Source organism: Enhydra lutris, unplaced genomic scaffold (genome assembly GCF_002288905.1).
Source record: "Enhydra lutris kenyoni isolate GAN:26980312 unplaced genomic scaffold, ASM228890v2 scaffoldscaffold76, whole genome shotgun sequence".
Classification (NCBI taxonomy): domain Eukaryota; kingdom Metazoa; phylum Chordata; class Mammalia; order Carnivora; family Mustelidae; genus Enhydra; species Enhydra lutris.
The window spans coordinates 5,983,721-6,055,809 of NW_019154160.1; the positions used below are offsets into that span (position 1 = coordinate 5,983,721).

General features: G+C 43.5%; 1 protein-coding gene across 1 annotated transcript; it reads right to left on the reverse strand.

Moving 5' to 3' along the window:
• Window positions 1-3,223: 3,223 nt before the first annotated feature.
• Window positions 3,224-50,836, reverse strand: LOC111160515 (RAB4A, member RAS oncogene family). The gene is made up of 8 exons (XM_022523666.1): window positions 50,641-50,836; window positions 23,769-23,849; window positions 21,462-21,576; window positions 16,583-16,645; window positions 14,860-15,014; window positions 13,564-13,659; window positions 9,447-9,581; window positions 3,224-5,053 (listed from the first exon to the last, which is right to left on the reverse strand). The coding sequence occupies exons 1-7, from the start codon at window positions 50,669-50,671 to the stop codon at window positions 9,466-9,468; spliced, it is 657 nt and encodes a 218-aa protein (XP_022379374.1). The 5' UTR covers window positions 50,672-50,836; the 3' UTR covers window positions 3,224-5,053; window positions 9,447-9,465.
• Between the last annotated feature and the right edge of the window lie 21,253 nt (window positions 50,837-72,089).

Genomic DNA, 72,089 nt, shown 5'->3' on the forward strand with positions numbered 1-72,089 from the left:
AAAGACTCCACTCCAAAACTGCTAGAACTTGTACAGGAATTTAGTAAAGTGTCAGGATATAAAATCAATGCACAGAAATCAGTTGCATTTCTCTACACCAACAACAAGACAGAAGAAAGAGAAATTAAGGAGTCAATCCCATTTACAATTGCACCCAAAACTATAAGATACCTAGGAATAAACCTAACCAAAGAAGCTAAGAATCTATACTCAGAAAACTATAAAGTACTCATGAAAGAAATTGAGGAAGACACAAAGAAATGGAAAAATGTTCCATGCTCCTGGATTGGAAGAACAAATATTGTGAAAATGTCTATGCTACCTAAAGCAATCTACACATTTAATGTAATCCCTATCAAAATCCCACCCATTTTTTTTCAAAGAAATGGAACAAGTAATCTGAAAATTTATATGGAACCAGAAAAGAGCTCGAATAGCCAAAGGAATCTTGAAAAAGAAAGCCAAAGTTGGTGGCATCACAGTTCTGGACTTCAAGCTCTTTTACAAAGCTGTCATCATCAAGACAGCATGGTACTGGCACAAAAACAGTCACATAGATCAATGGAACAGAATAGAGAGCCCAGAAATAGACCCTCAACTCTATGGTCAACTAATCTTTGACAAAGCAGGAAAGAATGTCCAATGGAAAAAAGACAGCCTCTTCAATAAATGGTGTTGGGAAAATTGGACAGCCACATGCAGAAAAATGAAATTGGACTATTTCCTTACACCACACAGGATAATAGACTCAAAATGGATGAAGGACCTCAATGTGAGACAGGAATCCATCAAAATCCTTGAGGAGAACACAGGCAGCAACCTCTTCAACCTCAGCTGCAGCAACGTCTTCCTAGGAACATCGCCAAAGGCAAGGGAAGCAAGGGCAAAAATGAACTATTGGGATTTCATCAAGATCAAAAGCTTTTGCACAGCAAAGGAAACAGTTAACAAAACCAAAAGACAACTGACAGAATGGGAGAAAATATTTGCAAACGACATATCATATAAAAGGCTAGTGTCCAAAATCTATAAAGAACTTAGCAAACTCAACACCCAAACAAATAACCCAATCAAGAAATGGGCAGAAGACATGAACAGACATTTCTGCAAAGAAGACATGCAGATGGCCAACAGACACATGAAAAAGTGCTCCATATCACTCGGCATCAGGGAAATACAAATCAAAACCACAATGAGATATCACCTCACACCAGTCAGAATGGCTAAAATTAACAAGTCAGGAAATGACAGATGCTGGCGAGGATGCGGAGAAAGGGGAACCCTCCTACACTGTTGGTGGGAATGCAAGCTGGTGCAACCACTCCGGAAAACAGCATGGAGGTTCCTCAAAAAGTTGAAAATAAAGCTACCCTATGACCCAGCAATTGCACTACTGGGTATTTACCCTAAAGATACAAACGTAGTGATCCAAAGGGGCACGTGCACTCAAATGTTTATAGCAGCAATGTCTACAATAGCCAAACTATGGAAAGAACCTAGATGTCCATTAACAGATGAATGGACAAAGAAGAAGTGGTATATATACACAATGGAATACTATGCAGCCATCAAAAGAAATGAAATCTTGCCATTTGCGACGACGTGGATGGAACTAGAGGGTATCATGCTTAGCGAAATAAGTCAATCGGAGAAAGACAACTATCATATGATCTCCCTGATATGAGGAAGTGGAGATGCAACATGGGGGGTTGGGGGGTAGAAGAATAAATGAAACAAGATGGGATTGGGAGGGAGACAAACCATAAGTGACTCTTAATCTTACAAAATAAACTGAGGGTTGCTGGGGGGAAGGGGGTCGGGAAAGGGGGGTGGGATTATGGACATTGGGGAAGGTATGTGCTATGGTGAGTGCTGTGAAGTGCGTAAACCTGGCGATTCACAGACCTGTACCCCTGGGGATAAAAATACATTATACATTTATAAAAAAATAAAATAAATTAAAAAAAATAATAAAATCTTAAAAAAAATTCATAGGTGTTTTCAAGTCCCTCTAAATCTCCCCTCAAAAAAAAAAAAAAAAAAAAGGAAGGATAAACTTGACAGAAAATGAAGAACCACCAATGGTGTTATAGTATGATTTGCTAATGATTTAAATTTCTAATTTTTTTTCTTTAAAGATTTTATTTGACAGAGACAGAGAGAGAGAGCGCAAGCAGGGAGAGCAACAGGCAGAGGCAGAGGGAGAAGCAGACTTCCCGCTGAGCGGGGAGCCCGACGTGGGGCTCAATCCCAAGACCCTGGGATCAGGACCTGAGCCAAAGGCAGACACTTAACCGACTGAGCCACCCAGGTGCCCCAAATTTCTAATTTTAACATCAGATTCTTCATCACTCTGAATACTGATCTGCTATGAAATCCTTAAGATTTCATCAGTCACAATAAAACAAATTTTTAATAAACCATTAGATTTCCAAACTGCGACATTCTTATTTTCACTAAATGCTGGACTTGTAAAAGAACAAACAATTCCAAGTCTAAATGGAGTTTAGAATATTTTTCTATGAAGACTGAAAAAATACTTTTCTAGAAATGTGAATTAAGAGTATCCTGGAAAGCCGTAAGTTGTGGAAAATGTATACATAACATTTAGTAGACTATGATATAGTAACATATATTTGGTTTTTGTCCCTGATTACTGGCACTGCGCTCCTAAAACCCCTGACACTTCCTGTGACGGGGTGTGTTCTGTTAGTCACAAATTGTCCCCGCTGAGCCTGCTGGGGCTTATGCTAATGAGGCGACTGAGGATGGGGCCCCCTGAGCCTCAAGCAGAAACTGGTCACCAGAGAAAGACCAAATCATTGGAGGGGCTGGAACTTTCAGCTCCACGACCTCAACTTGGGAAGGATGGGGGTCAGGCTGGAACAGTGCTTGATGAGTTTCCAGGTTGGTGAAGAAGAACACATCCTTGACTAGGAGGCTGGTGCATCCCAAACTCCAGGGGCACAGGGGCTCCTGGGCTCGGGACCCTTCCAGCCCGGGCCCCATGTATCTTTCCATCTGGTGGTTCGCTGGTAGCCTTTGCAATGAATCAGCATTCTAGCAAGTAAATGGTTTTTCTCGGTTCTATGAGATATTCTAGCAGATGAATCAAACCCAAGCAAGGGGTTGTGGGCACCTCAGATTTCTAGATGGTCGGAAGCAGAGGTACCTGCTCACTCGCAGTGCCTGAAGTGTGCGTGTGGGCGGAGGGGCGGGGCAGGGCAGACCACGCCCAGAACCTGTGCGGGCTGCGTTATCTCCGGGTGGATAACATGGGACCCAGCGGGCTGGGATCTGTGCAGAATGGAGAACTGGCGGAGGACACTCCACCAACCAACACTCAGTTCTCCTCCTCCATTTCTCCCCAAGGCCTTTATTAAGAACCACCATGGTTTGGTTCTCCAGCAACTTTTATTGGTCAGAGGATGTGGAATTATATGCAGTACCTGTGGTTTCATGAATAGGCTCATTTATAAACCAACTTCACATTCATTTAAAAAATTCCTGCTTCTGAATAAACGATGTGCAGAACAGACATGCTCTTGTCCCAGGCAAAATGCTGCTCAGACGCCAGTGGCCCACGGAACTATCATAAATGCAACACTGGATCCAATGTTCTCCCAGCCCGGTCCATGGAGTAGCTCAGTCTCAGGGTCTGCGTCATATTCTGACTTTTCAAAAAAAAAATATCTATGGCATTGAAAAAAAAAAGCAAAATGGAAGTACCTAAAACAGATACATACTATTTTCCTCCAAATCACCTTCCAGAGTCTGTGGCGCCGCTGTGCTCTGTTGACTCTGTCAAACAACAAAAGCGGTGGGCAGCTTCTAACTGAAAGGCAATGAAATCTCCCAGTCTGCAGCTAAAAGTCACAGTGAAAGAACATACTGAAGGTGAAGAATGCTTTTTAACCTTTTAGCCTTAAATAACACTGTATTCCAACTTTAAAGAAAAGTTCTATTATATACTTTTTGCATTGACATTTTAAAATATCAGAACAAGTCTTTGTAATATAATATATATAATACTTCAGTACATCTTAGGTGAATTAAAAACATGTCAACTTGATAACTGTAGTAAGGCATTTAAGTATTCAGCAAAAGCTATACAGAAATTTCTTAATGAGTGGTATTCCTTTAATATTGACTTGATATAGTGGGTTTCCTTAAAACAAACATGAAACAATTAAAGACTTAAAAAAGAGGCAGTGACATCATACACTGAATCCCAGGAAAAGCACAGTTAACAAACAATGTCTTCCAGCGGGGGACCATCAAGAGCAGCAAACCGGAAACACGGGAGCAGCCCCGGATCACATCGTCCGTCACGCTTACGGACAGCCAAAAGCAGAACGGATCTCCCGGTCTAGCGCCTAAAACACAGCGGGTCCTCAGGCTATGCTTCCCGAACTGGTCTGGATGAAGATACTTTAAAGTTGGCAGAGTACTGGACAGTGTAAAGTTCATGGAAACACTCCATGTTTCATTTTATCTCCGTGTGGGGTAACTACTGGTCTAGCATTTCAAGGGCAGATGACGTAAACACTTGGTGGACGGTGGTAGGCGGAATGATGTCAGCGCTGCGCTGGCCACCGAGGCCAGAGTTTGTGAGTGTCAGGTCGTAAATGTAACCAGCTGTACGTGACACCCGACATGATGATCCAAGTACACCTCACCACTAACATATTAAGAACAACAACATCTTAGACTGCACTTAGGGCAACATTCTACCATGCCCTACGTCAGATACCATGCTGTGGAGACGTGATTCACTGGAGCATATATACGGCACACAGAATTGTAACCAAAAGTGAAAGGGAAATATGGAGCAGAAAATCTTTACATACATGTATACACCTCACGGGACCGTCCGTTTAATGAGATTTATTACTATCTGATTCGCTGTGCCACATCTATGAGCTTGCGTAACACCCCGGATCATTTTTCTTCGCACAAACATCTACTTCTGTATAAAGTAGAAAAAGATGGTGGTAAAAAACTTTTTCTTCAAGGTCCAACAATTGTGTCCCAAATACCACTGTATGAACACCTAAAAAATATTAAGAACAATTTAGAAATATGCATAACTATAAATGTACAGACAAACAAAGCTTGAAGTCCCATAGGGACTCAGTGAATGTATCTTCCAACTTCACTTAAACCTACCTAAACCTGTTAGATAATGTAGGTACGTTAAAAAAGTCCACTGCAGTAAATGGGAAAAAGAAAGCTTTAGAAAGGTAAAATCTCCACTTGCAAGTTTTATAAATAAGCCTTCTATTTTAGCAACAGACACATTTAGACTTCAACTTACCCAAAAGTCTCCTTATGGATACAAAGGCAGAAAAATCTCTATCCCAATTACTCCCTCCACCTACCATTCATCCTTTTGTTCTGACAAGAACCTAAAAATTTCCTATAAAGCTTAAATTCTTTCAAGCAGAACATCTTTTCTAATTGGTAGAGTTTAATCGACCATTTCCTGTTTCATCTGTTTACTCCTCATTTTCTTCTTCTGCCTTCTTTTTGATTAGTTAGCTTAATTATGTATTTACTCCATTTAAATTCCTATGTTCGCTCATTAGCCAAAACTTTTTTGTCATGTTATTTTATTGGTTGCTTTAGGACTTTTTTCTTATGAGGATTTTATATTTTTCCTATGAAGATTTTATATTTTTATATTTTCCCATATGCCCCTGCCCACACATGTGCAGAGCCCCCCCGTTATGGACATCCCAAACCAGGGAGGTCCGTCTGTTAGGACTGATGGAGCTCCACTAACACACAATCGTCATCGTCACCAGAAGTCCATTATTTACACCGTGGTTTCCTCCAGATGCTGGACAAATATACAATGACAAGTGTCTGTCATCGCGGTATTATACAGGGTATTTTCACTGCCCCAAATATCGTCCATGCTCTGCCTACTCACCCCTCCCATCCCCAACCTGACAACCACTGACCTATTTGTTACTGTTACAGTTTCGTCTTTTCCAGAATGTCAGTGTGGGGACCACGCAGTACGGAGCCTTTTCTCCAGATGGCGTCATTCACTTAGTAATGTGCACTCACAGTTCCTCCACTGTCTCATGGCTTGAGAGCTCATTTCTTCTCAGCACCAGGTAACAGTGCACTGCTTGGATGTACACAGGTTAGTCTATCCATTTGCTGAAGGCCATCTGAGATGTTTCTAAGTTTTGGTAATTACGAATAAAGATGCTATAAACATCCACATGCAGATTTTTGTGTTTTCTTTCCTTTTCTCTTTTTAAGCAGGCTCCATCCTCAACGTGGGGCTTGAACTCATGACCCTGAGAGTAAGAGTCACATGCTCTACCAGCTGAGCCAGCCAGGCACCCCAGATTTTGGTGTTTGCACCTCCTTTCAGTAAATACCGAGGCAGTGAACCCGCTGGATCATGTTTACAGAGTGTGTTTACTTTGTGAGAAGCTGACCCACGGTCTTCCAAGGTGGCCGCACCATTCTGCCCTCCTGCCAGCAACGAGTGACCGTTCCGACCACTCCACATGCTTGCCAGCATCCGGTGGTGTCCGTGTCTAGTATTTTGGCCATTCTAGTAAGTGTGTTATAGCGGTATCTCACTGCTGCTTTCATTTGCATGTCCCTGACGACGATGCCATGCAGTATCTTCATATACTTGCTGCCATCTACAGTGTATGCCTCCTTCAGTGAGGCGTCCACTATAGTATTTGGCCCATTTTTCTTATTAAGTTGGAAGGGTTCTTTGTCTATTTGGATAATAATCCTTTATTAGATGTCTCTTAGAAATATTTTCTCCCAGTCTGTGGCCTGTCTTCTCTCTCGTTGTCTTTCCTCGAGAAGTCTCGCATCAGCTTATCAATTATGTCTCCCATGGATCGTGCCTTTGGTGTTGGTTCGAAAAAGTCACTGTCATACTCAAGGTCCTCTAGGTTTTTTTCCTGTTATTTTATAGGAGTTGAAGAGTTTTATGTTTTACATTTGGGTCTATGATCCATGTTGAGTTAATTTGTGTGAAGGGTGTAAGGTAGGTGCCTAGATTTTTTTTTTTTTTTTAAATGCAGATGGCCAGTTGTTCCAGCTCCTTTTGTGGAAAAGACAATCTTCACTCCATTGCCTTATCTGTGTTCCTTCATCAAAGATCAATTGACTATACTTATGTGGATGTATTTCTGGGCTCTCTATTCTGTTCCACTGATCTGCTTGTTTTTTCTTTCATCGATACCAAACGGTCTTAAGGACCACAGCTGGACAGTGTCTTTAAGTCCAGTGGCCACAGTCCTCCAACTTTGTTCTTCCATCCTGTCTTGGCTCTTCTGGGTCTCTTGCCACTCCATAAACTGTGGAATCAGTTTGGTCTTCCTCATATAGATCTTGTACATATTTTGTAGGAATCATACCTAAGTATTCGCTTTTTTGAATGCTAATATAAACAGATTGATTTCAAACTGTACTTGTTTATCAGTGGTACACAGGAAAGTGACTGGCTTTTTACACTAACCTTGTATCCTGCTATCTGACCTTGCTGTGTAATTGCTTAGGCAGGAGTCTGTGGATTTTTTCAGATTTTCTATATTATAGATAACCATGTCACCTGTGAACAAAGACAGTTTCTTCCTTCCCTATCTGTATTCCTTCCATTTCCTTTTCTCATCTTATGTGTTAGCTAGAACTTCCAGTACGATGTTGAAAAGGACTGGTGAGAGGGGACATCCTTGCCTTGTTCCTTTCAATAATGGGAAAGCTTCAGGTTTAATGATGTTAGTGGTAGTTTTCTGTAGATATTCTTTACCAAGCTGAGGAAATTCCCCTCTATTTCTAGTTTACTGAGAATTTTCATCACGAATGTGTGTTGGATTTTGTCAAATGATTTTTCTCTTGACAGGATCATATGATTTTTCTTCTTTAGCCCATTCATGTGATGGATTTTGGAATGGTGAGCCAGCCTTGCATACTCAAATAAATCCCACTTGGAAGTGGTTTATAATTTCTTTTGTACATTGCTGGATTTAATTTATTAATATCTTTTTTTTTTTTTTTTCAAGATTTTATTTATTTATTTGACAGAGAGAAATCACAAGTAGGCAGAGAAGCAGGCAGAGAGAGAGGAGGAAGCAGGCCCCCTGCCGAGCAGAAAGCCCGATGTGGGGCTCGAACCCAGGACCTGGGATCATGACCTGAGCCGAAGGCAGCGGCTTAACCCACTGAGCCACCCAGGCGCCCCTAATTTATTAATATCTTATTGAGGATTTTTGCATTTATATTCATGAGAGATACTGGTCTGTAGTTTTCTTCTAATGTCTTTGGTTTCAAAATTAGGGTAATACTGGCTTCATAGAATGAGGTAGGCAGCTTTCCATCTGCTTCTCTCTTGTGAAAGAGACTGTAGAGAAATGGTATAATTTCTTCCTTAAATGTTTGGTAGGATTCACCAGTGAACCCATCTGGGTCCGGTACTTTCTGTTTTGGAAAATTGTTAATCACAGGTTCAACTTCTTTAATAGATGTAGACCTATTCAAGTGGTCTATTTTTTCTTGAATTTTGGCAAATCATGTCTTTTAATTAATTGGTCTGGTTCACCTCCGTTATCCAATTTGTGGGCACAGAATTATTCATAGTGTTCCTTTATTGTCCTTTTAATGTCCGTAGGACCTGCAGTGATGTCCCCTCTCCCATTTTTTATATTAGTAATTTATGCACCCCCTTTTCTTAATTAGTCTGGTTATAGGCTTATTGATTTTACTGATCTTTTCAAAGAATTAGCTTTGATTTTATTGATTTTTCTCTATTGACTTTCTGGTATTAATTTCATTAATTTTGGTTGTAATTCTTATTTCTTCTGCCTACTTTGGATTTAATTTGCTCTTCTTTTTCTAGTTTCCTATGGCAGACACTTAGATGACTGATTTTAGATCTTTCTTCTTTTCTAAGTATGCATTTAGTGCTTTATATTTCTCTCTAGGCACTGCTTACACAGCCTCCCCCCACATTTTCAGAAGTGGAATTTCATTTAGTTCAAAATGTTTTTAATTTCCTCTTGAGACTTCTCCTTCGACCCAAGAGTTACTTAAAAGTGTGTTGCTTAACCTCCACATATTTTGGGTTTTCCAGTTATCTTTCTGTTACTGATTTCCAGTTTCATGCCACTGTAGTCCAAGAGAAGACACTGTACAATTTCTGCTCTTTTAAATTTGTTAAACTGTGGTTTTATAGCTCAGAATGTGGTCTATCTTGCTGCACATTCCACATGAGCTTGAGAAGCATGTGTATTCCACTGTTGCTGAAATATCTAAATTTGAATTACCTACTCACCTCTCAGGTTCATAACATCGCTGCAAAGAGGAATGAGAAGCTTCACAGTTAAGCGTGTGCAGGACTCCGGAGCGGCGGACAGAGTCTACGGTAAGAGGGCCAGCAGAGGCGATGTGACAAGAGCACCTACCTGGATACTTTGTGCTGCTCTAACAACCACATTCCTGAGCGCTTGGGGCCTGTGCACGACGCGGTGACCGCAGCTGTCTCAAGGCGGCATCCCCGTACTGAATACCAGAGCCCATTCTTTCCGGGTCCAGCTCACCTGAGGACCAAGCAAGTCTTCTTTAAAAAAAGCTTTCATGTTTCCATGATCCCCAAGAATACATTAAGTGAAAAAAAAAAAAAAAACAAAAAACGAAGTGCAGAATGCTGTGTATAAACAGTTGTTTTGAATAATGAGGAAAAAATATACACATATGTTTTCTTTTATGGGCACAAAAATATCTTTGGAAGGAATGAGAATGGGGGGTGTCTGGGTGGTTCAATTGGTCAAACGTCAGCCTTTGGCTCATGTCATGATCCCAGCGGCCGGGGAATGGAGCCCTGTGTTAGGCTCCCTGCTCATCAGGGAGCCTGTGAGCAGGGAGCCTGCTTCCCTCTCTGCCTGCCCCCTTCCTGCTCTGCTCTCTCTTGCTATTTCTTCCAAATAAATAAATAAATACATAAAATCTTAAAAAAAAAAAAAAAAGAAGTGAGAATGACAGTTGACTTCAAGAAGGAGTTTTAGATAGCTCGGGGACAGGAGAGGGGTTGTAATGAAGGAAGACTTCCACTGTATCCATTTTTGTATTTTTTGAATTTGGAAATATATGAATATATTATGTATACAAAGATAAATTAATTAAAAATTAAACCACAAAGAGACCATTTCCTACTTATCAGACTGGTAAGAACCCAAGTATGATAATGCACCCACCCTGTGGGCATGGCTTCGGTGAAAGAAGCACTTTCATTCATTGTAGTGGGATCATAAATTGCTACAACCATGCTAGGAGGAATCTGACAGTCTCTACCCAAGTTCCAGATGCATGTTCTTTGACCTGGCAATTCCACTTCTGGGAACTCATCCTTTACATACCCTTCACACAGGGGAAATGATATATAAAAGATTATTTACTGCACTATTTGTGACAGCAAAATGTTGGCAATACTCCAACATCCAAAGTAAACTGGTTAAATGATGGCGATACAAACAACTGATATTACACACACTCGTGTGTATATGTGCGTTAGCATACGCATGTATATGTACGGAAGTCTCTATGTGTTCATTTGTAATGATACGTAGGTCCAGTAAGCAGAAGAAGCAAGGCATAGAATTTATAGCACACTAACTTTTGTGTTAAAAAAAAAAAAAAAAGGAGGAGGAGGAGGGGTGCCTGGGTAGCTCCTTTGGTTAAGTGATTTCGGCTCAGGTCCTAACTCCAGGGTGGCGAGACTGAGCCCCGCATCGGGCTCCACCCTCAGCAGGGCGCCCGCTTCTCTCCTCCCCCAGCCCCTCCTGCGGCTCCTGTGCGTGCGTGCTCTAACCAATAAATAAGTCTTGAAAAAAAAAAAGGAGGAAACAGTGGTTTTTGAATCATGTGAATGTACTGCCTATTCAGAAAATTTAAAGTACTGCTGAAAAATTTTAACTTACATCTGTATATTTTCTCACCTAGATGTAATTATGATTTTGATCTTTTTATCTTGAAGATTGTATTTGCAGTATTAAGGAAGCAAGGTAATTACATCAAACCTCGTGCTAAGCTTAATAATACTCAACGCCAAGCCAATTTTAATAACAATGTTACGGAGTCTTTAAAAGTAACAGCTTTTCTGCCAAATTTAGTAAAAAAAATCTTTTTTATTTTCAGATCAAGAAAATCCAGAAGGATGAAGGGTCCCTCTTTTCCATCTGGCCCCTTGACGCTCCCTCCCTGCAGCTCACCCCGCATCCTGCTGTCATCTCCTCTCCTTCCCTTCCACCCGTTTCTCTCTCTCAGCATCCACACAAACATTCTTCCATTACCAAAACCTCTTTAAGTTAACCCTTTGTACCCTACGCTACCATTACGTTCCTTCCAGAGAAGAGTCAACGTCCCCTCTGCCTTCTCACCTCCTCTTTGTTCAATTGCTGTCTTCTATTCTCTTAATTCTACAGAAGTTGATCTTGATAAAGAAGCCCAACGACTTCCTATTGCCCACCCCAGGGGTATTTTTCTAGCTTAGTTCGGCTTCGGAGACTGTTCTCTACAGCACTTGAGAGTGAGCAAGTCTCTGTCATTATTTTGGCTGAAATGACAGCCACTTTCCCCTGGTCCCTTCCACACATCTCTGACCCTTTCCTACTCCTCTTTTGTAGCTTCCTCCTCTTCTCCATCTCTCGGTCTCCAAGGTTCTGCTTTTGATCAGTGCTCTTCTCACTCTCAAGTGCTCTCAGATGATCCCGTTCCTTCCATAGTTTCAACTACTCTACGTACTGATGGTTGACAAATGCATACTGCCTGCCCAGACTTCTCCCCAGAGCTTATGAGATCATTCCATGGGCTTGTGCCAGTGGTACTGCAAAGGGAACACGTCCAGAACAGAATCATCTACATGCCCTTGACCCTGCTTATCCTCTGGTTTAATGACATCTCTTTACCGAGTCACCCACGTGTGACATCTAGTTACCCCTGGCTCCTCATGCCTTCCTAACCCACCTCCTCACCACTCCCCACCCCCAAATCGACCGCCCTGCCCTACTATTCAGCATGAGTCATATGATGCTACTACCAAAATAATTCTGATTCATCTATATCTCTTTGTCTCTACTTCCACATCCTCCTCAAAGCTTTTATCAGTCACCTTTTACTTGGATTACTCAAAAATGCCTTAATTGTGCTGTCCTTTCAATCCTTTCTCAACATGGCCACCCACATATGTGATTTACCTCAAAGTCCCAGCCTGACCACACTGCTCGCTGCTTAACATCCTTGAATAGCTTCCTGGCCTCTACAGCAGCGGTACTTAATCCTGGATGAGCATTAGAATCAATCACATAAGAGGGCTTTTAGAAATGCTGATGCCTAGACCATACTTCAGCCCAATTATTCAGGATCTTGAGAGATGGCGCCTGGGATCTGAATTTTCAAGCATCCCAGGAGACTCTAGTGTACAGCCAGGGTACAACTCAGTAACCCACAAGATGAAGTTCCAGATGCTTGATGAGAATCACTAGCCTGGATGTCACCTCTCTCCAACCTTCTCACCTGCCATCCCCACAGGAGTCTCTCTGGTCCAGTGACTTTTCTTTCCGGTTACTTTCAAATCATGCTGTCCCCTCGGCAGGACTACCCCACCCCCTTAGCCAGCTCAATCTTCTTCACATTGTGAAAGACTGAGCTCAGCTGTCCCTCCTCCTGGAACCCTCCCAGACACTACCTCCCTGACCTAGCTAGGCAGGTCCCCCTTCTCTGTGTGATCCCAGGATCCTACGCACCCCTCAGTTATTATATCCACCACACTGTATTGTAATTATTTTTTGATGTCTCCCATGAAAGACAGTTTCCTGAGGGCAAGGATAATGATTAAATCATTTTTGTATCCCAGCACCTGACAAAGAACAGACATTCAGATATTTGATGGAATCAATTAAAAAGTAAATGTCTACATATAATTTCAGTAATATTTAAATAAAACTCAACTTTAATAAATGAACATTACATAGTAATTATCTAAATTTGGGTTATTTTAAATTTATTTTTACCGAAGCAACAAATACAACAATAGTGAGACAGGTTATAACCGAGGCACACACTCAGTTAGCTTCAGAAATAAATTTACAATGCCCAAGCTGGAAGTATCCACATCATGCGTGTACCTGTAACTCCCTCAATCTCACCCAGGCGGTCCCCCATCACACCCTGGGACCACTGGCCCCAGCAGGGCCAGCAAGCTCTTGACAGAGAGTGGACAACAACCCCACCTTCCTCCTCTAAGTAACGGACCCACAAAAGGCCGTGGTTCTGAAAGCAAACACACGCGGAAACCCTGCCCATTCTCTTTCACCAATGGTGCAAGGAAGCCACTGGGAAAAAGGGGTGGGCCTTTGTCTCAGCCAAGCGGACGAGACCTTCAAGACCGTAAGTGGCAATTTTAGGTTGACAGGTGTAGAGAGGGTGCTCTTTGACCAAATCACTCCTGGAAAATTAAAAAGTGGTACTGTTGAGCTAGAGAGGAAAATATGCTGAAGAAAAGTTTATCAATGGAAAGCCTTTTACCTGATTCAATTTTGTTAAGTATTTTTCTCGCACATTGTACAAAGGCCTCTTCCACATTCTCCCCCGTTAGTGCACTAGTTTCCAAGAACATCAGCTCTAGAAGTGACAGCAAACAAAATGTGAAGCTACGTTTAGAAGGTGACCACAGCTCAAGTCCCGATGGCCTGCTGGGCGTTCTCTTCCCACAGCAGGCAAATGGACTCTATTACTTCAAAACCACATATTTCTGTAAATACAGCATCAGTAAATGTCAATATGTTTTTTTAAATGTTAGCAGAATTCTAAGCCCCTCTCAGCAGTGACAGGTGTCTCGCACTGGCACCCGTCGGTGAAGATGCCGGGTCGGCCCGGGCCCGCTAGGAAGCAGGCTGCCTGGAGACGCCCAGTTGTCGACAGGAGACCAGAGTCTCCAAAAACTCTTCACGTCACCACAGATACAACTGACACGGAGGGGTGGCTACGCTGCAGCTTGTCTTCCTGACGGTGAAGAGGTCCTCTCTGGATTCATACTTTTTTTACCCACCAGAGCGGTTACCAACCCAGTGGAAAGGCGGGCTCTCCTGGCTTCTGTACGTCTAAATGGCTTCTTCACAAACTCACGATAGCTTACATTCTTCTCACATGCTTATTTTCTTAGCGTAAAACTGGTCGGTTTGTAAGAATGGAATTTGGTAGTCCTAGAGGCCAACTGAAAATCAATACTAGGATATTTTAATTCTTGACTGGTTCTAAAAATTAAAGTTCTTTAAAATGTCTGAACTCTGATCATTCTGTTACCTATAAGCAACCATTAATTTTATGTGTCATTCTCTCGTTTTCTACATGGAAATTCAGAGAATTTTTGAAGGCATATAACCAAATGACTTAAATTTAATTGAAGTAAAATAAAACCCATAAGCCCAGTATTTCTGCCACTGCTTTCCCCTTCTATTTAGAGCTAATGTTCCACCAACTTAGCTGCAAATTACATTAGAAAACAGGACAGGACATCATGCGATTAGGGCCCCTTTAAAAATCATTACAAACTTCACTTCAGACCAAGGCCTGTGCTCAGACCAAAAAGTCATTATAGAGTATTAGTACACTGGTCTTTATCAACATCATGACTTCTGTAGGCAGAATGCGACACAGTGAAAACAGGCTCAAGACACCCAACTTCGCTAAAAACACCAGGAAATTTCACTCTTCTTGAGTACCATTTAATCTTAAAATTCTAATAATGTAAATTCAAAGCAATGTTATTACCCCCAAATCTGCCCATTTGAAACGCAGCTGTATAGGTAAAGGATCACTTGCCATTTTCTTGAGCGAATCTGGAAGCTTCTAAGAAAGTAACTTCGCGGTCGGCGTCCAGGTCCTTCTTGTTCCCGCAGAGGATGATCACGATGTTCGGGCTCGCCAGCATTCTGGCATCTGTTAACCAATTAGTAAGCGCATTGTAGGTTTCCCGGCTGCGTAATATAAGATTGTGAAAACGGTACATGTGTTTTATAAGACCAGCAACTCTTTCCAGTCATTCACACTACTCACACGCCACTTTTGCACACGTCAGGGTAATGCCGACAGGCTTAAATTCAATGCAGGAAGCCTGAAGGCCCAACCACACACCATACCTAGTGGGGCTGGACTGTTCTGTTTCCAGAAAAATGAAACCGTGAGCCAGAGGTTTTGCTGTTTGTTTTTGCCCAGTCAAGGTGCAAAAGGAAACAGACATTCATTTACTCATTGTACAAATATTTACTGAGCTCTTAACTCTAAGCGCTGCTGTGTGCAACATGGGTAAGCAAGACGTGAGAGCCAACCACTGCTGGTCACCAGCTGGTCACCAGTTCTGTGCAGTGCGGTGGTACTTTGTTTTGTAGGATTTATCACATTCTTTCTAAGGGCTCTGTGACATACACTGTAACTCGCTTTTCCATGAGAAACCTGAACCCAGAGAGTTAAGTTGCCCAAAGGCACAATGGCAGCCAGCGGCAGAGGCAGGACTTGCCCAGGTCTGTCGAACTCCAGGAGATCTGTTTTTAGCTCAGACACACCTGGGGATACGTCCGCCCTGCCGGCACCCCTTGACAGCCTCATGACCTCACTCATGAGCAGGCTGAGCCTTTCACCACCTGAGCAAGTGCAGGGGGACTGGGCCAGCAGCTGCCCATCTCCTGGCCAGCGTGCCTCATCGTGAACATGCAGACGGGGGGTGTGTCACAGCACAAGGGTGACCCTCTTAGCTGTGCAAGTTCCCGCCCAGACAGCCACCAGACGATAGGGCAGAGATTCTGTTTTTCAGGTGGTGTCAGCAAACACTGAGATTGGCGCTGTCTGCTGGGACTTCTGCAAGGACGAGAATGTTCTATGACCTGTACTGTCCAATACAGCAACCACCAGCCACATGTGGGCACTGAGCACCTGAGATGGGGAAGTGAGAAGGAACTGAATTTTTAATTTAATTCGTGATATGTGAGTGACAGCTACACACAGGACAGTGCACTCAGATTCTTAGCATGTGCCGAGAGCTTCACATTAACCAATTTAACAACCAGAAAATCTCGTGAGTGTAACACATCAGCATGACTGCATATAACAGGGAAATTGAAGTCCGGACAGCGAGAGCACCTTGCCCAAGGACATCACACAGCTACTGACCTGGAACTGAGACTTGAACCCAGGCAACCGCAGGGCAGAGCCTGTGCCCTCAACGCTCATCAGTGTCCATTACTTCTACTAAATGACCACGTGTAAGCTTCCCCCCTGTGAGCCTGGAGGAGTATGTCAAAGCACCGTGCTAAAAGACACACACCCCAGGAATGCTTTATGTATCTCGAACCTCACCCGCAGATTTCTTGACCGGGTAAGCAGGGGGAGGGCTTGCCTCCATCGCCTCTAAGACCCCAAACGAAAGGGCTGAGGGGATTCCAGATTCCCAGCCACACAGCACACACATGACACGCAGGTGCACCTCGGGAAGACGGGACTCGGGGAGCAGAGCCCCCAGCTGCATCTCCTGCGGGGGAGTGCACATTACCTGGTAATGTCATAGACGAGGAGAGCTCCTGCGGCGCCTCTGTAGTAACTTCTTGTCACAGACCTGAAAGAATCACACTGCTTTGACTTCCCGCCAATCGAGACCCTTCCTACTGAGCACCATCACCCATGTTTCTGGGTAAACCTCGACATAGGGATAGATGTTGCTTCAAACAGAAAGGGTTCAGACATCTGAGTGTAAGGGGGCTCTTCTGTCTGAAATTATGTCACAGAAACGCTGGGGAGGTGGGGACGTTAGACTGAGACAAATAGGACATTTTCGAACAGGGAGATGAAGTTCCCCCACAGAACTTGAGGTTATCTTTGAACTTAGCGGGACAGGAGAAGCACTCTGGAGAGCTAGGTGGCCACTAAGCGCTCAGCCATCCTACTCTGCTTCCTCTGGGGTTCCAGTCTCCCCCAGGCTCCTGCACAGCTGCCCCCTACTCTTTCCCAGGGGAAGTCCTCGGACGGGAATACACTCATCTTCCAACCAGGAACCCACAGCCACCCCCGCCCCCCAGTACTTCCCTCCAGCCCCTCCCAGCTTACTACCAAGGAAAAAGGGCTTTACCTAGCTTACCTATCCGCACCGAGCGCCTCCGAGCACCTTAGCTGTTCTCCAGTCCTGCGGGTTAGTTTCACTAACACTTTCTCCTCTGCATTATCAGTCTCTCCCTCTTCATTAGATATTTTCCCCATTAGCAACATAAAATGTGCTCTGGTACCTCCCATCTTAAAATACAAGAAGATATGCAGCCCTGTCCTTCCAGAGCTCTTCTCTGGATCCAAAGTCCTCTGAAGAGCCATCTTTGCCTGCTGTTTCCCTCTCTTCCCCTCCTCTCCGGTGCCTGCCTCCCTTACTCCACAGCTCTGAGCCCAGCAGCATTTCTTGGTCCTCACCCTACCCTGAACGCCTCCCTTGTTCCACCTCTGCAGCCACAACGGCCTCCTCTCTCACCGGCCAGCTCTCCTCCTCGAGCTCTGGGTCACTCTTCCAGGCCTGCCTTGTTTGTACCGGAGCTCCTCAGTGCTGGGGCTCAGTCCTACGTTCTCTTTCGTCCTCACACCTTGACTCCAATGTCCTCTTCAGCCCAGACTACTTCTGTAAGATCTGGCCATTGCCCCACTGTCTCCATATGACTGCCTCCTGAACATGCCCCATGTCACATTTGTAAGACAGAACACTTTGGTTCCCAGGCTGCAGGTCCATCCTGGTTTGGGGCGGAGGAGGGCACCACCAACCCTCTGTTTATACCACCAGAACGCTCCGCGTTTATCCTCGCCTCCTCTTTTTGCCCATCTCCATGCTGGACCCACGAGTCGGTTCTGTCTCACAAACAGAACACAGCCTATATTGCGCAGGCCCTGCCATCTTCACCGGTGCCCATCAAAATCCAAATCACCGAGTCTCCGGCTGGACTCCTGCAGTCCCCTGTGCCTGGTGGCTCCACTACCATGCATGTCCCCACTGCCACTTGTGTCCCTCGGTCCATTCTCCTGAGCAAGCCAATTCCTCATCAAGACCTATAATGCTCCCGGTGCTCAGGGGCTGGAGACTGAGTTCAGTCTCCAAGGGGCAACGATTTAATCAGTCCTGTTTACCTCCGGAAGCCTCCAAAAGAAACCCTAAATGATGGAGGTCAGAGAGCTTCTGATTCGTGAACCCTTGGAGAGAGGGGAGTGCGCCCACAGAGGGCCTGGGAGCTCAGCACTCAGCTCCCACAGCAGTGCCCAGTGCAGCTCTTCCATTTGGCTGCTCCTGGGTTCTGCCCTTTATGATGATCCGGCAGCAGTAAATACGGCGCTTTCCCAAGTTCTGTGAGTCATTCTAACAAACTGCTGGGCCTGGGAGCTGGGTCCTGGGGTCTGTGACTGGTGTATGAAGTGGGAGTGGGTCTGCGGGATGGCGCCCTTAGCCTCTGAGGCCTGCTGCTAACTCCAGAGAATCAGAACTAGTTGAATTGTTGGCCACAGACTTGATGCTGGAGAACTTAAGAACTGGTATGGGAAACCCCGCCCCCCTCATTTGGTGTCAGAAAATGGGCACCACAGAACATTGCTTTCCTTCAGGGTGAGAAGAGAACTGGGGACCTTATCAAAAATAAACAGAAGGACTCATTACGACTTCGACACTTTGAAAAGAGCAGCTATTTTTAAATGTATTTTTAGCTCCTAAACTCCAAAGGCAGATAGGGAGCCTGAAGCTTCCCCCTTCCACCTCTAGACCACTCTGCAGATGGGCACATGCTTTAAGAGATGGCAGACAGGCGCCGCGTGAGGAGGACCGGATTGCGAGTTCTTCCTGCGGTTCCCTCTTCAAGTTGGAGGGAGGCTTCTTTTCCACATATGTGAAGAGGCAACTTTTTTTCTATTTTAGTTTCTAGAAACTAGCAGGTTTCTAGAGAAAGAGGTATGTAAGAGTTCTCCTCAAGAGAAACTAAGTTACACCCATGCTGAGTCGTTGACTTCACCGTCATTTATCTCACCTTGACACATGCCATTTGACAAATTATTCAGGTATACAAGCTAAATGCTTAAGAAAAGTACTTTTCTGAGGTATTTAATTTTCTCAAAGTAGTTTAAACCAGAAGTAATACAGCCACCTAGTTTGAAAAGCAAAGACTGCTAACGGGCCCAACACTGCATCTGCAGTCTCCTGCCGCACTCTTCCTTGGAGCCCTGCTCCCCAAGGCCATCTTCAGATCTGATTTCCTAAATGCAGTCATTAATGGAATACATGGTGAACGTCCATGTGCTACATTCTACCCTGGGCTTTGGAGAAGCAACAACAACAAAATACGAATGTGCCTACTTTCATGGATCTTAGTTTTGTCTTCCTGGTATTTGCTTCCATCTTTCTATAAAACGCTTGCAAAACCATTTGACTTATGAGTTTCAGGGCTTACTGCCTTCCTGCTTTGACAAGAATCTAGCTCACTCGTATGCTCCCAGCCCCTTCCCTGCATCTCCTCCTCCTCCTGCCGGCAGCACCTTTGCCTGATGGCCGCGCTGCCCCGTCCCGGCTCGCCTCCCCAGCCGGGTCCCCGGTTGGCTGGACTTCGCCTTCCTCTTTCAGCGTTTACTTCCTTGTGTTGACGAAGTATCTCCTCCTGTAACTTCTAAGAATACGTGAAAAGATGGCCTTTGTTTCCCCTATTCTTGAGTATCTATAGCTCTTCTGCCTTAATTCTCACACTTGATGGACAGTTTGGCCAAGCTTGGTGTTTCAGCTGGAGAGGAGTTTTCCACGTGGAGTTAGGAGGGCAAGACTTCCATGCCTTCGAGCTTAGGCAAGTTGCTGCGGAACGGTGTAATGCCATTCCTCTTGCTAGTCCTTCGGTGGGACTGTTTCTTTTTTTCTTGGGATCTCTTTGCATCTTCAGTTCGTCCGAGTCCTCCACAATTTCACATGATACATACTAGCTGGGACTGTCCCCCACTCCACTCAGGTATTTAGTGTGAGGTGGGCCTGGTACATTGGGGATCTCATTTCTTTGGTGGAAAATTACAGTGAGTGGGCTGTTTTATTGGGGGGACCGAACACGTTCATATATTTGGCCTTTCCTCTGGAGCTATTCATTTTCTGGAGAGAAAAACCGTTTCCCTTGCCTGAGAACACATACACACCCAGATGCCGGCAACCGGGAAGAAGTGGGGAGAGGCTTGGGGTTGCAAACTTGCACAAATTTCCCTTTTCTAGACCTTCCCTCATCCCTGCCCTCTGCTGGCCTTAGAAATTCTGAGTCCTGACCCTATTTCAACTCACACTGAACTTCTCCTCCTGTGGGTGCGTACACAGGCAGATATAAACACTTTAACCCTCCCTCCTGCAGAACCTGAGGCTTCCACATCCTGACCTTTTCTGGGACTCAGCAGGAGGACGCGGCCCCCCGCTTGCCGCCCTTCCCCCAGGACAGGCCCTGAAGATGCAGCTCCCTCCGCTTTCAGGCACTCAGCATCCGTTCTGGATCACTGACATTTGTTTTTTTTGGGGGGAAATCACTTCATCATCATTATGTCCTCTCGCTTTCTAGGTCTTTGTGAGTAAATGCCATTTCAATTGTTTTATAGTCATTTTAGTAAGGGTTTGGGGGGAAAACACATTAAGTCTGGCTTGAATCCACAGTGTTTAATCAGTGGTTCCAGAAGAATAATTGTGATTAAAATTTTTTGAAGCAACTATTGACCATTTCAAATACAATATACCTGACTTTAATGCTACCAATGAGAATGATTTTTACCTAAGTTTTAAAACTGCATATCTGTTCTGTTTTGACTTTGAGTATCTGTTCAAAAACCACAACTAAAATACTAATCCACTTCCCTGCTTTTGTAGTTACAGAATATTAAACATGTAATTTCATCTGCAGTGATCTGGGGTTATCCTTCGAAACACCAGTTATGACTGTAGTGTAACAAAAATGTGCAGGACAGAATATTTGGTGGGATGTATATCAACCAACAGAACATGCTCTACTTAATATAAAACAAAACAAAAATGCCAAAAGAGGTTTTTAAAAATTATCCTGTAAAAGTGAAGAGAAAAACTGCTGTGCTATTACTTTGCCTTCATTTCAATCTAAAGTATACTGTAGAGTACACAATACCACACCCTCTGATGCACTCACTCGTCCCAAAGAATAAATCAGCCTCTACAGGAGAGTGCATTCACTCCAGAGACTCTAATGCATTCTTTAGTAAATCAATGCTGCATGGAGAAAACTTGACTTTTGGCTTGTCTTAAAGCTTCCGGAGGTGAAGTTCTGAAATCTGTGCTGGGAAGGAGGAGACTATATATATGTATACATGAAGAGACTATAATTGGTTATTTCAAATCCAATTTTCAAATATTTTTATTACATTAGAGAGAAAGCTACCTGAATCGTTCTTGGCCTGCAGTATCCCATATCTGTAACTTTACATATTTACCACCAACATTTATTATCTTTGAACCGAATTCCACTCCTATTGTATGATTTGAGTCATCTTTGACTGAAAAAGAAAAAGAACAAGATATTTAATTTGAGAACATTAAAGAAACAGACTTATAGATTTACACAAGCAAAATCAAGGGCTAAAGTCAATGGAAATGTAATTTACTGTAGCCTTTCATTTTTCCAGTGGTCAGCTGATGAGAAGCACACACTGTTTTAAACAGAATACACATACAGTTCCTACTCTGGAGGAGATAAGGCTCTTTCACAAAACCCCTAGAGCGAACCATCCATTGTAAAGCCTAGGCCTGGAGGTGGCCATGCCACAGACAGTCACAGCCACCTGTCCGCTGCGAGGGCTCTCACACGTGGAGACGGCATAAAGTACCTGGGGGCCAGTCTGAAGGGCCGACAGCCCAGTGACAGGTCTGTCACTGAGTTGTGACTCTGTCAGTACTGAGGTGGTGACTGTCTCCACTACCTGAATGGATAACTATTCCAAAGAAATAAAAGGGAAGGAAAAGGACTGTAGCCCCCAAAAGGAACTTGATGGACACCAAAGATTAAAGGAAAAGGAGGAAAAGATAGACAAAATAAAACAAAACTGAACAACAAAAATTCTGAACACATCATAGCTGTTGAGTTTCCATGAATTTGCAGGTTGTGTGACAGTAATTTGGAATGAATTTGTTGGAGAAGTCAATACTATCTCTACTGAGAGGCAGGTAAAAGGAACAGCTCACTAAACCCACCCGGAATGAACGGTCTGTGAAAAAAGCCCTTGTGGGGGATGAAGTGCCGAGTTATCACTAATAACATGGCTACACAGCCCATGACTGACCTACACTTCTTAACCGTAGGGCAGAATCTAAGTGTGCTAGAAATCACCAATGCCACTTGAGGTGTGCTGAGTGTTTCCTGGGGCCAGGGGTGGGGGACTGACCAGTTAATACTGACCACACCAGCCTGTCCCAGAGGATGGGGAACTAGTGTGGACATTCTAGAATTCAAGCTAACGAGAAACCTCTGAGTAAAAGCATCAGAAGGTGATGGCTAAAGTCCAAGGGCGTCCTGATTACAGTACGGCCACAGGACCAATCAAGTGGAGACCTTCCCATCATGCATAGACCATGCAGACTAACCCAACACACATGTCGCCATGGTGAGGAGTTAGGGGTGGACTGTCAAGGGAGAGCTCGCCACAGGGAGCGGACACAAAGATAGGCAGGTGGGTTCTGCGCCCAATGTCCTCGGGGCACTTTTTTCTGAGATGCTACAGTGCAGTCTTGGCACCTTGTGAAGAGGCCTGGACCACCCAATGAGGAAATACTTGTTACATTCACTGAGGATTGGCTCTGTGACTAGCCCGTGCGGGCTCCATGTCACGAGACAGAAGTCCCAACAAGCTCTTGGACAATGAACACAGAAGTAGCAGAATACGTTCCCATAGTATTTTTCAAAGCTCCTTGCCAAGGACTCCCTCTGCTGTCTGTTTCCCCATGTGACCCACCACCACTTAGGTGCACATGCAGTACATGAAATTAATTATTTTTTGTGTCTTCACCCGATTGCTGTGAAATAGGTCATCCTCCACAGTTCTTCCCATGATTGTAAAAGCACTGTTCATTTTAAGGGTCTTTCAACTTACAAGTCTTTGATACTACCTTGGAATAAAATATTCAACTTCCCTTACCAAAACAGTGTAAGTCAATGGCAAAAAGACGGGTCTGTGGTCAAAAGACCTAGACTTGAGTCTAACCAACTCTAGGGTACGTTCCCAAGGGCACACACCCAACTGCTCTAAACCTGTTTCCTAAACCTGCAAAACAGAACCGATGACAATAACCACCTTCACTACAGTACAAGGCCACCAAGGACCCAAGAGGACTCTTATCTACAATGTACTATTCGGGCTTCCTGGGTGGCTCCCTGTCAGGGCAGGAAAGTCCTCTGTGGCCTTCCGCCTCACCATGTTGTATTTTGATATCTGGAATGTATTAGAGTATCTGGAAAGTGTACAGTATGATAATATATTGAACAATGAACCACCATAAAACAGAAATAACTTAATAAAAAACTCAGTCATACTGCTAGAAGCTTAATATAAACTTTTAATATGATTTTAACATACTTTTAAACTATAACTTTTTTCTTGAAATAATGTTCAGAAGTTTTGCTATAAACAAATTTGAGCAAGAGAGCACTCTCAGGGAGACATGCACGAAACACGGACCATGTGATGTCACTTACATTTTTTTTCTATAAACTGATGGAGCAAGCAAGACTTGCCGGTTCCCGCATTTCCAATAACCAAGAACTTAAACAAAAAATCTGAAACACAAAAAGAGATCATGAAAAATAACTTTAAAACATGTGCTACAAATGTATCCTTAGACCATGATCAAAAAAAGTTAGCAAAATCTTACTTGTTAATATAACAGAAAAAAGAGGCAACTATTCTGTGAAAACAACAAAAAAACATGTCAACTCATCTTTTCACCTTTTTGGTATTGGGCACATATGCCAACTCTCAGTGGTTTTCTGAACTCCACTCTTGGGAAAATTTCCTTTGATATCGGAAGTTTGAAGACTATTCTTGTAGTGAATAAAATCTGTCCCTTTGCTAGTCACTATTCAAAGAAATATATATAAGCAGTGACAAAAATAGTCTAGAAATTTCAAGAATTTTCTGTATAAAAGAAAAACCCTGGGAAACGTCTAGGCTTTGAGAAATCCACTCCCTTCTTCTTTTTAAAAACAGGTATGTTTCCCCCACCCCTGAAGATTTTTTGTGGTCTCGCTTCTATTCCCTTATCTGTAACTTGTGGGAAGGACAGCTTAAGCCAAGTTTGGGTCAGTATTCGAAGTGGGAAATTTGTCTCATTCAGTATAGAAAGAATTCTTCCTTTCTTCTTTACACAGAGTAATATATTTAATTTGGAATATTATTTTCCATATAATGGAAACAAAGACTCTCCAGTAAAATTTTAATTAAATTAGCATGACGTAGCGTCAGTAGCCCCACGTGGCCTAAATGATTAATTTTGCTTCTTCTGTTAGCAAAGAACTTTAGTTCTGCTGAGACCAGGAGCTGCAGAGGACCCACTCCCTCCCCCACCCCTCACACCTTGATCAGAACCCCACCATCACGAGCACCCCCATGGCCCCCATACCCCGATGCTGGACTGACTCATTCTGTGGCCCTGAAGGCCCTGGTCTGTCCCTGGTTCCCTGGTTTGCACCTGTGAAAGTGTTACCTCCACACACCTTTTCCAAACCGAGACCAAGCTCTCCTGGCCCTGGCTCCTCTCTCCCTGACGTAAGTCCAAATGGCCTATTTCTTTGCTGACATTCAGCCTAGCCTGTTTCTTCAGAACTACATTCATTGTCACCCAGAGACGGGGCCTATTTAACCTCTCATGATTTCCCATGGTTACAGGCAATAAACCTACAGGAGAAGGATATCAGAATTGTCAGCATTTAACCATAACAAGTTTTGCGCTTCTTACCACACGATTTTAAAGCATGCCACATTCATGATCACAGCAGCCAAAAAGAAGCAACCCATTTATAGATAAATGGATAGACAAAATATGGCATAAACATACACTAGAATGTTACTCAGCCTTGAAAATGAGGAAATTCTGACACATGTCACAACAAAGTTGACCCTCAAAGACATTAGCTAAGGGAAACATTCCAGTCACAAAAGGAGAAACACTGTATGATTCCATTTATATAATGTACCTAGATCAGATTTGGGGACAGAAAGTAGAATCGTGGCCGCCAGTGCCTGGGGAAGGCGGGGAATGAGGAGGTATTGTTTAATGGACATGAGTGTCAGTGTGGAAAGATGGAAAAGTTCTGGAGACAGATTTTGGCAATGGTTGTCAACAATGTGCATGTCCTTAATACAAATGAACTGTAGACTTAAAAATGGGGCGAGTGGCAAATCTTATGTAATTTTACTACACAGGCACATGAAACAAAACATGCCAAATCTAATCATGTTCACTGAACAGCTTTTATAACTTAAGAAATCAAAGGTTAAGATTGCCAGGTTAAAATGGAAATCCTGGAATTTCTCAGTCTTGTTCGATATCTTCTTCTATTTAAAATATAAAGCCCAGTACATTTTAAAGTTGCCCTTGAATGACTACGTGGTTCCATATACATTAGAATTTTTTTACAGGACAGTGCTGTACCTGTATTTTCTCTTCCTTGTAATTTTCTTTCTTTTTAAAAAAAAAAGATTTATTTATTTATTTGAGAGAGAGAGAGAGAGAGAACGAGCTCACAAGAAGGGGCAGAGGGAGAGGGAAAGACAGAATCTCAAGCAGAATCTGCGCTGAGTGTGGAGCTCAATGGGGGGCTCGATCTCATGACCCTGAGCTCATAGTTGAGCCAAAACCAAGAGTTGTACACTTAACTGACTGAGCCTCCCATATGCCCCTGCCTTGTGACTTTCTTTAAGGATTTTATTTATTTATTTGAGAGAGAGAGAGAGCGAGCAAAAGCAGGGAGGAACAGACGGGAGGGAGAAAGAATGTGAAGCAGACTCCACATGCGTGAAGAGCCCTGCTCAGGGCTCAGTCCCACAACCACAAGATCATGACCTGAGCTGCAACCGAGAGTGGGACGCTTAACTGACTGAGCCACCCAGGTGCCTACCTCCTCGTGATTTTCTTAATAGCATTTTCTTTTCTCTAGCGTGTTTTATTGTAAAAATATGTTATATAATACATCGGAAATATGTGTTAAGTGATGGTTTATGTTATCAGTACGGCTCCAGACAATAGTAGAATATTAAGAGTTAACTTTTTGGGGAGTCAGAATTTACATGCAGGTTTTCAACTATGCAGAGGTTTGGTGCCCTTAACCCCTTTGTTGCTCAAGAGTCAACCATAGAAGTTGCCAACAGAAAAAGGTGAAGCCAAATAAAGACGCTACCAACATGTAGTGAGCAGCAAATACTGAGAATGAAAAGAATTTCTATATGCAAATGGAAATATTTCTTGTGTTTCGTATGTATACAGAAAGATAAGCGTCACAAATCTATGTGCTCTTGGAACAAAACTCACTTATCTAGACATGGACTTTGGCTTGATTCTTGTTCCACTGTTATTTTCTGCTTTGGAAGTTTGGCTTAAATGCACTTTATTATGGTAACTGTTATCTAGATTGTACCAAAGCTCTAACAGACAAAAGAGTAACATATCCACTGAACTGCACCTTGCTGGGCAAAAGACAAGGAAGACGTGTAGTTTCCATATGTTAAAAATTCCTCCAACAAACTTTTTAAAAGATTTGTTTATTTATTTGAGAGAGCAGGGGGAGGGGCAGAGAGGGAGAGAATCTCAAGCAGACTCAGCCACTGAGTGTAGAGCCTGATGCAGGGGTTGATCTCATGACCCTGAGATCATGACCCTACCTGAAACCAAGAGTCAGATGCTTAACCAACTGAGCTACCCAGGGGCCCCTCCAACAAACTCTTCATACTCTACATCTTGTAGCTCAAACCGGTAAGTATTCATACTTTAGTAGAAAATCTTTTTGTTTGAAAACGCTTTTGGGTCAAACATCTAGAAATGCTGGATAAAATACACATAAAAAAAAAAAGCATAGCTGAGCTTTTAGGAAAGAAAGGAAAATTCTAGATGCTTAGGAAAGAGAAGAAACAGAAAAAAAGCAATAGGGGACCAGATGTGTCAGTATTGAGTCTAAAATGTGTATGGGACAGAGCATAAGAGCTTGTGCCCATGTGAAGGAGGGAGTAGAGAGCTAACTCTGAGTTCTTCTCAAGGTTAGGTCTGAAGTGAAAGGGTAGGCTGGAGGAAAAACATCTATTCACTAGCTCAGGGAGATGAGGAGACTTCTTTCACTCTGCCTGGCCTCTTTAATGAATGGGAAAAACATTTCCCTTTGAAGACTAATCATGGCTGGTAAGACAGGTGGCTTTGAAATTCAAATTTACATAAACATGTGCACAATGAACCTCCAAATCAAGAACTGAGCAACAATAAGAATGAAAGTGACATGACTAGGATGCCTGGAAGAATTACTTTGGAAGGACATGTGCTCAACCCAAGAATTAGGATTCTCACATTTACAGCTCCTTGAAGATGAGCTCACAATCTAAAATTACAAGACACTCAAGGAAACAATCCATCACAAACCCACCACCTGCAGGTAGATTACACTTCCAAGAATTTGATTTAAAACAAAAACAAAAACAAAAACCTAAAAAAGTACAGTTGATCCTTGAACAACATAGGGGTTAGGGGCACTGACACTACTCCCCTCCCCCATCCCATGTTGTGCAGCTGAAAAACCCACATACAACTTTGACTCCCCAAATACTTCACTACTAACAGTCCACTCTTGACTAATAGTCCACTCTAGACTGATAACATAAGTAGAGTAATACATATTTTCTATGTTATATATTATATACTATATTCTCACAATAAAGCAAGCTAAAAAAATGTTACTAAGAAAATCATAATGAAGAGAAAACACATTTACATTGCTGTACTGTAAAAAAATTCATGTAAAGTGGACATGTACAGTTCAAGCCTGTGTCATTCATGGGTCAAATGTCTACCCAAGATGACAAATACCATGAAAAAGGAACCGAATTTATAAGAATAAAATAATATGAAAAAATAGGTAGATTTCTAGAATGTGTCCAGAGATAAAAATTGCAGTCTTTAAAATTAAATAGTGAGGGTGCCTGGGTGGCTCAGTGGGTTAAGCCTCTGCCTTTGGCTCGGGTCATGATCTCAGGGTTCTGGGATCGAGTCCCGCATCGGGCTCTCTGCTCAGCAGGGAGACTGCTTCCTCTCTCTCTCTGCCTGCCTCTCTGCCTACTTGTGATCTCTCTCTCTCTGTCAAATAAATAAATAAAATCTTTAAAAAAATAAAATTAAATAGTGAATGGATGGGTTTAAAAAAAAAAGAAATCAGCAAAAATGAGAAAACTTAATGGAATAGGGACTGAAGAAAATTACCAGAAGGCGGAACAAAGAGTTAAGAGGAGAGGAAACTGTGTGGGTTTAAATGGAGGATTAAAGGAAAAGGTCCAATACAGTTCTAATTGGTGTTTGGGAACGGGAAAATAGGGAATGCGGTATAGAGCCAACATTAAAAGAAATCATGCCTCAGAATTTCAACAGAATTAAAGTTAAAGGGACTGTCAGATCCAAAATAACTGTGACCCATGAGAAGGATAAATAAGAATAACTTCACATCTAAACACATCATCATCATAGTGAAATGGAAGAACTAAGACTATAAAGGCAATCAGGAAGAAGGAAAAATTCCCTATAAGGAAATTAGGTTCCTTATCCCAAAGGAAATTAGGTTCCTTATCCTAATAAGGCAGTGAGATAATCACAGTGTTGAGAGGAGGAGCACAAAACCAAAAACTCTCTAATGTAGAATGCAATGTACAAAAATTATACTCAAGGCCAAGGTATACCTCTGCTTCCAGAAGCTGAGATGGAAGTACTTCTTCCCGCTCAGTACAACCTAAGACACTAGACAGTATATATAAAGGCAACATAAGGAGACTTTGAAAGTATAGCAAAGAAGGCAGACTGGCCAGGGACCTTGGGGCCTGAGAAAGGACACGGGTGAGTTCTTCAGGTTTTCCTTTCGCCTCACATACCCTAGACCTGGAGCTGAACAAGCTGGCAATCTGCAAATGGCAATGGGTGAAGATTTTAAAAAGCCCCACCCCACCCACCTCCTGCCCCAAAGCTGCTCTGTGTAGCTGTAGAGCCAGGTGAGGGCAGCCTAGCAAGGAAAAAACTTTTACACATCAACGGCTCTACTGCAGCCAAGCAGCACAGGAAAATCTGGGACCCCACCCTGACCCATGCCAGCAAAGGCTGAGTGGGGGGCCTAGACGTCCCCCAGTGAGGCCGGAGAACCTCATTATAGCAGGGTGGTGTAGCAGCACAGAGCCAAGACTCTCATTCCCGGTAGCTGGTCATGAGCCGCCCCCAGGCCTCCCCACAGTGTCAGCAGAGACCCCAAGCCCCCGTAGTGGTGGTGGTGGTGCTGGTGGATGTTGGTGTGGGAGATGTGGAACATGGGCGGTCTCGGCCCCACCGAGCAGTAACAAGGAGCACTCCCTCCACCCACAGGTCAACGGAAGCCCAGCCCAGACTCTGCACTTCTACCTTCACCTGGCAGTAACAAGGTTGTGCCCAAGAGTAGAAACCAGTTAAATAAACAATTTAAATAAAGATCTCAAGTCTCGTAACATAATATAAAAAATGTCCAGGCTTCAAGGAAAAGTCACTCAACATACTGAGAACCAGGAAGGTCTCAAACTCAAAGAAAAAAAGATAACAGATTCCAATGCCCAAATGACAGAAATATCAGAAATGCATGACAAGGGACACTTGGGTGGCACAGTAAGTTAAGTGTCTGCCTTCACCTCAGGTCATGATCCCAGAGTCCTGGGATCGAGTCCCACAACCAGCTCCTCAATCAGCAGGGAGCCTGCTTCTCCCTCTGCCTGCCGCTCCCCCTGCTTGTGTGCGTTCTCTCTCTCTCTCTCTCTGACAAATAAATAAATAAAATCTTAAAGAAAAAAGAAATGGATAACAAAAATTTTAAAGCAACTTAAAATCTTTTAAAAGAGTTTTAAATATAAAAATATTTCACCAATACAAACATGCTTGAAACAAATGAAAAACAAACCTTTGGCAAAGAGAAAATCTTATCAAAGAAATAACAGATAGAAAGAACCAAATGGTGTTTTAGAACTGAAAACTACAGCAAACTGGAAGGGACGGTGGAGACAATCTGTGAACTAGATGACAAAATGACAGAAAGTATCCGATCTAAACAACTGAGAGAAAACAGACTGAAAATGTATGCACAGAGCCTCAGGAACCCTTGATCCTAGTAAAAAAAAAAAAAAGCTCTAATATTTGTGTCACTGGAGTCAGGAAAGAAGAGGGAAAAGAGAATAAGGTTGCAAAAGTACTCGAAGAAACAATGGCTGAAAACTTTCTAAATCTGGCAACAGACAGGAATCCAGATTCAAAAAGCTGAGGACAAATCCAAATAAATCTATGCCAACATACATCATAACTCAACTTCTGAAAACTAAAGACAAAGAAAAGTTCTTGAAAGCAGCCAGAGAAAATGACAGGCCAGAGAAAATGATGGCTTGCCTATGGAGGAAAAAAAATAACTCAAGTGACAGCAGATTTTTCATCAAAAAACCACAGAGGCCAGAAGAAAGCGGCACATTTTTCAAGGGGTGACAGAGAACTCTCTGTCCAGAATCTTGTATCTAGTGAAAATGACCGTCTGGAATGAAGGGAGAATCAAGACATTCTTGGGGGCAGGGTGGGGTGGGGGGGACTCTAGCAGAATTTGTCCATAACAGACCAATCCTAAAAGCATGTTTAAAAGAGGTAAAGAAGTTCTCTGAACAGAAAGTGAATGATAAAAGGAGCCTAGAATGTCAGGAAGGAAGGAAGAACTCGGCAATAAGTAAGGGCGCCTGACCGGCTCAGTCAGAAGAGCAGGTAACTCTTGATCTCCGGGTCATGAGTTTGAGTCCCATGTTGGGTGTAGAGATTACTTAAATAAAAACTTAAAAAAAAAAAAAAAAGGATAAATACAATAGACTTTTCTTCTTCTCCTATTGTGCTTTCTAAATTAGATCTGGCTGTTTAAACAAAAAGAATAACAGTTATGTGATTCTAAATATGAGGAGAGGAAACATTTAAGACAATTATATCAAAGGTGGGACACAGTAAAGAGATGTAAAAGAAGGTAAGGTTTTTATATGTCCCTCAAATGGAGAAAATGATGACAGCAGGAGACTGTGAAATATATTTATAATGTTTAACACACAGAACAACCCTTAAAAAACCTATACAAAGAGATATACTCAAAAATATAAATAAAGTGAATAGAATTCTTAAAAATGTTCACATAAACTGCAGGAACACTGGAAAAAGAAATGAAAAACAGGGCAGATTAAAAACTGGTAAAAATAAGTCCTAATATACCAATAATTACAATAAATGGAAACTATAAATATCCCAATTAAAAGACGAAAACTGGCAGATTAGATGAAAAAACATGACATGACTATATGCTGTCAATAAGAAACTCACTTTGATTAGAATGACACAGGCAGGCTGAAAATCAAAGGATGGAAAAAGCTGTATCATGCAAACATGAGTCAAAGGAAAGCATTATTATTATCAGATAAAACAGACTTCAGAGCAAGGAAGAGTGCCTGAGACCAAAAGGGTTATAATATAATGATAAAGGAATAAATCCACCAGCAAGACAAGAATCCACACCTGAAACTAATAAAATAGAGCTATATAAAGTGTATGTCAAGCAAAAACTGGCAGAACTAAATAAAAGGAGAAACAGGCAAATCCACAATTACGGTTGGAGACCTCAATACCCTTCTCTCTACAACTGAGAGAACTAGGAAAAAATCAGCAAGGATACAGAAGGAAAAAATCATAGCAAACCAATGCGATCTAGCTGACTTTTACAGAATACTTCACCAACAAGAGCAGAACACACTCTTTCCCAGGACCCATGAGACATATTATCAAGTTAGACTGTATCTTGGGCCACAAAACAAACCCCAACAAATTTAAAAGAATGGAAATCACACAAGAATGTGTTCTCGTAACTACAATGTAATCAAAGTAGAAATAAGTAACATGAAGACAACAGGAAAATCTCCAAATACTTGGATACTAACCAACATATTTCTAAATAATCTATGATTTCTCTCTCTTTTTTTTTTTAAAGATTTTATTTAAGAGCAAGGGAGAGCAGAGCAAGATAGAGAGCATGAGTTGGCGGGGGGCTGTCGGGGAGGGAGAAGCAGACTCCTCGCTGAGCAGGGAGACCGATGTGGGGCTCGATCCAGGGATTTCGACCACAGCCAAAGGCAGAAGCTTAACTGACAGAGCCACCCAGGAGCCCCTAAATAATCTTTGATTTAAGGAAGTCTCCTGGGAAAGCAAACAAATATATTGGGCTGAATGGAAAAGAAATTACAACCTATCAAAATTTGTGGGATACAACTAAAGCAAAACTTTAGAACGCTAAATGCATACATTAGGAAAAAAGTGTCAATTATCTACATTCCTACCTCAAGAACCTAGAAAAAGAAGAGTACGATAAACTTAAAGCAAGCAGAAGGAAGGAAATAAAAAGGGGCAGAAATCAATGAAACTGAAAATAGAAGAACAAAAGAGAAAATCTATGAGACAGAAGCTGGCTCCTTGAGAAGATCAATAAAACTGATAAATTTCTGGCAAAACTGTTATGAGTTCAAGGAATTAGGGGCTGATCCAGGAAAAAGACATGACTGGGAGATGGCAAAATCCACTTCCTTTGGGCAGCACTCTGACAGGCTGCACTGAAGGGGACATCCCTCATGGCAGGAGAGCTTCCAGACAAGGTGCCCAGAAGGGGACAACGGCAGGGGACTTCTGAGGGAGAAGGGTCTGGAGAGGGGCTTTATGTGTCCACATGATGTCACCCAGCAGTCTGGTGGGCAGCCAGCGGCTTGAGGTCTTTAATAGCCCCTGAGTTTGTTTATCAAAGGTTAGCAGATGGTGAGTGTTAATTTCACAGGGTATGCAAAGCAGGAAGTCTCTAAATGGCTAAAAATATACTTATTTGGGCTGTATTTTAAGCAACCTAGGGTGTAAGAATTTTAGTGTAGTGCTGGTAGAATTTGAACTAATGTCCTAGCTTGCTATGAAGAAGAAAACAAAATAGAGGCTAATATAGAGGGCTACCTTTAATCCATTTATACAACTAAGACTGACAAAGTAAAGGAAAGAAGACACAAACAGTTGATTTCAGGAAGTAAACAGCAATCACTGCAGACCCTGCAGACATCAAAAAAATAACCAAGGGGTAACATGAACAATTCCATACACATTAGCTTAACAACTTAGATGAGACAGGTCAATTCTTTGAAAACACAAAGTACCACAGCTCACTCAACATAAAACAGACAAAATTTAAAGAGCCCTACAGTGATTAATAAAATTGAATTGTTAGTTTTAAAATTCGCAAAAAATATTCAGGCTGAGACGGTTTCACTAGAGAATTATATCAAATATTTTAAAAAGAACACAATTCTATACAACCTCTTTGAGAAAACAAAAGGGGGAACCCTTCCCAAGTCATCTTAGGAAGTTGGTATTTATTATTACCTAACTTGCTATATGTTTTTGTTTATTTAAAAATTTTGACATTATATATTTGACATATTAAAGATGTTTCACATGCTATATGCAAGTAATATGTTAATATAAGTATGTGTTAAGTACATATTAAGTCATGTGACATATTACATATATGCATGTTACATAGCATAAAAATATTCAAGATTTTATTTATGTGTTTGTATTTATTATTACACTGACACAAAAACCAGATGACAGCATTGAAACAAAACAGACTATAGAACAATATCCCCGAGTACTTAATAAAATACTAACAAACAGAATTCACTAATATTTATATTTATAAATACAATTATACACTATGTCCAAGTGGGCTTTATTTCAGAGGTGAAAGGCCAGTTCAATATTTCAAAATCAATATTAATAGGCTAAAAAAGGGAAGTCAGATTGGTGCAGAAAAAGCATTTCACAAGAGTCAACACGTGCTTGTGATAAAACTCCTTGGGGGGGGAGAAAAAGAACAGAGAGGAACTTCCTCAACTTGATAAAGAGCATTTAAAAATTCTTACAGCTAACCTTATCCTTAATGATGAGACTACTTCCCCCTAAGATCAGGAACACAGCAAGAATGTCAGTTCTTACCACTATTTTTTAACACCACACAGTAAGTTCCAGCTAGTGCAATAAGACATGAAAAGGAAACAAAGGCACACAGATCAAAAAGGAAGAAATAAAACTGTTTATATTGGTAGGTGATATGATTGTATACAAGAAAATTCAAGGAATCTCAAAAAAACAAAACAAAACCAAAAATCTCCTATAAGATTACAGAATATAAAAATCAACTGTATTTCTAATACTAACAACAAACATGTGGGCATCAAATTTAAAAATATAATGCCACTCACAATCACTCAGAAAATACACGTAGGTGGCACCGATTCAGTCAGTGAAGCCTCTGCCTTAGGCTTGGATCATGGTCCTGGGACCCGGGGATCTAGTCCTGTGTAGAGCTCTCTGCTCAGCTGGGAGCCTGCTTCTCCCTCTCCTTTTGCTCCCGCCCCCTGCTTGTGGGAGCACTCCTGCTCTCTCTCTCTTAAATAAAATCTTTTTTTTTTTTTAAAGATTTTATTTATTTATTTGTCAGAGACAGAGGGAGAGAGAACAAGCGAGCACAGGCAGACAGAGAGGCAGGCAGAGGGAGAAGCAGGCTCCCTGCCGAGCAAGGAGCCCGATGTGGGACTCGATCCCAGGACCCTGGGATCATGACCCAAGCCGAAGGCAGCCGCTTAACCAACTGAGCCATCCAGGCGTCCCTCTTAAATAAAATCTTAAAAAAACATTTGCTTAGGTGTCAGTTTAACAAAACACATGAAGGACTTCAGTGCTCATAAGTATACAACGCTGAGCGGAAAAAACAACAAAAACAAAATCTAAATAAAGGAGAGATATACTGTGTTCCAGGATTAGAAGACTAGACACAGTAAAGATGTCAATTCTCCCCAAACTGACACGTTTATGAAGTTTTTATCATCATTCTGGCAAGGCTTGTGGCATAGACAAGCTTATACTACAGTTTATATGGAAAGACAAAAGAACTCGAATAGCTAAGGAATCACTTCACCTGATCCGAACCTCATTATGCAGCTGCAGTAATGATGTCTGTATGGTATCAACACTTGGAGACACACAGACGAATGGAGCAGAACAGAGAACCCAGAAGCAGACCTACACTAAGTCATCAACAGAATTTAAAACTGCAAAAACAGGGGCGCCTGGGTGGTTCAGTTGGTTAAGTGTCTGCCTTTGGCTCAGGTCATGATCCCAGGGTCCTTGGATCGAGGCCTGTGTTGGGTTTCCTGCGTTTTCCTCTACCCTTCCCCGCTGTTTGTGATCTCTCTCAAATAAATAAATGAAATCTTTAAAAAAAAAAAAAAAAAAAAACCCTGCAAAATAATTCCATGCCAGAAACTTAGCCTTCCCAACAAATGGAGAGGAAGCAACCGGATATCCATAAAGGGAAGAAAATGACACTATGACTTGAGTCTCATACCTTACGCAAAATTAAATCAATATAGGTCACAGACTTAAAGGCAAAACATTATACTATAAAATCTGGGGGGAAATCTTTAGTATCTATGGAAAAGCAAAGAGTTCTTAGGCTTGACTCCAAATAACAAGCCAGAGAAAGAAAAACATATAAATTGGACTTTGTCAAAATTGAAAACTTTTGCTTTGTGGAGAATTTTGGGGGCATCTGGTGGCACAGTCAACTCAGCATCTCTTAGTTTTGGCTCAGGCCATGATCTTGGGGTCATGGGATCAAGCCCCACGTCAGGCTCTGTGCTTGGCGCAAGGTCTGTTTAAGATTCTCTCTCCCTCTCCCTCTGTACCTCCTGCTTGTGTACACACACACACACACACACACTCTCTCTCTCTCTCTCAAATAAATCCTTCTTTTTTTTTTTTTTTTTAAAGAAATTTTTGTTAGGAGAATGAAAAGATAAGCTACAGAGTGGAAGGAAAGACCAAAAAATATATATCCAACAAAGGACTAGCATTTAGATTGTATACTTAAAAACAGAAACAAACAAACAAAAAACCTCTCAAAACTCCACAGGATAAACTCAAACAATCCAACTGGAAAACGGTTTCTACATGGAAAGAGATTCGCTGAAAAACATAGGCAAATGGCAAGTAAGCATGTGAAAGTATTTCTAACACCATTAACCAATAATCAGGCAAATGCAGATCAAAACCATAATGAGGCATCACTATACAACTCCCAGAATGGCTCAAATCAAAAATAGTGGTAACAGCAAATGAGGGCGAGGATGCTCAGAAATCCTATCACCCACACACTGCCGGTGGAACACACTTTTGGAAATTAGTTCAGTTTCTTAAAAAACTTAACACGCAACTACCATATGACTCAGCAATTGTCCTCCTAGGCATTTATCCCAGAAAAATTAAGATTTATGTTCACACAAAACCCTGTACACCAACGTTTATAGTAGTGTTAGTCACAAGAGCCCCAAATTGGAATCAACCCAGATGCTCTTCAACAGGTGAACAAAGTCTCATATGCTCAAACCAAGGAATCCTGCTGAGCAGGAAAAAGGCATGAACTGACGGTACATGCTGTAACCTGGAGGGATCCCCAGAGAAACGGTCAGTCCCAAAAGATGATGCGACGCATGACTCCATTTAAGGACACTGCTGAAATGACAAGATCACAGACATAGAGAACACAGTAGTGGTTACCAGGAAGGATAAGTGTGTGCCTACCCAAGGGCAACAGGAGAGCTCTCTGTGGGGATGGAAATGTGTGTTTCTGCAGCTGCCGCAACACTGGTACGGTGTTATCTTCAGAGGCGGTGGTATCCCTCTCTGGATACCCAGTGGTGGTCTCTTAGGAGAGTTTTGCGTGATATTACCACTGGGGGAAACAGGGAAAGGGCACAGGAGGGCTCTGTATTTTTTCTTAAACCTGTATGTAGGTCTATAATTATCTCAAAATAAAGAGCTTTGTAAGAAATAAAAGAAGAGGAGACAGTATCCAACACTGACTATAAGTCTACTACGGACAGTCCTAACCTGGAGGAAGCACCACAGGGTGGGCTCCAGGCAGGAAATGGAGCAGAAGGAAGGAGGACGCGTTAGCAGCCAAGCTGTCCCGTGTGCTGTTTTTTGTGCGGAGAGATCTGTGTTTGGCTAACGCAGATAAAACCAAGCACCACGATGGGTAATGAATTCCTCCTTGTAGTGAGAAGAAGCCAACTGTATGAGACTTGCAGCTGATACCCCTCCTCTTTCCGAGGGGGTCTGGAATTCACAGACCTCCTTGTAGCTGAGCACCAGGAGATGGGGGCCCCATGCACTCACCTTCAAGCTGGAGGTCAGGGGTACAGCCTGATGCTCTCTCTTCTGAGAGCGGGTATTTGAGGTCTGCTGGCCTCATGCCCCCGTCTCTGTGGGTACAGTAGAATGTGCATTGATTTTACTGATTTATTGTGTTTTGATAATCTGTTCAGTTTGTCTTTCTTTTTCTCTTTCCTTGCTTGAAGTTGAATGACACATACATCAAATATAGAGTATGTGTTTCATATGTTAAGTGTGCAGGGCTTCACAGCTACAAAAGGGTTTAACAGGAGCGGGTGATAAGCCATATTACAGAAAGGTTATATAAGAAGATAACCTAATGTGAACTAGTTAAATACTTATGTCTACTTACATCAAATTTGATGTGGTTTTATTATAACGGGTATTAACTTTAAGGCTCTCAATCACAAAGAGGTTATTTGACTCCAATCTGTGATAATTACAGTCACCTGATGAGGGTTTCCTCAGCATGAATTAAGCTAGAAGGTGGGGGAATGACCACATCCCAAAATAGAAAAAAATGAAATGAACATATGCTATTAATGTGCTTTTAATTTTCCATGAGAAATTTAAATGAGATAATAGGAAAAGTTATCAAATACACAGAAATGGGTTTCTATTTAAAAGTTAACCATTCAGGCAAAGATGGACACTGACCATGGAGTAGAGATCCCAGAAACAAGCCTACTTATTTATGACTGAGCAGGTATCACAAATGCCTGGGAGAAGAGAACAGAGAATTTGGTAAGTAACAGCTGGACATCTGGGTATCCACGTGGGGCATAAATATGAAGTTGAACCCCTACCTGAAAACATCCATAAATATTGTTTTCAGGTAAATTAATGCAAGTGTAAAAGGCAAAATTTTGAAAGGCAGTGAAGTTCATTCATCATCTGAAGGGGAAGGGTAGGATTTCTTAAATAAGGTACAATAAATGGAAGCAGAAGGGGAAAAAAAAAGGTCAGACCATTCAGGAACACAGATGAAATACAGATCAGGAACAAATGCCCTCAAGCCAACCGAAACAGCTAAACACAAAGCCAAAGGCTTCAGTCTTTGGGAGAAAACTCATTCATTACTGACTTGTCTTTATATTCATTTTAAGGAAGCTCTAACTTCCCAGACCACAGTGCAGCCGATTAGAAGCATATACCAAGGAGGACTGTGAGCCACAGGCACAATGACATCCAGGTCCTGACAGCAAAGGCAACCACTGACCAGGAAACGAGCCAGAAAGTGACTCTAACAGCACAGCACACTTGTTCAGCAATTGATTGCCAATGACGACCTTGAATCTTCCAGAAAATGACATCATAGTGAATAGACAAGATGGCCTTTGCCTTCCTAGTTTCTCCCACAAACAACAGTTTGGCTTTTCAGATTTCCAAAGGTCAGAAAGAGGCAAAGGTGGGTGGCCTTGACCACAGGATTCGGTCCACATTTCATTTCCTGGCAGAAGAAATGTGTCACGCTGGGACAGTGGGGTCATCTGAGAGGATTCTGTGGTTTCTGGCTTAGGGCACCAGCTGGTGTGTGACACCAGCAAGGGAGATAATACTGAAGGAGGAATCCATTTTATGGCAAAATAATGACTGCAGATTCAGAGAGATTGAACTTAAAATGCCTGTGAGCCAACATGGTGGGGATATGGGGAAGCAGTCCTAAGGCAGAGGTGCAAAGTGTCCGCTGGGTCCGAGTCCCAGGACCCCACGGGAGCTCAGCCTCACCTAAGGTGCTGCGACTGAAGAAGATGGTACCGCAGATGAGAAGCACGACAACCCTTCTGAGAAGCTTGGCTGTGACGGGATAAAGAGACGGGTGTTCAGGGGGCTTGCAGAGCATGAGGCAGGCAAACTGGAAGTTACCAGGAGCAAAAGAAAGGATGGTTGGTGGTATAAGTCTGAAAACTCGAGAAATGAGGGCCAAAGCAGAAGGCAGGGACTGGTCCCAGACAGGAAGAGAGACGTCCTAGCCTCTGCGACTACAAGAGAAGGGTCAAGGGAGAGCATGAGGTCAAGTCACTTCCCAGGTTGGAGCAGGGAAGGGGAGGAGATGTGGTTCCCCAGCAGGACCTGTTCCCCCTCCCTCATCTACCAGACATGAGAAAAGGGGCTTGAACAGATTAGCGAAGGTTTAAAACAGCAGGTGGAGAGAAAGGGCAGGACGGCCAGGCGAAGGGAGAGGATTGCTAAGTACTACTGAGAGTCCCTCGGAAGCAGACGGTTAAGCCACAGAACTGAATCTAAAGAGAGCTGTCCATACAGCAGCAGGCAAGGCAGGCTGGGAAGCAGCATGTACAGCTGAAGGATGGAGAAGGAAGGAGTGGGAGGAAAGGTCGATGGTGTCCTATTTGGAGAGGGGACAGCTCATCGCCTGGCAGAGGGGATGGAGGTGCCCAGGAGGCTGGAGCTCCAGGGAAGACTGGGTGGGAGTGAGCAGAATGGGACATGTGAGCTGCCAGGGAAGTAACTCCAGTGAGGGCAGAAGAGAGGAAGTTAGGAACTGGGCACTGAGCCGCGCACTGACCGCTCTGCAGGGACACGGCAGTCACCCAGGAGCAGTGAGGAGTGGGAGTGGAAAGTGAGGCCCTACGCCAGGTGACCCTGCAGAATACGGAATGACCCCAAGGTCATCAAGCAACAGCAAAGAGAAGGAGCCAGTAGAGCAACAGAAGATGGCCCTTCAGAGAAAAAAATGTTCTGGCACACTGGTCGGAGAGGAGCTGCACTGTGAAACTTGGTCAAGGGCTGGCTTGGGGAAGGGAGAAGGGTTGGGCAGCAGCGGAACACGTGACCTGCGGAGCTGCCAGGCAATAAGGAAAGGTAGGCAGGAGTAACAGCAAAGCCTAACTCTGGCCCTCTGCTGGTCTGCTTGAGCCTGAATTAAATGCCAGCGGAGAGGAATGGTGACATCCGTGGATTTCACATTGGCAGCACAGACTCTGATCGTTGCTCAAGTCTGGGACACCATCTGCGATTTTGCTGAAGGCCTCATCGGGATCACCTGCTGTGGGCCAGCTGTGTGCATGCAAACGAGGTGGCCGGTGGGTGAGCCTGGTCAGCCACCCAGCGTGGAAACTGCAAGTTCGGAGTTGTTTTCCACATGATATAATGACATATAAAAAAAAAAATAATGCTCCCGAAGTGGAAAACTGTCCTGAAAAGAAGTCAGTAGCCAGGTCAGTACAGAGAAACAAAGAAACCTAATAAAAACAACTACCCTTCAGCAAGAAACAAGTTTAGATACTTTAAAGAGTACAATGTTCCATTTGATTCTGATACATGAGGATAAAACTGTATTAAGAAGGGTAAGTGGTAGGATGCCTGGGTCGCTCAGTTGTTAAGTGTCCGCCTTCCGCTCAGGCCATGATCATGATCCCTCTCCCCTGGCTTGGGCTCCCTCTCTCGCTGTCTCTCTCTCTGTCAAATAAATAAATAAAATCTTAAAAAAAAAAAAAAGGATAAGTGGTTTGTGAAATGTTTCAGAGAACACTCCAACTAGTGTAATTAAAAGAGACAAGTTGAACAGTTAGTTTTTTATTTGAGGATACATACACAGAACGCTGTCTTTCTGAACTGTGATTATGAAGCAAGCCTCAAGTTCTACAACAATATCTGCAATTACACCAATTGTGAGACGACAACGATACACACACAGAGATCACACGGATCTGGGAAGGCGTCCCTTATCGACGGTAAAGTTCTTCCGCGTTGGTCTGGAGGGCCACACCTCGGTCCCTGCTATTCCCTGGGTCCCAGTTTCATGCTGAGTTCAGAGAAGGAGTCTGACTCATATTAAATGTCCAATGCTTGTCCAGAACATGCACTAGAGCAATGAATTCCAGTGGGAATGTTTATTCTGGGTCACCACTGACCTGAGATTCTATGGAGATTTCTGTATAAGACAGAGAAGCCGAGTAACAGCCCGACTGCCCTCGGGCACGCGAGGCAGGGTAGATCTGAGTCCAGATTCTGGCTCCACCTCTCCCAGCTCCAGGACTGGACCTCTCAGGTTCCTCACCCATCAGTGGGCCCGTGTCCACCTCACGCAGTCTCAAGGATCGGAGACACCGCCACAGAGCACTCTGTGTACACACTGCTCTAATATCGCCCTTCATCTAGAGGTAAGAGAATTCAGCCTCTTACACCAATAGCTTTTCAATGAGGAACAACTTCAGGCATAACCAGGGAAACAGCCAGAGGTTAACACCAGAAGACTCTTCAACCAGCCCACACCCCGAAAGCTAGTTCAGTCACGCAATAGCCAGAAATAATGCTCTTCTTGGGAAAACGTAATAGGGAAAATTCACTTTATTATTGTATGCTACATGCCAGAGAAAATACTCTAACTCACCAAGCTTTTATAGGTGTAAACATTGAAAGGAACTTGTGTGCATAATAACAAAAGACACTTTAATATCAATTTTACTAATAAAGCTTTAGCAATGTCTCGGCTTACGAATGTCTCTACAGAACTGAATATAAAAAGTATGGACTTCATTCTCATAAAGGTAGAGTATCCTACATTACATACGTATTTATGATGAATTACTCAAGGTGCTAATATATGAAAAGCAGAAAAATGAGTCGCCAAATAGCCAACTTCTGTTTGCCCCCAAAGTATTATCATGGTCACAGTGACTCTGAAGAGGGATGTCAGTCTTCAAAACACCACGTGTTTTTAGCACATTCACAAAGACAATAAGAACTAAGAACACCTGCAGGTATATCGTGTCTACAAAACGACAAGAGAAATTTCAGTTTTTCTAAGACAAGGGACTCTGATGGGTGTGCGTGTAGCCAAGGTGGACTGAGGCCCACGCTCTCTCATCTGCTGGGCTGCTTTCTCTGCCTACTTCCTCAGTGGAGGAAGAGGGGCGTGAAGGAACACTTAGGTCCATCATTTTCAGGAAGATCACTACCCAGAACAAACAGCGGAAGCTGAATTGTAACTTGCATTTTTTGGAGACTGTAGTAGATGCTGCTGTAGTAGAGGTTATCTGCCTAATGGCTACTCCCCCAAGGAGCCAAAGTAACAGGTGAATGTGACCCCAAAACTGGAGACAGGCTTTGGTAATTTTAAGCCAATTACGGTCATTTTGGAGCCAGAGACTTGGTGAGAAATACATACAGGCTTAGGCTAAACAGTGCGACTTGTTACCCTGGCCACATAATTGGCCTAGGGACAGGCACCTGACCCCATGAGGCCCAACCAGATGAACAGGAAGGACTATTACTCCATAAATGCAGCAAAGAACTCCTTTTGTCCATGGCTACGGTAAGGCATACACAGATTACAAGGAACAGCCACTTTGTCACTGAGGGGGATGACACCAATAGAGCTAGCTAGAGGACAGACATGGGAAGCACTTAGGTCCTTGCTGACACAGCTGAGCTTCTGAACCAGCCAATCCTGAAACCTCCTCATCTATAGTTATTCGAAAAACAAAACAAAACAAAACTTTTTCATATTACCTACGGCATACTGAGTTGGGTTCTCTACCCCCTGCAGTGGAAAGCATTCCACTTGATAAAATGATCAAAAAAGCTAATCACCTATTATCTATTAAACAGAAATCTTGTTAAGCATAATTTTATAAAAATTCTTCTATTTTTTGGTCATAGAGCAAGGGGAGTTCCATCCCCCGCTAGTTACTCGGTTACCACCAAATGCCAGCCATTTGAGTGTTCAATGGCCACAGATTCAGATCCTGAATCATCTGTCTGTCTGCCCCTATGAGCCCCCTGGCTACTGAGCAGGGAGCCAGTCTCCCCACAATGTGCCTGATGGACACACCAAATCCTGCCTCCAAAGCTCGTTCACCTCCACCGTTGACCAACTCCCCTCCACTGATCAACATTTCCCTCCTTGGGTTCGCTCAACAGGGCAGCAGCATGCAAGCCCTGTGACTCCAGAAAGCTCGGAAAGGACCTCCAGCTCTCTGCTCCCATACCCTGGGAACTGCTTCCAGAGTCCAAGCCTCAGAAGGGAAATCTGTTTCTTAAAGGATGCATTGTGTGACCTCTTCAATTCAAGCAAAGGTGGTCTGTGGAAGAAGGCTTTTTTTCTTTTAAAATTTTATTTATTTGTTTGAGAGAGAAAGAGAGAAAGAGAGCGAGCCAGGTGAGAGGCAGAGAGAGAGGCCAGAAGGAGAAGGAGAAGCAGACACTTGCTGGGCCCTATCTCAGCACCCCAAGATCATGACCTGAGCTGAAGGCAGTGGAAGGGGTTTTAATTATTGCATTTATATTACACACAATGTAAAAACTGTTTGACTTCTACCATAATGAAAGGAAGACTATGTCTTAAAGTTGGGTTTTCTATTAACCTGGTCTTTGTTTCATATTCTGTACCCGAGAAGAAAAAGGCTGCTCTCAAATGGAATCCAATCAAAGGTGCTTTCAGCAGTCTCTGAAGGCTATGTCTGGGAGCCATCCACCACACCAGGGACAGAAAGTCACCTCAGCAGTCCCCTGCTTTTAAAGAACTTACGGTCTCATCTTGAGAGAAAAATTTTCTTTGTCACAATTGAGATTTAACCAAATTATAAAAAGATACGCAAAGTCCCTAGGATGCCTGACTGGTTCAGTCAGTGCAGCGTGCGACTCTCGATCTCGGGGTTGTAGGTTCGAGGCCCATACTGAGTGTAGAGATTAGTTAAAAATAAATAAATAAATAAAAAGATATGCAAAGTTCCCACAGGCAGTGCCAAAATGTAGTATTTATTTTCTGAGGACTCCTGTAATAACAGGCATAAGCAAATGAACAAGAGACAGGAGAGTAACTAAGGGAGCACACTACATATAATAATATTTTAAATTATAACACGGTAGAAAGAGAGGCTTTGCTTTAAAGTTCCCAATGTTTTTCTACATGATTAAAAATTCATAACACATTACAAACTTCCCTCTTCAAACACATCTTCTCGTTCATAATGTATTAGGACTGCATGAATAGTGAACCCTCCCCCTAGCTAAATATTGTTCGCTGCTTTTAAGACTTAAATGCCAAAGAAATAGAAAGAATCCAAAGACAGACACAACTGTGTACTGTCATACAAAAGTTGACCATCCTGAGTGGAGGAGTTGCCCTTGGCTATGGCTGAGCCACAAAGCATTCTTTCTCCAGGTGTCAAAGTCATCGCTATCAGGGATGTATTGCTATCGGTCAAATCTCTCAATGTAAATTTATTTTGGTTTGGGAAGGTTATGGGGGGATTACAAAGGAAGAAACTTTGCAGTTACACAGTGTTTATTTGATTTATGTGTTATAGTGCTACTGTAGGCCATTCTCTACTTTAGCCTTACTCTATCCATCCTTTAAATAACAGTACCTTGCATGTCATTTTAGCTTTTAAATTATATTTGCAGCTACAGAGAAGCAAAAAAGTATTCTTCAAATATACAGAACATATCTATTATCAAGATCATACTGATGGAGAAAGCAGTGACAGAGAAAAGCACTGCAAAACACAGATGATTCAAAGGTTTTCCCCAAACTATTTCCACTGGCATGTATCCTAATGGAGTTCTCAGGAATGGGGGAAAAAAAAAATCCATTCCAATAGCCTAACCAATCTCTAGAGGATGGGTTATAAGAAATAATTCAAGAAACAGCAGCTTTCTTCTCATTTCAAAGAAATATTCAGAGCACAGACCATCAACACACCAGCCTGGTTACATATGATAAAAGCGACCAGTACAGTACTGAACCTTGCCTGAGAATCCCATTATGGCTAATCCCATACAAAGGGCCTAAAGCACAAGATACTTTCCAAAAAATGTGGGTGATGTGGTCCCTCACAGTAAAGATGTTATCATTATTATTTCTAGAAGTAAAGTTCACTTTGATACTTGCACAGAACCATTTTTCAAGGAGCACAAAAAGCTTTGGAAATACCATTTACTTAAATCACTATGATATTCCCATGAAGCTGTGGCATATGTTAACAGCAGTCTGGGTCCCCAAGTAAATTTTACCTAGCCCCTTCCGACATGCCCCTGCCAGAACCCACCGAGCCCATCCCTGCCTGAGGAGTCCACCTCTGTGCCCGCCGGCAAGCAGGAGATGCTGTTTATCAACAGTTACGCGGCCTCCAGCCACGAGAGGCAAACGTCTAGGACAACTGCTCTAGTCCTTGTGGTGAAGAACCTTCGGATGATGGGTCTTCTTGCCTTATAATCCACTAAGCTGGCCCCAACTTCACCTTCCCTTGCCTCTTCTATGTTAAGGGGTCAGTTTAAAAGACAGAAACCAAGTGGACTCAGGACACAGGTGGCTGAAGAATTCTCTTAGGCAAATGGGTACATGGGACAGACAGAAGGGAATAGGGGTGGGTAATTAATTGGGTTTGGGACACATTGTGTTAGGATACCACAGGCCATACAAATGGAATAGTTAGGTAGGAAGCTGAATATAAGATAGTAAGCTTGAGTAAATGATATGACTGGAAATAAAGATTTAGGAACAAGACATTCAAAGGCAAGGACTGATAGGCTTTATAGTTCAAATGACCATGAAAAATTATCAGCAAGTTCTGCTTTTCTAAAGAACAATATTTTCAAACGTCTACGGCATTGGAGCCATTATATAGCACAAGGTCTTGATACTCAATCGGGCACCTGCCTGGCCTGGGAGCTGATCAGGTGTGGGACCTCCATCCACCCCACACCTACTGAATCAGAACCTGTGTCTTCACACACCAGAGGACTCAGGGGCCCATCAGTTTGAGACCCACTGCTGTAGTGTTCCCCAAACTCTGGTTCTTAAAATGTTCATCCATTTTCAGCAAATGAGAAAAAGAAAAATACAAACATTAAACATAATAAATGCATTAAATTTAGAGAAGTGTTCTTTATCCTGATGTTATATGCTTCCTTTGTTGATCTTGTTTACACACCCTGTCTTTTCTGAAATTAAGGTAACAGCCATCTTGGTGATTTCTCTAACAGTAAGTTACTTAATACTTTATCGGTTCCACGTAACTTTAGAGATGTTACTTCCTTTGCCCAAAATATCTTCCTTCCTCTGCCTCACCTATTAAGCCCCAATTTCTCCATGAGTCATATTCTAACTACCAAAGCCTATGTACTAGCTTCTTAGGGCCATCATAGCAAAATACCACAGACCGGAGGGCTTAAAATGAGAGAAACCTATTGTCTAACAGTTCTAGAGGCTGGAAGTCTGATATCAGGTGTCAGGAGGTCCATGCTTTCCCAGAAGGCTCTAGGAAAGGATCCCTCCTTGCCTCTTCCTAGCTTCTGGTGGTGGCCAGCCATCCTTGGTGATCTCTGGCTTATAGCATTTACTCCGATCTCAGCCTGCATCTCTGTATCACATTCTCTCTGCATGTGTTTATGCCCAAATTTCTCTCATTTTACAAGAATACCAGTCTTTGGATTAGGGCCTACCCTAACCCAACAGGACCTCATCTCAACCTGATTACATTACACCTATTTCCAAATAACGTCACGTTCACAGGTACCTGGGGTTCGGACCTGAACATATTTTGGGGGATACAATTCAGCTCACAACCATCAATAATGATGTATTCCTAAAAGAAAATCTCTTGATAATTCTCCAAATTACGTGGTAAGTACTGTAATATAGTGCATTCAAAATAAAGCACAAAATAAAAATATTAAGACTATATTGTAATAAAAATCAGCACAAGACTCACCATTTGTGTTCCTGTTTCACAAATTGCATTCACTGTAGGAAGCATAAACTCCAAAGTGCAGAGATTTTTCCTCATGGTAGACTGCTTTAGCCCTTACTTTTTTCTTCCCTAGCATTTTTGGCACCACTTATATTTTTTTAGCACCTTTCTGACCATCATTGCTTGGTACTACCTATTCAACTTGTTAATTCTGTCTCAAAGTCTTGGTGTCAGGAATTACTTAGGGCCAATTTCTGACCTCCCAAGTCTTAGATGTCTGGAGTTCCTCAGGAAGTTCTAAGCCATACTAACTGGCAAGGCTTAAGAGTGCAGAGAATCTAACAATATTTGGGAAACTCTGTTTCAGTTTAGAGATATTCAGATCCAGGGTTTCAATCTGAAACCTATCTAAGATTTCAATTTTGTATTACAATATTATATACAGTATTCAATATTATATGGTTATATAGTTTCAAAGCAACAAAATGTTGACTGCTACTCAGTCTATGGAAGGTGAAATATTACCTTAACAAGGTAGATTATTATCTAATATATACTATATATTACTAATATATATCTATATTACTAATATATATAGTATATATATCTAGTATATATAGTAATATATAGTATAATATATATACTAGTAATATATCTATATTACTAATATATATCTAATATATACTATATATTACTAATATATACTATATAATACTAATATATACTATATAATACTAATATACTATCTATCTACCTTAACAAGGTAGAATATTACCTAAAAAACAGGGGCACCTGGGTGGCTCGGTGGGTTCATCCTCTGCCTTCAGCTCAGGTCATGATCCCAGGGTCCTGGGATCGAGCCCCGCATCGGGCTCTCTGCTCAACAGGGAGCCTGCTTCCCTCTCTCTCTGCCTGCCTCTCTGCCTACTTGTGATCTCTCTCTGTCAAATAAATAAATAAAATTAAAAAAAATTAAAAAAAAAAACAGGTAGATATAGCTCATAAATAGTACTCTATAAGCACTGGCTCTTTAATTTTCATCCTATCCCTGTTGAGCTACACAGAGCCTCCTTTTCTGGAAGAAAAAAATAACCCTAGAGCACAAAGGAGTTTAAAGGTTAGGCACACATTCATTTGCCAGCTATCTAAGAGTCAAATGATTGTTTTACTTTTGGGGGAACAATGCTGTGCAAATATGGTCAGTGATAAATGAAGGTGACACCTTAGGACTTTTGGTTGGTTCTTAAATTCTTATTTTAGGTCCGCAATTTCAACTGCCACATTTGCTGTTTCTAAAACTAATTCTCTATTCCATTAGTTTCCTCTAAATTACCTCTATTAGAGGAGAAGATGAAATTGCAAGTAAAAAAGTAAAAATGTACTTGGGAGGTATCATGACATAAGAATACTATTGATTAAAGCCTTTAGATTGGGGCACCTGGGTGGCTCAGTGGGTTAAAGCCGCTGCCTTCAGCTCAGGTCATGATCTCAGGGTCGTGGGATCGAGCCCCGCATTGGGCTCTCTGCTCAGCGGGGAGTCTGTTTCCTCCTCTCTCTCTGCCTGCCTCTCTGCTTACTTGTGATCTCTGTCTGTCAAATAAATAAAAAAATCTAAAAAAAAAAATAAAGCCTTTGGATCATCATTTAATCAGTTAATCCGTGATGTTAAAGAGCTCAGTTAACTGTGTCTAAAGTCAAGCAGAGACGGTGATATTTTATCAAAGTTATTTCATATAAGATAAATGAAAAAGCTTTATCTCCCAAAGTCTTCCAGTCCCTTCTTACTAATTTATAATCCCCACTTGGTTTTCTTATTTAGACTTTCCACCCCTCCCTAAGGCTCCCCAAAAAAATGTGGGGTAAGGAGCACTTGAAAATAAAGAAAAGCAAAAGTACAGCTGAAAATTGCTAGAGAAATGTATTTTCTTTACAAATTCGTTGACTGTGATTCTCTATAGGGAGAACCAGACTACACAGGTGCACAGGTCCATGTACAGCAATGGCAACATGAAAAACTGCCATCGACTTCCTGGAGGGTTTCCTAAACCTTCTAGGAACAGATGTAATGCCCAAGTGGCACCAAGAACAGGGCAAGCACAAGTCACAGGAGGGGCTGAAGGTGAAGCAAATGAGACCTCACCCCTCTTAGAAGAAAGATGGAAATGTTCCAAAGGCCCTCTCTGCCTCACCTTCACCTTTGTCCCACTGTTTAGGCTCCCCTTATTGGAACTCCATTTCTCTCCGTTGCTGTCTGGGCCCGAGTATCTGCTGTTCAGCCCTGAGAACTGCTTCCTACCTCCCCAGTCTGGGTCAGATTTCCTTCTAACATTCTTTCCCAGATCACGCTCCTTCAGAACTCCTTCCTGCCTGAAGTTTTAACTACTCATTCGTTAGGGTCATGATGCCCTTAACTCTGTATCCCCCACTAGACTGCGTGCTCCAAGAGAAGAACCACGCCTGTTGTGTTGCCCGCAGTGTGGACAGCGCCTCCTAGCACCTGCCGGCTCCATCACGCCATTCCTCGCCTATTCGTGAAAGGAGCAGCAGCAAGGCCAGCACAAGTGATCCGAGATCAGATACACACTTTTGAACTTGAACCTCTCCCTGGGACTGTAAAACTCCCGATCAAAGACTTAATCTCAGAATGCACACATCTGAACAAGTGATTAGAGACCGGTAAACATCTCCTCAAGCCTGACGCAAACGAGACGTGTAGGGTAGTATTTGTTCTTACCAGGCAGGGCTAAAACACCACAAAACAAAAACACAGTATGTGAATTAGGAAGGCTTTCGACTACTCAAAAATTATTTGTGGAGACCCCTCCAGGGGTGGCTGTTTTAGGGGAAGCAAAGATTAAACAGATAGGGCTCTGCTTCCAGGGTGTTTACGGTTTCAAAAAGGCACATTTATAAATAGCCGTAATGCAACCCAGAAAGGACTAAAAAGCTGGAGAGACTGAGAAACAGCAGTAAATGAGGCGGGAGGTCTCCGAAGGAAGGCGTGGATTAGTCAGTCTATCGATTACTTCTCCTTGTAATCCCAGGGCAAAGAAAGGAATTCCAAACCAGGAAAGGTCACGCTGGAAGACTGGGGGAACACACTGAAATGCAGGCGTCGCCCCAAGTCCTTCCCATCCTCGTCGGGCACAACCTCGCCAAGGAAAGTCTGGAACTGGCTTTCCAAACCCCGAGCTACGGAAATTGGGCGAAGAAAGGGGAAACCCCACGGGTGCGAGCGCGGAGGGAAGGCAGGACGAAACTTGAAAAAGCAGGACACGTCAGTGCTACACACAGCCCGGCCCGCGCCCCCGGCCCCCTGAGCCCGCGCCCCCGCGCCCCCGCGCCCCCGCCCGCCTCGCTCCTTCGGCCTCCTACCGTATGTTTCGGACATGGCCGTCTGCGACATCTTGGGAGCGGCACCGCCTCTCGCCCGGTCGCCGGCTGCAGCTCGGCCCGGCGGGAGAGAAGGGTCCGGGTCGTCCTCCGCGTCTCGGTGGGAGCGGCGCGGGGCAGGGGACCGGAGAAGGGACGGACCCGCGGTCCCCACGGCAACCGCCGGCCACCCCGCGGCTGCGGCCCTGCCGGACTGGCGGCTCCGCGCAGGCGCACGGCCTCCGCCCCCACGCCGGGCCGGGACGGTGGGGGGAGGAGGAGGGGGGTGGAGGCGGAGGAGGAGGAGAGGGGGCGCGAGGCCCGGCCCCCGCCGTGGTCGCGCGTGCGCACGCAGCCCCCGGCGGTGGGACGCGCCGGGAGGCCGGACCCGGTGCTGGGGGCCCCGCGGACGGAGGGGCGCGGCTGGCCAACGTCGGGTTGCCGGGGTGGGGAGGGGCCCGCGATGTGTAGGCTTGCGGGTGACCGAGCGTTGGGACTGCGGGGTCTAGCTCTTGGGTGGAGGTGGCAGAGTGCCTGCAGTGGGAACACAGTCCTGTCGGACCGGCCCTCCTCGGTAAAGATTTGGTCGTCGTCCTTGGCGGCTCCCTGGCAGGAAAAGACTTCCTCCCACGGACTACTTTGTGATCAATCTGAGAGCGTGGTTAACGTGTAACTAGGAGGCAGTAGCCCCAGGTGTCCACCTAGACACCAGATGAGGAGGCTGGCGGACCTGCGGGGAAACTGAGCTTTCAGTCCAACCTGCCAGGCCCTCTCCTGGTGTCTGGGCTGGTGTCTGGAGAAAACTGTCGGAAGCTTACGGTGCGCTGGTGCTGGAGAGTCCCCCAAAGCCCATAGACATTGGCCCCTCCGCGGCCCAATGTAGGGGAATCTAGCTTATAAGCAAGAAGCATACCTTGGTCCTCAACTAAGGTTAGGAGTTGTTGGCTGGGGATTCTGATTTAAGGCGCACAACTGTCTTCAGAATCCTCTTCTGCTGGAAATGCAGCGAGAAACATTAGGAAGAGAATTTTGGTTGGGAGTTTGCTTGGCCTGAGCCTGGTCAGGGCCACATCGTATCACCTAAAACCCAACTTTATTCAAAAGATATAGTAGAATACTAAAAATAGGCCTTGGCTAAGCTCCTAAGTATCTTGGACTGTGGGGAAGTGCTAGTAAATACATTTTTTTTCCTGTCCATTTGGCTCCATCCTCCACATAAATTGGCATCAGACTTCACTGAGGTCTTCCCTTCTTCCCCAATGGCCATTTGGCTCTACATTTTATTCTTTCTGATCCTAATAGCAAATAAATATGTCCTTGCTTCTAAACAACAGACAAGGCCCCATGTTGAAATATTGTGAGAACTGTAATTTCTCAGAATTATTTTGCATGTTTCTTACTCAATGGGCTCAGATACTTTGTTGCTTTTTTATTTGGGTTTCTGCCTGTTAGTTTTAATTGACACTACTGAATGCAGCAGGCTAATCTGATTGAAACTATTTCCAAAGAAAGACAGGGATCCCATTCTTTAGAGCTAAGTTTTCTTCCTTCCAGAAGCTTCCATGGGTAAGAAAGGAAATCACCAGATTATTGACTGAAACTGGACTCACGATCTCTGAAACCTGGACAGAGTGGTAGAAATAAAAATTAAGCTGCTATTTCAAAGCTGAGAACAGTTTCCTATTCTGTGGACCAGGAAGACTTACAGAGACCTTTCTGGAAAACTCTTTGTTTTGGAAAAACTGCCCAAAGAAATCATTTAGTTTGCAAAGAAAAAGCCAGATATCACACTGGAAAAGGAAATACTTGAGCTGAGATTTGAAGGAGCTAAGTTTTTTGAATAATAAGGTAGAAGAGCCTTTGCATCCTAGTCACCTGGGATCTTTGAGAGAAAATAAATTTATCCTAAAAATTCTCAGAGATCGCTTTGATGCTGAGGTGCTATTGATTGTGTGAAAGGAAAACTTGTTGCAAAATTAGTGTTTTCTCCAGTTATTGTCTTCATTCTCTTTAGGGGAAGTCTGTGACCGAGTAAAAGTAGGCTTCCAAAAGCCTAATAAGCACCTTGGAGATTTGTCTACAGGAGTTGAAGGGAGAAGGATTTCTTCCAAAATAGATCCACTCCTACCCAGTCCTTAGGATGGTGGGTCCTGCAAGTCTCTCGTACTTTCCCCTTTTTTCTCTGGCAGTGCTGTGCATTTAATAACCTATTAGGAACCTCAGAGGGCTTCCAGCCTCCCAAAGATTCCTGTTCCTCAGGACTGGCAGAGGACCACACGGGACAGGACACAGATGGGCACAGATGGACAATGACTGAGGGGCCTTCTAGACTCCTAGGCATAGGGTTGGACCCCAAACAGTGGTCCAGTCCCCTGGGGGTGGAGAGAGGCTTAAAAAGGCCTAGGAACGAGAATCCAGCACGACCTTGATGTTCCAGAAAGCAGTGGCATCGGGAATGACAGGACATGGCATCCTTGGCAGAGCTAGACTTGGTGGAGAGCACTGGTCACAGTCTGTGGGGTATGGTGACTTTACTTGGTGGCTGGAGTTGAAGAACATAAGCCAACTGTGTCTGAGTCCTTGAGGACTCAGAAATATCTAGGTGTTACTTTGCGAAGGAGCCAAGTTCTTCCCAGGTAGGTAGGGGATTGAAAAGGGAATACCTTTTTATTTTTTAAAAAAGATTTTATTTATTTGTTTGACAGAGAGAGATCACAAGTAGGCAGAGCAGCAGACAGAGAGAGAGGGGGAATTCCGCAGGCTCTCCGCTGAGCAGGGAGCCAGATGTGGGGCTCGATCCCAGGACCCGGAGATCCTGACCTGACCTGAAGGCAGAGGCTTAACCCACTGAGCCACCTAGGTGCCCCAAGTGGTGATATCTTTTTAAACACCAAGCTAGTAACACCTGTGACACATAGCTCTTCAGGTTGGCAGAGACCTCAGAGGCCACTGGACCAGTTTGTTTTCCAAGGCCATCTGAAACTACCACCTCTGTGATTGGACATGTCTGTTGTTAGGGGATATTTGTTGAGGATGGGCTAAATTAGCTGCAGTAACAAAGATCTCCCAACATGCCCGTGGCTAACACAATGAAGTTCACCTCTCACTCAGACCACCTGCCCCACTCATGCTGGGCTCCATGGGAGCACCTGCAGACCCAGGCTGACCTAAGTCTCATGGAAACACATGCTCCTACCATCACTTGGGCAGGAGAAGAAACCAGCACCAGTGATGCATTAGCCCAGGATAATCCATTCGGAAGTGGGTAGAATCACTTCCGTTTATGTTTCAAAGGCCAAAGCAAGTCATGTGCCTACACCTGATTTCAAAAAGAACAGAGAGTGCTATATTGTTACATCCCAGAGGGAAAAGAGAAGAGGATATATTTGGAAAGATGTGATGACTACCAGAGAACTCTGGTACTCTGTACCTGTCCAGAGAGCTAATTCGGCTTTGAGTTTAAATAACTGCATTGAAGTGTAATTGACATAGTTGTACATATTTGAAGGAGACACAGTTTTTGGTGTAGGGGTACACCTCTGCTTGCCGCTAGTGGCGTGTCACTACTTTTGGTCTTTTTAGGGACAGACATTTTCTATGATTCCATTGTATTTTCTTTGTTGCTGATTAGGAATAAAATTCTTGTAGGGTGATTTTAATGGTTGCTTTAGGGTTTATGGTATAGGTTTTTAACTTATCACATGGTCCACTTGTATGTGCTGTGCCATTTTATGTAGAGTGTAAGAACTTCACAACATTTTACCTCTGTCCTCCCCGTTAACCGTGCAGTGGAGGTCCTACTTTTGCAAGTCTTGTACACCCCACATACTTACTCTGTTGTTATTTTTGTTTTAAACAGCCAATTCTCTTTATAAAATTGTGGTAAAGTATGCATCACATGAAATTTGCCATCTCAACCATCTTTGAGTGTACAGTTCATTGACATTAAGCATGTTCTCTTTGTTGTGCGACCATCCATCTCCAGAATCTTTTCATCTTGCAACCTACAGCTGTCTCCATGAAACACCAAATCCCTGTTCCCCTCCTCCCAGCTCGCAACCACCACCCTACTTTCTCTCCCTATGATTTTGATGCTCCAGGCACCTTAATATGAATGGACTCATACGGTATCTGTTCTTTTGTGATTTCCTTCCTTTTCAAGGATGAGTAATACTCCACTGTATATACACACACCCATACTTTCCAGAAAATTCTCTTTAAATAGATTTAAACAAGTATTTTATATTTACCCACATACATACCATGTCTAGGATGCCTCCCTCCCTTACACATATTCCAGTTCCATGTGGTATCCTTTCTTTTTTGCCAGAAGTAATTCCCTTAGCTGATCTCGAAGGGCAGTCTGCTGGGAATGAATTCTTCCTGCCTTTATGTACCTAAAGATGCCTTTATTTCATTTTTGTTCTTGAATAGTATTTTTCTTAACTTTAGAGTTCTAAGTGAGCAGCTTTTATTTTTCTTCTTATATTATTCCTGATGAGAAATCTATGGATATTCCTCATTCCTTTGTACACAGTTTTTTTGGTTTTCTTAAAATATCTGCCTTTTAAAAAGATTTTATCTTTATTACTGGTTTATGGATTTCGGTTATGATGTGATGTGCCTCGGTGTGGTTTTCTTTGTGTTTCTTGTCCTCATGTTCCATTAAACTTCTTTGGTCTGTGAATTTATTGTTTTGTTTTTTTTTTTTTTTTTTTCAGATTTGGATTGCTTCTTCAGCCATTATTTCTTCAATATGTTTTCTGCCCCTCCCTCTCTTCTTCTCTGGTGACTCTGTTATGTGTGTATCAGCCCATTTGAATTTGTCCCACAGCTAACTGATGCTCTGTTCATTTTTGCCAGTCTTTTTTTCTTCCTGTGTGTCATTTTAGATAATTTCTAGTGTCATATTTTTAAATTCACTAATCTTTTCTGCAATATTTAATCTCTCAATCCCATCCATTGTATTTTCCCTTTCAGACATTGTTATTTCATTTCTAGAAGTTCAATTTGCAGATACATATATCATGTTCCCTACTTATTCTCATTCTCTCCTTTAGTTTCTCACACATACAGAATATGTTGTAATCATGTTTTTAATGTCATTTTCTGCTCATTTTATCATCTGAGAAAATTTTTTTTAAGATTTTATTTATTTATTTGACAGAGAAAGATCACAAATAGGCAGAGAGGCAGGCAGAGAGAAAGAGGGGGAAACAGGTGCCCTGCTCAGCAGAGAGCCCGATGAGGGACTTGATCCCAGGATCCCGAAGATCATGACCTGAGCTGAAGGTAGAGCCTTAACCCACTGAGTCACCCAGGCACCCCTCAACTGAGGAACTTCTGAGGCAGTTTCCATTGATTGGCTTTTTTCCTTCTTGGGAGTGGTATTTTCCTACTTCACATGCAAGGTAATTTTTGATTGGATGCCAGACATTGAGAAGTTTTCTTTGTTTAATTGTACATGTAATATATAAGGAATTAGGGATTCTTCTGGACCTTGTGTGTGTGCTGGGGGTTGATGTAAAAATTTGAGGGGATTCTTCAACCGGCCCTGGGTACTATGGTCTGCTTCCTCTCTAACCTTCTTCTCTCCTTCCACACCCTACCCCCATTCTCTTGGCTCCTATCACTTAGGCCTTCTTGTTGTTTTTGAACACATCAAGAAGATGTTGGCCTTAGAGCCTTTGTGTGTGCTTTTTCCTCTGCTGGAATGCTCTTGTGCCAGATGTCTACGTGGTTTGTGCCCTTATGGTCTTTATGTTCTCTGTTTATATTCTATACCTTTCAGGTCTAACCTAGTGATCCTTCTCCTCTTCCCCCAGCATTTCATACACTCCCTACTTTGGGGGCCCCCTCAAAGTATTTACTGCCACCTAACACATATATGATTTATTAGAGTAGTGTCTGCTCCCCCTCTAGATGATAAGTTCTATAAGAGAAGGGGTTGTATCTGTTTTACTCTCTGCTCTGTCCTCATGCCTAACATAGTATTTGCGGTACCAAACCCTCAATAATTAAATAGTTGTTGAATGAGCAAATGACTGAAATAAAACTCAGCAGCTCTTGATTTAATACAGATTTACTTTAGTGTGATGAAATTAATTTTAAACTTGTTGATTTATGAGAAATTTAAAAGCTGATCTTCTAAATTCTACCATGCAATTGTAGAAAGGCTGTAATAAAACCATTTAAAGCATCATCTAATACTTGTGTAACTTACTGAGTACTTAATAAATACTAAGTAGAGTGCTAAGTGCTTTAGATATAATATTGTCCAACCTAGTCCTTACCACAGACTCATGAGGTAGGTATCATCCCATTTTGTAGACGAAGAAGCAAAGGTCCAAGCGTATTACGTATTTTGCCCCAGTTCTCAGGGCCAATGTATATCCATGCTTGGATTTTTCTGTTTAACCACACTAAGTGAAACACATCTGCTATTCATCTATAATGTGTAATGGGAAAAAATGCAGTAAGAAAACCTCCAAGATGGAAGTGTGCAAACTGTTCAATGTAAGGGAACCTACAGACTGTAGTGCCCTTGGGGTCATGTTCTATTCTGGGTGCTTTCTGTAACTTCTCTGGACTCTCACCTTACGAGGTAGGCTTTCTTACCCTCCAAGCCAGGGTTCTTTACTTCACTATGATGCTAAGTAAGTCTGGAGACGGGAGTGGGCAGGTGTTTCCTGGAGCAAAAGTTCCCTGAATGCCTCTGTAAATTAAGCATAAGCTCAGGCTAGTTCTAAGCTAGAACATAACCCTGAAGGTAACATCCAATTCTCCAATACTGAACATAACTCTTTGAACTTATTTCTGAATGCAAAGGGACTTTGTTTATCCAACAAGCATGTGCTGCAAATGTTCCACCAAACAGTATGCAGTGTGGAGGTCAGAGCAGTAGACATTTGTTAATGATGTGAGAATTCCTCACCTTCATCTTTTAACTTGAAAGTTGTAACTTGTAACTTTAACTTGTAACTTGAAAGTTACAAATGTTCTTTGTTCTAATGGGAATGCTTCTTTGCTTATTTCTGCATTTAACAACATTTATACTCAGGGATTTTTTTTTTTTTTTATGAGTCCTTTTAATTTTTATTCTGCATTTCAGTGAAGAGGATTTTCTGGGTCCTCTTTTCTTTTAATCCCCTTTTAGAGATCAGATTAACCAACTGTGTTTTCTTCCCACTTTCTGGTAAAAGTACCATAGAATTATCTTTGTTTTATTTTTCTATTTTTTCTAAACTGCAATCAAATCAAATGGCCTATTTTCAGTCTGATTTCTTGTTAAAAAAGATATTTTACAAAATGACTGGGTTTTGGTTTTTGTTTTTGGGTTCCTCCTGATCAGCAAATACATTTAGCCAGAATTTTCTGTTATGGGCTGATTTTTAAAAATTTTAATCAGCTTTATTTGAGGTATAATTTTATATACCTATTATATACATACATATATATATATATATATATATATAATTTTATATATGTAAATCCAACAATTTTGAGTGTACAATTCCACACAAATTATTTTTAACAAATTTTACACAGTCATGTAACAAACAACAACACAATCATGATATAGAACCTTTATGTCACCCCCAAACTTCTTTCATGCCCTTTAGAAATGACCTCTGGGCTGACTTTTTTAAAAGAGTTTTTAAAAAATTTATTTTATTTTTTATTTTTTTAGAGAGAGAGAGGGAGAGAAAGCATGAGCGGGGAAGGAGCAGAGAGAATCTCAAGCAGATTCTGCTCTGACTGTAGGGCCTGACGCAGGCCCAACCCCAGGACCCTGAGATCATGACCTGAGTGGAAACCAGGAGTCCAACTTTAACAGACTGAGCCCCCCAGGCGCCATCCTCTGGGTGGACTTTTAAGAACCTTTATAGAGGGTTACTGATGTCACAGGAGAAAATATAATATGTCCTATGAGATTGGGGGGATTTTCCCACTGCACAGAACAGCCACCATCCAGACCTCTGACAACCTGTCCTTCTCCCCATTTTAATCTCCTGTGTTTGTGTTTGTGTTTGTGTAAGCCACGAGCCCTTCCTCTGGGCCTGAACAGGCGTCAATACCATTTCCATCCATCAGCTGGGTGGGCTGTGCCTCTTACTGGAAGACTGATGAGACCTAAGAGGAGGTGCTTCCTGGGCTTTCTGGTGCTCTCTGTGACTCTGCAGCAGCCAGACTTTAGGTCTGAGTGGTTTCAGATCTTCCCCTTCATCGCCCCTAAAGTGGTGGAGGTTCGGCCGGCAGGCATGTGCCACGCAACCTTGATTCGCCTGCCAGGGCTGCTGTAACAAACACTGGACTTTGGGGCTTGAACAACAGAGACGTGTGGCCTCCCCATCCCGCAGGCTAGAAGCCCACCACCGAGGGGTCGGCACAGGTGATTCCTTTCCGAGGGCTGTGTGCTGGGAGCATCTGTGCTGGGCCTTCTCCCAGCTTCTGCCGGAAGCTGGTTTGCTGGTTTGCTCGCCATCCCTGGCCTTCCTACAAGCATCCCCTTGACCTCCGCCTTCATCTCCAGATGGCGTTCTCCCTGTGTGTGTGCCTGTGTTCAAATGTCCCCTTTTCAGTCAGAATGCCAGTCATATTGGCTAATGACTTCTTAATTAATTACACCCTAGTTCCAAATGAGATCATTTTCTGAGATCCTGGGGGGTTTAGGACTTCAACAGATGAATTTTGAGAGGGAAACACATTTCAACCTTTAACACTTTTTGCCATCCAAATGTCCCTCCCCTCCCCTAAATCAGAAACGTACAGCAATCATGCCTTGCTCGTATTGGTAGAGACCCCGGTGTCTCCTCAGAAACGAGGTGCAGACTCCTGCAGATTCTTTTATTTATTTATTTTTGTAATTTAATTAGCCAACATATAGTACATCATTAACTTCAGATGACTCCTGCAGATTCTTAAACTGTAGAGCATATGTGAACACCTGGGGATCTTTGCGAAACACAGATTTCTGGATCCCCTCTCTGGAGGGTCTGATTCATGAGTCTGGACCAGCGCCCGGGAATCCATCTTGTTTAACAAGCACCACAGGTGTTTCTAAGGCAGCAGGTCCCCACCTTCAGAGAATCCCTGATGTGAGCTGTAAGGGTTCCCCTTGCTGAAAGACCCAGGCTCCAGCTGCTTGTGGAAAATGCAACAGAGAGGAATGGAGCCTGTATGGAACCTTAAATGTGGTGAGTGGCAGGATCTTTACATCTGAGTAGTGAAGACATGTGCTTGAGATCTCTCTCGGACACTAACCCGCTTAGATATAGGGATGGGGGGGGCACCTGGGTGGCTCAGTGGGTTAAAGCCTCTGCCTTCAGCTCAGGTCATGATCCCAGGGTCCTGGGATCGAGCCCCACATCGGGCTCTCTGCTTGGCCAGGAGCCTGCTTCCCTTCCTCTCTCTCTGCCTGTCTCTCTGCCTACTTGTGATCTCTGTCTGTCAAATAAATAAATAAAAAAATTAAAAAAAAAAAAAGAAATAGGGATGGGTTAGAGATACACTATGGGCTAAATTTTCAGCTATATATATATATTTTTGTGAGCCACACTTCCTGTTCAGGGGTCATCCATCATTTTTCCGGTCAGCCAGAGCCTTGGGAAGCACCCAACATTCAGCAAGCAAGAGCTGCCTCCAAAAGCTGGTGGAGAAGGGGGGCTTTGCAATGCTCCCTCCTCTTCCCTGGGTCTCTCCTGCCTTCTCTGACCTTTTTTTAAGGAGCATCTTAACTCAAGGACTTTCCCTTGGTCCTCTGTTGAGATGGTTGATTTCCTTCTTAAAGCACAATCTGCTTGGTTTCTTTCTTTTTCTCTGCTTGCCCCCATAATTCAGCAATAGTTCTGTATTCACTGGGCAATTTGCCTCTGATGCTAGAAGATAAGCTCTCTAAGGGCGGAGACTTGACCTTCATTGTTCACATTCTTTTCCCCATGCCCTCTCTAGCACCTGCCCTAGGGGCAGGCGCATTTTAGATGCTGCAAAATGTTTGTGGAATTAACTGGATGGATGGATGGATGAATGGATGCTGGTACCACCTATGAACAGTAAAGAAGACCATGGAGACTATATGGAGCATTTAAACCATTTCAGGTGAGTCCATGTTAAGGCTGCGTGAAGGCTGTGTGCCAGGATACCAAGGAACAGGTGAGTCACTTGGGGTAGGAAATAGGGATTGTTTTACGGAGGCTGTTTCTATGGGTTTTCCTTCTAGCCTTTTTTTTTTTTTTTTTGTTCAGCTTAAGTGTTTTCACGTTGTGTGTGAGTAAAGAGGGGTCTTTCCTTACTGAGCTGAAGCAAATGGAAATTCTGTTTGTGGGAGTGGTGGTTTTGGAAACTGGGGGACTCTTTGGAAACCAATATGCAATGGGCTTGTGGAGCAAGCTTGTTGAACGGAAGAAGGGATGGAGAGATGGGGTCAACAACAAAGACTTTTCTTGGGCAGCTCTGCAGAGAATTGAAAATTACCTGAGAGAGGGAGGGAGGGAGGGAGAGAGAGAGAGAGAGAAGGTTGATCCAGCGCTGGAAAAATGGCCATACTCTTCAACTTATTTTTTGATGCATGATTTCCCTCGAATCTTGGGTCCAGTGGGAGATCCTGGCCACTCTAGCCAAACTCTTCTGGACTGTCTAGAGGGTGCCCTGTGGTAAGGACTCTGAGGAGCGACTTCTCTCTTCCTCAAGAATCTACCAGCACAGGGCCGCTCCGGCTCCACGGCTACACAATGGGAACAATGCTGCTCAGAAATCATTGTTGGAAAATCAGGAAACCCTTGAGTCTCTCTAGGCTATCCAATGTGAAGATCTTAATTTAAGAAATAAACTGAAGAAACAAATTCGCTAAGGAATTTAGCAAGACTGCAGGTGTTTTTGTGACTTTCCTGGTCAAGTGGTGCCCCCTTGTGGGTACTTCAACGTACTCGCCAGGATTCTGGGCTCCGGAGAAGCAAGACCACAGCACCAAGGACGATCCCAAGAATTGCTAGTTTGGGCCCCGCCTGATGGTTCTCTCGATTGTCTACTGGGCAAGAATGTAACTTATGAGAGTGGTGTGGGCTAATCTGTGACTCCCGCCACCCACCCAGAAGGTATGTCGGTACCTGTGAACGTGACCTTATTTGAAAATCAGATCTTTGTGGATGTAATTAAGGTGCAAGATGAGGCCAGTAGAGTTGGCTTTTCATCCAGTATGACTGGTGTCCTTATAGGATGAGGAGACAGACATGGGCGGAGAGAAGGCCATGGGGCGATGGAGGCAGAGGTCTCAGTGATGCCGCTCTAAGCCCAGGAACGTGCAAGATCGCCAGGCTCAGCCGAAGCTCGGATGTGGGGCCATGGCACAGACCCTGTCTCAGAGCCTCCAGATGGAACCAGTTTGCTGACACCTCGCCGTGGCACTTACAGCCTCTAGGGCTTTGAGAGAGTAAATGTCCGCCATTGGAAGGCATTCAAGTTGTCCTACTTTGTTAGGATGGGCTGAGCGAACAAATGCACAAGGGGTCTGGGACTCTGAGTCAAAGTCCCAGCTACCACTCACAGCCTGTGTGACCTTGGACGAATCATTTCAGTGCCTCTGCGCCTCAGTGTCATTAACTACACAGTGGAAACATGCAAAAGGGAGAGTTCCCCTATCCCCAAGGTTCCCATGAGGACAGTGTGATCCTGTATGTAAGCGCATTTTGTTCATTGTAGAGCACTGTGCAAATGTGGTGTTATCACAGGGCCAAGGGCTGGTGGCATGTGGTGGCAGAGTGAGGCCCGGAAGTTCGTTGGCCTGGGCCCATGTGTGGGTGGAAATGTGGTAGAGGAAAACTTGATTCTCAAAGGAGTCAAAGGCAGGGATGCCCAGGGAAGGAGTAGGAAGACATTAGAGGGATCAAGTAAATTCTTGCTCTGGTACAAATTATCTCAAAACTCACTGTCTTAAAACTATGAACATTTATTATACACAGTTTCTGTGGGCCAAGAATCTGGAGCAATTTAACTGGGTGTCTCTGCATCCTTCTTAGGAGGATACAGTCAAGACATTGGCTGGGGCTGGGGAACCCACTTCCAAGATGGGGAGGCCTCAGTCTTTACTTACCATGGGGTCCTCTCCATCGTCACCTTGAGTGTTTTCAATATGTGCCAGTGTTATGCCCCAATAATGGGTCCGTGATTAGAGGAGCGAGACTGATACAAAGCGAAGGTCAAGCAAAGCTTTATTTCATGCCAAGCATCAAGAATCTAACTGAACGTTCGGGGCTGCACCTCTTACAAAAGAGGGCAACCCTTCTCTGTTTCACAGACTAGCTTTTAAGGGCAAAGGCCATGCGGTTGGGCCTGGCCACGCACAGGTGGTCAATGAGATTGTAACACACACGGGAAACTCCACAGTGATGCTAGGTGACCAACTGAGTTACAATTTACCCTAGTAGACATTTGAACCAGCCTATTACACCTTGATTGGGATTGGCGCCCAGAAGACTCCCAAAGGGTGGGGCCCATACTCCTTGGTAACCAGGGAGAAAGTATGCATCCCCCCACTGATTGGATGTCTCCACCGGGCCTGACCCACCTTTGTATCAGGGCTTTGTTACCAGAAGCTGGTTTCCAGGACTTGTCTCCAAGTAAATCCCCTGGGGGGAGGGGAGCAGGAACAGTTTCTAAATAGGTCCTTACATTCCCCCCTTTTCTTTGGAGACTAGTCAAATCTTTGACTTTTTAGCCAGTTCTATACCCTCCTTTTAACGGCTACTAGACTGTTTTAATGACTCCAGTGTGATTTACCCAGAAACAGTATTTCTTTCCTAAGGTTATGCAGAGCCCCCCTCCTCCTTTCATCAGAAACAGTAAGTTAAGCCCCCCCTTTTTTACTTGCAATTGCTTATACCTCCCACCTATATCTTAACAACAGGGCCAACAATGAATTTAGTGAACTCATTGTTTTTTGAGTCTTAGTTTTAGTCCACGATTGGCGGGGTCCATGGGCAGCGGCATCCACCTCTGGGGGGTGTTCTCGTCCTCGGCTTGTTTGACGTGACCTGCTGAATCCAGGCCCTGATGCCTTCTACTTTATTGCCATGGGGGTGGTCAGGATGACAGTAAACGGTCCCTTCCAGCGAGGATCCAAGCCCCCCACTTGGCGGCAGCACATCCAAACTAAGTCCTGGGTTGGCGAGGATGTGGTTCCACCTCTGATTCTGTCCCAGTGTGGGCAGTCCAGATCCCTGTATGGGCTCTTTTAAGACAGACTGTAATGCCTGCAGTGACTGGAGTACAGACTGAGCAGTCATTTCTGCTATAGCAACCTCTTCCTCTTTTCCCTCTTCCCATTCTAGTTCTTTCCGCATTTACCGCCTGACATTGAGCACATCTATCAACCACATCTTGAGCCATACGCCCTAATTTAGAAACCTACAACTGCTTGCCCATAAGCTCTTTAAACTTGCGTGTCCCCAAATGAGTGCCCTGATGTATTTGGCTTACTAATTTCTTCTAGTCTTAGCCCAACCTCCTGTATAATCTAATTTAGTCCATTTCTGTAAATATACCTGCATCCTTGACCAGGAGGGCCGTTGCAGCAATTATGCAGAGGCAAGGGGGATCCCAGCCACTACTGGATCTAGTTTCTTGCTAAGATAGGCTATTGGCCTTTGCCAAGGCCCCAGAGTCCGAGTCAAAACTCCTTCAGTCACCCCTGCCTTTCCATCCACATACAAGTGGAAGAGCTTGGTAATGTCTGGGATGGCCAATGCTGGGGCACTCAGTAAGGCTCTTTGTAATTCCCAAAATGCTCCTTCTGCCTCAGCTGTCCACTCTATCATAGTGAGTCCTCCCTTAGTCAGTTCGTAGAGAGGTCTCGCCCTCTCCGCGAACCGTGGTATCCACAGCCTGCAGTAGCCCACCATCCCAAGAAACTCCCTCATGGAGACCAAAGCCTAAGGAAGTGGCGTGGCTCTGACAGAGCTGTGTTTTCATTGCTGACACCTGATACCCTTTTCCCTGCAGAGTTTGTAAGAGAGCTCTCGTCCCCTGCAAGCAAGACCCATAGTCCTCAGGGGCTATTTCTACTATTCCCACTAACTCAGATTCTTCCTTTCAAATCCTTCAGTTTTCTGAAGTTTCCTCCTTATATCTGGGGCTGACTGACTGGCAAAAGCAAGATCGTTTAAACAAGTTATCGTGCAATTAAGTTTACCTTAAGTTGTCTAGCTTAGGTAAACAAACATTTAATAACAATCTAATCTAGAATTTAACACCCATAAAGCCATGTTATTAAAACATAATTTTTCTCTCTAAAATAACCCTCATTTCCAGAAATAGCCAAATCAGGACTAACTCGTTTGAAAAACAAGTCCAGTTTTAACAAACTTGGCCTAATTATTTACATAAGCTCAGCAAGAACAGTGAGTGTGATCATATAGATATTTTAGAATCTGCTTTGCTGGAACTTTTTATAAGGAATCTCTAGGTTGAACTTTATTAGCCTCTCCGGGCCAGAAGCCAAGCCACGTACTTGCCATCAGACATGCCTGCAACCCTGACTTGGGCAAATTCCTCTCCCTGAGGTACCCAAAGTATCTTGAGGCTCCTGCTCCTACCAGGGAGTAACATTCTTTACTCACCTGGTGAGGCTGCTGGGAACTCTGTAAGCAAGGTCTCAGGCCAACAGTTCCAAAGGGCTTTTTATGGCTCCAGGTTTTGTAAAGTCAACCTTAGTTCCTTTAAGCTGTCTGGTCATATCTGAGTCTTTTCAAATATGACATTCCAGTCAAAGCCTTGGTAAAATAACCAGTGTCCAATGCTGTCCTGTTACAAGGAGAACAGATTCTTATTGAACTTATGCAAATGACTGATTGCCAGGGAAGAAAGAATACTTATTGAGCCCTTTTGGTTTCAGAGGGTTCAGATAGAGAGAAAAGTTGAATGCCTTGATTCGTTTACAAATGAACACATTTACCTCTCTATAAGTTACAGGTAACTTAAGAAAAAGTTTCCCTAGTCTAGAGGAGCAAACATTACAGAACCAGTCATGTTTGAAACATTAAGAGACACAACATTACAACCTTTCAGTTCATCTAGTCCCATGTTACTAATTCTGGTTTAGGCCGAATGTAGCCCTTACTTCTGTAAATCTTTACCCATTTCATTTCCCAGGATTTTAACATATCAAAGACCGGTATTTGTCCTGAAAGTCTTCCCATATGAATTTCCTTTAAGGCGGAATTCATCTTACAAGAGAACTAAAACAATTACAAATGAAAAAACTCAGAATAAATATGGTTAAAAATCAAGTGATGACCCTTATCAAAACATTAAAATTTTAGGAAATGTATAGAACCTCTAGAATAATTACAGCATTTGCCCAAATGCAACCCAAGGTTTATCAGTAACTTAGCATATCAAGGAAGCCTTATGAGCCAAAGAGATCTCATTTACAACTCTGGGCAGGCAAAGAGAAAACCATTCACATTTCAATTAACCGAAGAAAACTTTGCCCTTTTAAACAGAGAGAAAACCAGCTTTTCTATACCAGTATCTTTCCTTTTTTTATTTTTAAGCATGCAGCCTTAAGATATTTTCTGGGTTTCCCTCCCATCATGAATGATGTTGCAGACAAAAGGAGGGGGATTTTTCAGATGCTGTCCTGCTCGCATCCCTCACGGGAACTTAGGAGCATCTTAGCTAAGGTCTGTCCGTATAAACCCCAGACCAGGCTACTCCGTGGAGTAGATGACCGTTATGCCATATGACGCCCCGCGAGACTCAGGGTGCAGCCCACTCAGACTCCGTAGCCGAAGCGGTGGAGCCATACAGACACATTCACACGGTCAGGCACTCTTCAGATTCAGACAGGTTGGACACCTCCCCCCACCGGGTCTCCCCTTTCATTCTTTAGGAACGGATCTAGCTCCAAGGGGGGGGGGGGCCTGTTTTTCTTTCTTATTCAAACAGGATCAGGCATCTGGTATATTTCTCTCCTTTTTACATATCTCCTACTTTTTACATGCAGAGTTGCTTCCCTTATTTCTAGTCTTAGTTGCACTTAGCAGAATTTTGTACTTTTAGAAATACCTTAACCTCTACAGAAGATTAAATATAAACCAATTGTGAACTGTTACAACAGAATTCTTTAGATGGAAAATTTATCAATCAGTTAAGAACAAAACATGTTTACCAACAGATTTCAAAACCACAAACCTAGTTCCAATTATCAGCGCTCTAGCATTTTATCCCATTTGGTTAAAGACTTTGAAAGCTACCTTAAGAATTACCCATTAAAACCCTGAGACAGACAATTAACCATCAGTTTAGTCATCTCTTTGCTAATAGACTTAACACAGATTTTAACAGATTTTAACAAATAACACGAGCTTATTTGACCTGAAGTAAAATCTCTGAAGTTTCACATTTACTACTGTTAACTCAAAAGACATGTTTATCCTAATTAACCCAACAAACTTAACTTAGTTCAAATACTGATTTACGTTCCACCTGGGCCCACTCCACTTCGAATGTTTACCTGAGACCCGGGTGGGAAGATCCGGAGTGGGGGGTGTTAGGTCCAGGGGCTGCTCTTCTTGTTTCCCGACAGTGAAGAACAGAACAAGGTGCCAGCAGAATGCAGAGAAAGGGTTCCCAGTTCTAGGGCTCATTGGCTCCAAAATAAGAGCAGACGCCATGCTTTCCCGCCAGCAAGGGGGAGGGGCTAGGCAGTCTCCGTCGGGCCAGAGAGGGCAAGGAATGTCACCAAAACAAAGTTGTTTCGGCAGCTGCTTGGGAATATTCCGTAAAGTCTCCATCTCGAGTTAGACTAACCCCAGTTGGCTCCAGTTATAGCCATTAAGAGTCAGAGTTCCCTTACTCTCTGTTTGCCCCATTCCTTCAAACACAACAAACAGCACAGCAGACAACAAAAAGACAAGACAAAGACAACTGCAGGCCCAGCGGTTCTTACCCAGAACCTGCCACCGGTGGGGACTTTTTGATCTTCTGGCTGTCCAGGGGGATTCGAACCCCCTGGCCACCTGGGGAGACTCGAACCCCCTGACCGCCTAGGTGACCACCTAGGGGGACTCGAACCTCCTGACTGTCTAGGGGGACTCGAACCCCCTGGCGATCTACCAGTGGAGGGAAGGGGCATCCCTGCATCCTCTCCAGCCCTGGGGAGAATGGCCGCATCCGGCTTCACCCTGGTGGGCTATACCTGGAGCTCCACCCAGACAGACCAACTGATCTCACAGAGCACATGGAGATTGGCGGATCCCACAGAGTAAAATCTGTGAGATCTTGCCTCAAGGCTTTTCCCAGAAATTCTGATGCTGGCTCAGTTCTCATCGTTTAATCCCGGACGAGCCCTTATATGTTATGCCCCAATAATGGGTCTGTGATTAAAGGAGCGAGACTGATATAAAGCGAAGGTCAAGCAAAGCTTTTTTTCACGCCAAGCATCAAGAATCTAACCGAACGCCTCATTCCTCCCACCGCCCCTGCCTGCTGCTTCTGTTGGCAGTGGTTCTTGACCTTTACAGGGCCACAGACCTTAAGCTCTAAAAAGAACCAGGGACCCTCCTTGCAGTGAAGCACACATATACAATTACACAGACTATCCTAAATAGAATTTCAAGAGGTTCTAAGGTCAAGTACCACTGGTCCACAGAGATCTCTGTCGAACACAAATCTAATTACGTAACTTCCTGTTTAAAATTTTCCGTGACCCCTATTGCCTGCGGGATAAACAACTCATTAGCAGATCATAATCTGACAGCAACGTGCCTTTAGTTACAGCAACAACATCAACATACTGAGTGTCTTCTGTGCGGCAGGCACTTTCCACATTCTTTCTAGTCTCTAGAAGAACCCCCATAAAGAGTGAGTTTAATTCTTGATGTTTTGGAGCTAAGGAACAGCTTAGAGAAGAGATGTGGTGGGTCTAAGTCCCCGCTGGTTTTTGTGACTCTAAAGGCAGCATCCCCCTGTCAGGCTCACTGTCCCACCTGCCCACTGGATTTGTGAATTCTCACAAATAGGGACAGAGCTCTGTGGAGGCTTAGTGGGTGCAGGTGGTATTAGCTGGGCACGCAGCTGCTGGCTGGAACTATCTGAGGTTCTTCAATTCCGCAGAAGTTGACGCTGCCTATTGGCTGGGCCCTTGGCTGGGACTGTCGGCCAGAACTCCCACACTTCACCCCTCCACGCCGCTGGTGGCTTCCTCACAGCATGGCGGCCAGGCTCCAAGAGCGTGTCTTCCAAAAACAAGTTGGTAGTGCATGACTGTTTTGCGCCCCAGCTAGGAAGTCTCAATAGCCTCATTTCTACCATTCTCTCTTGCTTGAGGGAGTTACAAAGATCTGTCTAGTTTCAAGGGGAGGGGATATGGGTCTCCGCCTTCCATGGGCCATGTCAGCATCCCATTGCCGAAGAGTGCATGGGATGGGCGATACTGTGGTTCCCATCTTCAAAAAATACAATCTGCCACCAGAGGGATCAATATTAGTCAATTGAGAGTAGAAATGTTGAGTAGGTATGCAGATGTTCAAGTCCAGAGAGCTCAGGGTCAAGGAAGTAAGATTTGGAGGCTTTAGGTATTGCTGGTATTAAAAACCATCTGGAATGGGAAGCCTGGGTGGCTCAATTGGTTAAGCTGCTGACTTTGGCTCTGGTCGTGATTCCAGAATCCTGGGATCGAGTCCCATATCCTACTCCTTTCTCCGCTGGGAGCCTGCTTCTCTCTCTCCCTCTGCCTGCTGCTCCCCCTGCTTGTGCTCTCTCTCTGTGTCAAATGGATAAATAAAATCTTAAAAAAAAAAAAAAAAACATCTGTAACAAGTAAAAAGAGGGAGAGGGGGGTTATCAAGCATTTATTGAGTGGTTGTATACTCAGCTTTGTGGGAGATAGTTTGTGGAAACTTTGTGGATACTGTGTGGTAGGGCTCCTCGTGTGAACGTAGAATTCAGCTCAGCTTCTGATTCTGCATTTTTCTCTTGCTCCCTGGGCTCTTGATGGGGGAGCCCATGATCAGATCTAACAAGCCTCTTTTGTCCTCAGGAAGCTGACCTCTCTGCCCAGCTCAGAGTGCCCTCCGGCTTTCCCTGAATAACAACAGCCAAAGTATTCGGATTTTTAAAAACCTGAAAACCTTCAAAAGGGCAATATTGAGAAATAAAAGAACTGAATTATTCCATTGTTAAGCAACTTCATGTCAGGGTAAAAGGGAACAAGAAATTATGGTGGTGAAAGTATTCACTAAAGGTTAAAAAAAAAAAAAGAAAAGAAAAAGGAAAACGAAAGAAAAGAAACCAGAAAGACGCTTTTCATCCTTAAGAGATCTGATGACGCTTAGAACCAAGGCTTCAGGTAAGAGCTTTATTTTAGGATCAGGCTAAATGCCAGACTGTTGAAAAAGGGAATCTGAGTATGGCACAGACAAGCTTTCATGATCTGGCCCTTTCCTTTCCAACCTTATTACAGTCCATTATATTCTGGTCACTCTACTCTCAAATCCCCTAACACGCTACACCTGTTGACCCCTCCATGGGTTTGCTCCCCTTTCTGGTTCCTGGCAAACTCCTACTCATCCCTCAAAGTCAACTGTTCTACAAAGCAGGTGGTTGCAGCCACCCTCCGGGGTGCTTTTGTAGTCCTGTATTGTTTATCATGAGCAGACGGCCAGTTTCTCTAGGGCAGAAAGCCTAGGTGATATTTCGGCAGCCCCAGCACCCAGTAATGCTGTGCACAGAGCTGATCATTAATGTGGGGGAACAATGGCAGAAAGAAATGTAGATAAAATTTTCTCAAACCTTGCAGCCCACCGGCAAATATTTGAGGGAGCCAATCCTCCGGGAAACTTCACAAACAGTCTTACTGTTAATGCTTTGCTAGAGGGAAAAACCACCTAAACCTCCAGGATCCTGGGAATCTTCTTTAGCATATGAAAGTCCTTTTGGAAACTTCCCTGGTCTTTACCTCCCCCACTTTCATTGCATATAATCAGTTGCTCCTCACAGTCCTGGGGGAAGCCCTTTCTGCCCACGGGTCCTGTCCCCGTGCTTTAATAAAACCCCCTTTTTGCACCAAAGACATTTCAAGAATTCTTTCTTGGCCATCAGCTCCGACGGCCCAACCACATTACCACATCGATAATTACCACATTTTTTTCTGTTTTTGGAATGGATAGACTAAAACTTTAACAATGCTCTTTGGTGTAAGAAAGCATTTAGTTTCTGCTCCCATTTCCTGGGTCTGGCTTCTCGACTTGCCTGGGTAAGGATTTTCACTGTGGAGAAGTCTCTTGCTTGTAAGGAAGCCCTGTGGCTTGGACAGGAGGACAGCATTATCCCCCAACCCTGGGGCTTGGTTTCTGCCTACTTCACAAATGGAAGTTAGGGAGCCTTACACTCTCACCATTTCCAATTTACTTCGGAGTTTGGCTCTTGTTCTGAACTACCCTAGCACAGTATCTGTTGACTCCCCTTCATAAACTCTGAATTGTCAGGAATCAATGGGCTTCACAAATCATTTCGATTACCTAAATGCACTGACTATCGAAGCTGGTCCTCATGCAGTTTTTGACGCTTGAAGAATGAAGGTAGAGGATGCGGACTGTAGTATTTGTGAAGGTGACATGGCTGTTAGTGTTCTGGAACCTGGACTGGATCCTGATGGAAGAACCGAGCGGCACTCAGAGATCTTGGAGGACAGGAGGCTTATCTAACGCCATGGAGCTCAGAGGAGAGTGATCTCCAAAGATCTGAGCCCCAAGAACAAGCAAGGGAGTAATTCTAACACTTCTACTTCCACATACTTGGTACTTTGGGTGTGTGCGGAAAGTGGGTCAGGGAGAACCCGGAAGAGCCCTGGGGCAGGGACTGGGACTCCCCTGCTGGCTTAGTCAGCCATCTTTAGGACACAGGTTTTTCCTCATCATTAGGACAAGTAAGCTTGTCTTTCGGAAGCTCTGTGGTAGCATAAGGGGGGAAGCAGAAGGCCCTGCATGTGTCCTGCAGTTACTTCTAGGGCTTACGGATAATATCCTCTGGTTGTGCATGAGTGGGAAAAGCTGTCTCCAGAATGCTGAAGATTTTGAGGAAGTCACAGATGTACCAGAGAATTCCCTCCCTGTATTTCTCAAGAGAGATACTGTCTGTCAGAAATACTGGCTGTCACTACTAAGGAAGAAAGAGAAATAAAGGCTCTCCTCCTCTTTTGTTACCATACAAAACAGCCGTGATGTAGTTGTTTGTAGTATGGAGACTTTACAACAATGCTAACTGGTCTCAAACCAGACACGGATGTGAAAGTCCCGGCAGTCTACCTTCCATTCCAGTCTGCTCACCTCCGGGGCTCTCAGGAAATCTTGAGATTTTTCTCTGGAATCCTGGTTGCCCTTCTTCCTCTGGGGCATGCGTCTTCCCCATGGGGGTATCACCAACCACCATAAGTAGAGATATTGCAAATGTAGTCT

What these genes read in the sequence shown, in the direction of transcription:
- LOC111160515 (XM_022523666.1), bottom strand. Translation starts at nt 50,671, where the DNA reads ATGTCGCAGACGGCCATGTCCGAAACATACG. An exon ending in TCAGTTTATAGAAAAAAAAT is followed by an intron (nt 21,577 to 23,768) that starts GTAAGTGACATC and finishes TTTCTTTTTCAG; the next exon opens with TCAAAGATGACTCAAATCAT. An exon ending in GCAGGCCAAGAACGATTCAG is followed by an intron (nt 16,646 to 21,461) that starts GTAGCTTTCTCT and finishes TGATTCTTTCAG; the next exon opens with GTCTGTGACAAGAAGTTACT.